Source organism: Nothobranchius furzeri, chromosome 14, assembly GCF_043380555.1.
Source record: "Nothobranchius furzeri strain GRZ-AD chromosome 14, NfurGRZ-RIMD1, whole genome shotgun sequence".
Taxonomy (NCBI): domain Eukaryota; kingdom Metazoa; phylum Chordata; class Actinopteri; order Cyprinodontiformes; family Nothobranchiidae; genus Nothobranchius; species Nothobranchius furzeri.
In genome coordinates this window covers 37,002,107-37,073,225 of record NC_091754.1, presented here as the reverse complement: position 1 = coordinate 37,073,225, position 71,119 = coordinate 37,002,107, and the positions used below count along the sequence as shown (strand labels likewise).

General features: G+C 46.5%; 3 protein-coding genes across 4 annotated transcripts; 1 reads left to right on the top strand and 2 right to left on the bottom strand.

Moving 5' to 3' along the window:
* Positions 1–7,084: 7,084 nt before the first annotated feature.
* fgf9 (fibroblast growth factor 9) lies at positions 7,085–10,558 on the bottom strand (the record flags this gene model as incomplete). Its single annotated transcript, XM_070544356.1, has 3 exons — positions 7,085–7,523; positions 7,646–7,749; positions 10,417–10,558. Coding segments are annotated over 3 exons (429 nt in total), but the record flags the coding sequence as incomplete, so codon positions are not given.
* Positions 10,559–17,797: 7,239 nt separating this feature from the next.
* On the bottom strand, positions 17,798–63,172 carry ccdc93 (coiled-coil domain containing 93). 2 transcript variants are annotated; one of them, XM_015965735.3, is made up of 24 exons: positions 62,956–63,172; positions 62,680–62,793; positions 61,157–61,251; positions 60,071–60,182; positions 59,696–59,794; positions 58,339–58,395; positions 58,118–58,218; positions 56,530–56,547; positions 56,286–56,322; positions 55,081–55,176; positions 54,753–54,803; positions 47,528–47,614; positions 47,290–47,406; positions 46,675–46,737; positions 45,943–46,016; positions 45,649–45,730; positions 45,491–45,565; positions 45,282–45,353; positions 44,190–44,298; positions 43,998–44,080; positions 43,826–43,863; positions 43,663–43,747; positions 43,290–43,403; positions 17,798–18,153 (listed from the first exon to the last, which is right to left on the bottom strand). In XM_015965735.3, the coding sequence occupies exons 1-24, from the start codon at positions 63,040–63,042 to the stop codon at positions 18,097–18,099; spliced, it is 1,923 nt and encodes a 640-aa protein (XP_015821221.1). In that variant the 5' UTR covers positions 63,043–63,172; the 3' UTR covers positions 17,798–18,096. The 2 variants fall into 2 exon arrangements, with proteins under 2 accessions (XP_015821221.1, XP_015821222.1); XM_015965736.3 differs by lacking the exon at positions 56,530–56,547.
* A 388-nt stretch (positions 63,173–63,560) lies between these two features.
* si:dkey-251i10.3 (U3 small nucleolar RNA-associated protein 14 homolog A) lies at positions 63,561–66,434 on the top strand. The gene has a single exon (XM_015965734.3). It carries the CDS (start codon positions 63,672–63,674, stop codon positions 65,961–65,963), a length of 2,292 nt encoding a protein of 763 aa, XP_015821220.1. The 5' UTR covers positions 63,561–63,671; the 3' UTR covers positions 65,964–66,434.
* Positions 66,435–71,119: the final 4,685 nt, after the last annotated feature.

Below are 71,119 nucleotides of genomic sequence, written 5' to 3'. Positions count from 1 at the left end.
TTCCTTCGTGGTATATAGATTTACCAGTCAGTCAGCATTCCTACCCTCACTTGTGGTCACAAGCTTTGGGTAGTGACCCAAAGAACAAGATGACAAATACGAGCGGCTGAAATTAGTTTTCTCCGAAGAGTGGCTGGACTCTCCCTTAGAGATAGGGTGAGAAGCTTTATCATCCAGGAGGGGCTTGCAGTAGATCCACTGCTCCTCCCCATTGACAGGAGCCAGTTGAAGTGGCTCAGGCATCTAGGAAGGATGACTCCTGGATGCCTCCCTGGTGAGGTTTTCCAGGCACCTCCAACCGGGGGCAGACCTAAGGGAAGACCCAGGACACGCTGGAAGGACTATGTCTCTCACCTGGCCAAGGAACACCTTAGCATTCCCCTGGAATAGCTGGCCCAAGTAGTTGGGGAGAGGGAAGTCTGGGCCTCTCAGCTTAGGGTGCTGCCCCCATGACCTGACCTCGGAAAAGTGGAGGACAATGGATGGATGGATGGATGGAGAAACATCACAGGCTGCATGTCCACTCTTGAAGGCCTGAGGGTCTGAGTTGTCAGCGAGCTCTTGTACAGGTTTTGGACAAGGTTCTGGTTTCTACCATCATTTAGACTGGGCTAGCGGCTAGGAAAGTCCAAACAGAGCACCATGCTGTGTTAAAGATCCACTCATTCTAAACCTTCTTCATCTCAACTTCAGTTTTACAGGTGCAGCACCTTGCCACAGCTCTAGCCACAATGTCAACAGCTTTTTCACGCCATGAGATAGGTCAGAGGTCAGAGATGGAGCTCAGAGACTGACATGACAGGCACCCTCTTTCTGTCTCTTCAATCCTGTCATGACTAGTGAACACCCACAACCACGAGGGCCAGGTACATGTGTTCATTTGAGAACCTACAGACTAGAGGAACTGGCTCTCCGCCTGGTCAAGCTCATAATAAACTACAAACCATCCTGGCCAGCGCACATTTAAGCTTTTTTACTGTCTGCCAAAAGAGGTCCATCATCTGTAAAAGCTGTGATTGTTGTTGGATCAGTTAGATCCTTTTGTTGCTCCAGAACAACAAAAACACAACAAAACATATCAAATTCCTGGTGATAGGTCACTCTGAATTCTTCCTCTTGTTTTCTGAACCACATCATCACCACCTATTAGGCTGTGGAGAAAACGGTAGACTCTCAATTGGGACGATGTGTTGCAGCCATTAAGAATAGGAGCTTGTGTCAGACTGTAAGGTCTTAATGACGCAGCTAGAGCTGAATACCATGAATATTAAGCAGAAACAGGCAAAACCAAAATAAATAACTGATAAATACTGGACACCTTTTCAACAAAAATCCACAAAACCTCCATGTTGTTCGATAAGTTTAAAATGAGAACATCAGATTGTTGCAGGACTTACTGTAGAATGTTGAGATGTGTCCTCGGTATCAGCGGCAGCATCTGTGATGATGAGATGAAAGAGGAAGGACCGGTGTCAGGAAACAACAGGAATAAACACAAAACCCGAGGGATCCATGTTGTCTGAAGGTGACAGCCAACGTACCGGTTTCACTTTTCATCATCATGCCATTGTCCACGCTCCACAAAAAATAGTCCAAACTACCAAGCTGCCTCCTCCATCTTCCCCTCTGGCGTTTTTGTTGTTAGGTACCCTCTTGCCAAGTCTACCTTTACACTGGGACACCTGAGCAGTCCTGTGCTTTCAGACCGGAGGATCGGGTGGCACTGCCCCCCCCCCCAGTGGGTAAGGTTACACACTTGCATGTCTCTAACGCTGTTCTTTCTAAAAGAAAATAATGTTCTTTCACCATAAAGAAGAAATTTCAGAATAAACTTTAGGAGGAAACTGTAACTAATTTGTTACGTGGTTGTTAAAATGACGCAAAATGATGCAACTTTTCCGCGCGGAGCCGTGCGGACCTCGCGGACGCGTCAAGCATAAACCAACCTTTACTTCTGAGCTGAGCTGATGAGAGCCAGACTACTCAGGTGTTCTTGTGCTATAGATGAGCCTCAGGTTGAGAAGCCTCACTCAGCAGAAGCAGCTTGAACCAGAAATCCCTCAAACTAGCAGAGTAGGATTATTTTGGTCTAAAAGGGAAATGACACAATGAAACTAATGTTGTCATATCTAGATATGACTACAGCTAATGATGTGATTGTAATAATATTAAATAATCCCCCCCCCCCCCCCCCTTTTTCTCTCTCTCACTAAATAGACAGACAGACTTGGGCCAATATGTATGACTGTTTTTCCTACATTATATTTAAATACACCAATAATATTAATAATTGACAGCACAGATTGAAAGGCTGAGAACCAAAGACAAAGATGAAAGGTTACGCATTAACAACACATTTAAATTAGTGGTGACGGATGGCTGCTTACACTGAGCCAGGATCCTCTGGAGGTTTCTTCCTGTTAGAAGGGAGTTTTCCTCTCCACTGTCACTAAATGCTTGCTTAGTATGAGGATTGCTGTAAAGTCACTGACACTAGTCACTAGTCAGTCACTGACACTAGTCAGTGACTCAGTGCAACCTGCTGGGATCCTTGTATAGGAAACCTGTTACTGATTGGCTTAATGAACTGACCTGTACTTTAATGTTTACTGTGTGAAGGTCCTTGAGACGACTCTGGTCGGGATTCGGCGCTATATAAATAAACTGAATTGAATTGAGTGAATAATAATGATGCTGATGTAAAATTCCATCTTCAGTCCACATCCAGACACAATTATTCTCTCTTCTGTCTCATGAACAGCAGCTGGGATGTTTATGCCCACAAAGTTTTTATTTTTTGTTCCAGCAACACACTCCTCTGGTTTTGACTTTTTCTTTCTTGTGCCTGATCCTTAGCTATATTTCTGTTTGGGTGCCATCTCCTCCACATCTGGCCACTGTTGGTCAGGTGCTAACGTGCCGTCAATCAGCCTGAGCTTTGTTCGCATTTAGAGAGAATGTGTCTGCTGGCCATGAAGCTGACCCCCACCCGCCTGAAGCAAATAGGCTGAGCGGTCATTGTTTTGTTTGTGCTGCTTTGGTTTCTGAGACATTACAAGTTTTATTTATAACCTACACCATAATAACACAGCTGGTTTTATACACAGCAGCAGAACTCTTTTTTTTTCTAGTTTTAGTTTTTATGAATGTTTTGTATGTTTCAGTACATAAACTGATATTTCTGATTATACCAGAGCATAAACAAACAAAAGGTAGGCTAAAGTTTGTATTTGTTTCAGTTGAAACTGACATTACAGGAGAAGTGATTATAAGCCTACATTGTTTTTTCACAGCAGTCAGTCAGTTTCAGGAATGAACTTCACCCAGTCCTCAAAAGGTATACCTCAAGCTGAAAGGCCTTCTTGTCCAGCAGAAATGCCACCGGAGTCTACCTCTGCTTCACCATCACTTTCCTGATCACTGATTTCCAAATCTGACCAGATGTTATGTCTGTTCAGCTTCACAAAAGTGCACAGGGCCTTTGCTGACATCTTGTCTTCTAGCTGATGACTCATCGCTGTCCATACTGGGGCAGCTGGAGTGGCCTTTTGCCATTTTGGATCATGGCCTGAATTGCAAAGGATTGCAAAAACAGAATCTTTATCTACAGATGGCTTTAGGCATCTGAATAAGAAATAAAATAAACTGATTAGGATGGATCAAAAGATGACTTATGACACTGTTGGGTATATGATCAGCATGGAGACATAAATCATGTTCTCCAGTCTACACTGAGGTATTTTGTGCATTGGATTTAACATCGGGGCTACACAGTGGCGCAGTGGATAGAGCTGTTGCCTTGCAGCGAGAAGGTCCTCGGTTCGCTTCCCAGCCTGGGAGTTTGCATGTTCTCCCTGTGCATGCGTGGGTTCTCTCCAGGTACTCCGGCTTCCTCCCACAGTCCAAAAACATGACTGTTAGGTTGATTGGTCTGTCTAAATTGTCCTTGTGTGTGTGTGTGTGTGTGTGTGTGTGTGTGTGTGTGTGTGTGTGTGTAACAGGGACGAAATTTTGATGTGGGGTTGTTATGTAAAGATCCCTTGACACGTCACGTGCCCATCTCAATAATTTTTCCATCCTCAATATATATATATATATATATCAAAGTTAAAAAATGTACAACTCTATTATTATTTTTATTTATTATCATAATTGAAGTGCAGTTTTGGCTGTTGACAATGGATAGGCCATTGTATTTATTGTTTTGGTCTTTTTTTATTGTTTTTGATGCAACATTTTCTAACAGGGAGTGAGATTCCTTTTTTATTTAATTTTTGTTTGTTATTTTTATTCATTTAGAAGTTCTGGTTCTGGACATTTCAATGTTAAATGAAGGTTTATTTGTTGCATTTTAAAGGGTGTACTTGCATTATTATGATATATTAACATTATATTAGTGGTTATTTTGGTCTAGATAATGTTGACAATGATATTGTTTATCATCAACAATTTGTTGGACAAAATATCGTCCAGCAAAATACTTTCCCAGGCCTAGTCAAAAGTATAAAAATTATTTATAAATAAACGGTCCCTCCTGAGATCTGGCCGTTTGTTCATTTGCTGTGTTAGAGGACATGCTGAACTAATGTTTTACACATGATCATCACCCTAACATTTGAGTGTATAAAAACATATTAAATATGTTTTTTCCCTTAAAAGTGTTTAAACAGTTGTTGCATTTCAACACACAAAAAATAAATGGAAAAAATTAGATAAATCTAATGAAAAGAGTACATCTTTGACATTAAGCTTAAAAAAATCTGTTGACAATGATACTGTTCATTTTTCAGAGCTTTTTAATGTGAAAATATACATTGCAATAGATAAGTTTACAATAAAGTTAAATGATAAAAGTTTTGAAGTTACACTTCTACTACTACTAGTAATAATAATTATGATGATAATAGTAATAATAAAAAAATAATTATAATAATGCGAACAAATTGTGTCTGAGGAGTCAGTTATGTGGAGGAGATGAGTTTGTAAAAGTTAGTTTTGAGTATGTTTGTGAAGGAGGAGGTGAGTCTGAGCTTAATGCAGGGGTGTCACATGTTCCAACTTACGTTTTGACTTTGAAAGAAGTCTCTTATATCCACTTTTCGTTTTCTTGACATGCTGCCTCCTGACTGTGCCTAACTACCAAAGACTCACAAATGAACACTTATTCAAATGTTATGTAATGGAAGCTGAGCTGAGCTCTGATATTACACAGCGTCTAGTTAACGATGTGATTCAGTACCGGTGTTCCCTAGTGGCTCCAAACTAGCGAAACAACGTGAGCACGTTCTGACTGTTTACAACTTGAATGACAGCAGCAACAGCCAATAATACGTTAGCAAGTATCAGCAGAGCCAATAGATTAGCTTTTGGGCGGGTCTAATAGGAAACCGGTTTCCGTTTCGGTCCTAGTGCTCAACCAAATCCATTTAATGGAGCGTAATATTGTTTTTGGACGGAAAAAAGTGCAGGGGACCAAAACTGCCTTTTGAAAAAGTGGGGGGGGGATATGTCCCACCCGTCCCCCCCCCCCCAAAAATTACGTCCCAGGTGTGTAAGATTGTTTGTCCTGTGTGTCTCTGTGTTGCCCTGCGATGGACTGGCTCTCTGTCCAGGGTGTACCCCGCCTGACTGCCCGCTGACCGCTGGAGATAGGCATGGATGTAATTTTGGGGGGGGACGGGGGGGACATGTCCCCCCCACTTTTTCCAAAGTCAAGTTTGGACCCCTGTACTTTTTACCATCCAAAAACAATATTACGCTATATTAAATTGACACTGGTTGAGCTCTAGGACCAAGCAGAAAACAACCGTTTGTGTTGAAGCCTGTTTCCCATTAGAACGTACTGTAAAGACACCCACCCCCCCCCCCGTGTCCCCCCCACTTCTAAAGTGAAAATTACGTCCATGGAGATAGGCACCAGCCCCCCCGCGACCCTGCATGGACAAGCAGGTTCAGAAGATGGATGGATGGGTTTTACGTTGGGCTATAATTAAGTAAATACTCTTACCTTGACCAAATAAATAATCGGTTGTAAAAATTCCAATGAAATACAACTAGTAGTTTTTTTTCCTGCCAAACCTTTTTTATGTGATGCAAAGACTGCTAGCTTGTTCGTTTGTTGTAAAAATGTTGATGGAAATGCCGATTGTTCTAATGTTGTTTTCAATACTGTAAAGTTGTTTGTTTAAGTTCTTACAGGTGCCTGTTTGGAGTTCTACTCCTAGAGATGTGCCAATTTTTTCCTAATGTAATCTTAAATTGATAAAAGAAACGTAATTGAACATTTAAATTATTGTTCAAGTATAACAAATTTAGAACATTTAATAACGAGTTGGTTTTTCATTGTTTTTGCAGAACTTTATTGAACATTCAAACACAAAAGACACAGTCATTTGAAAAAATATTGTCAAGCATTTTTTCATAAAACGTGGCAGTACAAACAAATATTTTACCTGCACAACTCAGCACAAACAAAGCACTAAAAACTACGCTGGATCGTTTTGGTGCAGTCCGGGTGGGGGGGGGGGGGGGAGTGACGTCATTGCCCCAAAATGTAACTTGTAATATCTCAGCAACCGCAGCAGCACAAACAAAAACCTTACCTGCACAAACTAGCACAAACGTAACAATAAGCAAGGAGACAGGTCCGGTTCTTTTTGAAGCTACCCAAGGGGCTGATGATGTCATCACCCCAGAGTAAAACTTCTAATATCTCAGGAACTGTAGAAGCACAAACAAATATCTTACCTGCACAAATCAGCACAAACAAAGCACTAACCGCACAGCCTATTTGCTTGTACTTTTCAAGTGGGTCAATGGCACCCCCAAAGGGTGGCCGGGGGGGGGGCTATGGCAATCCATAGAAATTTGCTGGCCCCCCCAGGAAAAGCTAGTGTTAATAAATCATATTAATGTTCACTCAAACCATGAATTTATCTCATTTATTCAAGACATAATTTGTAAAATTAATTAAAAATAATACAATAATGAGTAAAGTTTTATTCTGTACAGCACTTTGGTCGGCTGCCATGCCGTTTTTAAATGTGCTTTATAAATAAAGATGGTATGGTATGGTATGGTATGGTAAAGCAATAATCAGAATAAGTAGATAATTTTTATCTCCATAGTTTTTTGTGATCACAGCAACAGGTGAGTTAAACTAAAAAATAAAAATACTCCAAATTGCACCCTGCACATGTTATATAGTATATCTTCACTTCTTGGGAACATCCCATTCTCAGTCCTCATTCTGAACTTTGGTTTTATTTAATTGTCTAGTTGTTTTCCCTGCGTTGGTCCAGCTTCTGGTCCACTGCCCTTTCCACAGACTGATGGTCTGATCACATTGTCCTCCTTGGTAAGAAGTGGGTGGAAGAGTGGTAGGGGCCCACACTGTTGCCTCTCCGGAACTGTCCTCTGTGGGAAAGAGCCAGGTAGTTTCCTGGGTAGGACACAGATGAGTAGGTGGTGTAGTGGTTCTCCAATAGGTTCTCCTCGAACAGGCAATCATCATCAAACTGCTCCTGAAGGGAGAACAGACACAGAGAATGAACGTTACATGATTTTTACTTTGCTTTTGTAAACCAGGGAAGCTGGTAGGATGAGAACACCTGTGTAACTGAGTCAGAATATCAGCCCTACGTACCGCTGCATAAGCCAGTCCTCCTGAGCTCATACATAGGTACAAACCACTCTTCACCCCTCTGATTCCCACCACTCCATGTTTCATAGCAAACACTGTCAACCAACCTGGAGGAGATTCAGACACACAGTCAGACTACAGACTACACAATGTCCCAACACTTTAGACATCATTTTATATACTGAGATTGTTTAGTGTCTAAAAGGCTGTTACACTGGTGAAAATCTCACTAAATATTCTGAAACAGGAAGATCAAAAAACTGAAGAGAAATCATCAACATCTGTGCACATGAGCCTGAACAAAAGCAGCTTAGAGTCGAGTGAATGACTGATTGTGTTGTGAAGCGCCTTGGGGGGTTATAGAACCCTTGGACGGCCATCAATCCATCCATCCATCCATCCATCCATCCATTTTCATCCGCTTATCCAGAGTCGGGTCGCAGGAGCAGTAGCCTAGGCGAGAGGCCCAGACTTCCCTCTACCCATCCACTTGGGCAAGCTCCTCCGGGGGAATCCCAAGACATTCCCTGGCCAGGTGAGAGACATAGTCCCTCCAGCGTGTCCTGGGTCTAACTTTAGGTCTCCTCCCGGTTGGACGTGCCCTGAAAACCTCACCAGGGAGGCGTCCAGAAGGCATCCTTACCAGATGCCCGAGCCACCTCAACTGGCTCCTCTCGATGTGGAGGAGCAGCGGTTCTACTCCGAGCCCCTCCCGAATGACTGAGCTTCTCACCCTATCTCTAAGGGAGAGCCCAGCCACTCTTCGGAGAAAACTCATTTTGGCTGCTTGTATCCGCAATCTCGTTCTTTCGGTCAGTACCCAAAGCTCATGACCATAGGTGAGGGTAGGAACATAGATTGACCGGTAAATTGAGAGCTTCACCTTCTGACTCAGCTCTCTCTTCACCTTGACAGACCGATACAACGTCCGCATCACTGCAGATGCAGCACCAATCTGCCTATCGATCTCACGCTCCATCTTACCCTCACTCGTGAACAAGACCCCGAGATACTTAAACTCCTTCACTTGGGGCAGGACCTCATCCCTGACCCGGAGAAGGCGTTCTACCCTTTTCCGAATCAAGACCATGGTCTCAGATTTAGAGGAGCTGATTCTCATCCCAGCTGCTTCACACTCGGCTGCGAACCGCTCCAGCGAAAGCTGAAGATCACGTTCTGATGAAGCCAACAGGACCACATCATCTGCCAAAAGCAGGGACCTGATCCTCAGGCCACCAAAACGGATGCCCTCCACACCTTGGCAGTGCCTAGAAATCCTGTCCATAAAGGTTATGAACAGAATTGGTGACAAATGACAGCCTTGGCAGAGTCCAACTCTCACTGGGAACGAGCCCGACTTACTGACGGCAATGCGGATCAAGCTCTGACACCAGTCATACAGGGACCTAACAGCCCGTATCAGAGAGCCTGGTACCCCATACTCCCGGAGTATCTCATCCACCCCCTGAGCCTTGCCACAGAGGAGTTTTTCAACCACCTCAGTGACCTCAGCACCAGAGATTTGAGAGGCCAACCCAAAGTCCCCAGACTCTGCTTCCTCACTGCAAGACATGTCGGTGGGATTGAGGAGGTCTTCGAAGTATTCTGCCCACCAATCCACAACGTCCTGAGTAGAGGTCAGCAGCACACCGTCCCCACTATAGATAGTGTTGGTAGCGCACTGCTTTCCCACCCTGAGGCGCCGGATGGTTGACCAGAATCTCCTCGAAGCCGTACGGAAGTCTTGCTCCATGGTCTCACCGAACTCCTCCCATGCCTGGGTTTTTGCCTCAGCGACCACCCGAGCCGCGTTCCGCTTGGACTCCCGGTACCCATCAGCTGCCTCTGGAGTCCCACAGGTCAAAAAGACCTGATAGGACTCTTTCTTCAGCTTGACAGCATCCCTAACTGCCGGTGTCCACCATTGGGTTCGGGGGTTACCACCACGACAGGCACAGACTATCCTGCAACCACAGCTCCGGTCGGCCGCCTCAACAATGGAGGCATGGAACAGGGTCTATTCAGACTCAATGTCCCCCGCCTCCCCCAGAACATTTTGGAAGTTCTGTCGGAGGTGGGAATTGAAGCTCATTCTGACAGGAGACTCTGCCAGACGTTCCCAGCAGACCCTCGCGATACGTTTGGGCCTGCTTGGTCTGACCGGCATCCTCCCCCACCCGCCCTCGACTACCACCCGTCACACACTGCACCCGACCCCTTTGGCCCCTGCCACAAGTGGTGAGCCCATGGGAAGGGGGACCCACGTTTCCTCTTTGGGCTGTGCCTGGCCGGGCTCAATGGGTGAAAGCCCGGCCACCAGGCACTCGCCAATGTGCCCCACCTCCAGGCCTGACTCCAGAGGGGGGCCCCAGTGACCCACGTCCAGGCGAGGGAACACGGTTTCCATTTATATAATTTATCATAAGAGGTCTTTGGGTTGCTCTTTGTTTGATCCCTCACCTAGGACCTGTTTGCCATGGGTGACCCTACCAGAGGCAGAAAGCCTCAGACAACTTAGCTCCTAGGATCATTGAGACACTCAAACCCCTCCACCATGGTATGGTGGCAGCCCAGGGACAGCACTGTACAAATACAGGCCATTTACCATTTATAGTCAGCAAACGAATCTAAGCAGGGATGTGACTTCACTGGAGCTGTGGAACCTGGTGGAGGCTGAGGAGAACCTGGAGTTATTCTAAGTCACAAACATTTTAATCTAAAAGACTGGTAAACCTTACCCAGTACCACTGTTTATCGGTTTGGACTGAACTCACAGTACTGAGTGGGTCTGTGTACGCCTCTCACTGAACCATCTGCTGAGATTTGGATATGGAAACCAATTCCTGCTCGGCAGTAGAGCAGCTGCTGCTTCACTGCTTGTCTGACTGTGGAGGAACTTGGACCTGCATGGAAAAAGATGGATTATAGAAGCACAGCAGGACTCTGGGTGTTGTTTCTTACTGACTAAAAGAGAAGTCAATACTGGACACAAAGAATGTCACAGACTTCAAGCTGAAGCTGGAGACAATGAGAGACAGAGCAGACTGGACTTTCACAGAAAGCTAGGATCCTTCAGTTTTTGCAGAAGATGATCCAGATATCCCATAAGTCTGCAGTAATCTGCCAGGGCAGCAGAATCAGAACCACTGGCTGTAAAAAGCCTAAAGAAACTGAAAAAGAGGGCTGGTTCTGTTCTGGGACAAGCTCTGGGGCTGGTAGGACAGAGGTCTCCATAGAGCTGGGGTATTCAAATCTGGGCCTGGAGGTGTAGTATCCAGCACTTTTTAGGTTTAACTCTGTTTCAGCACACCTGATTTCAATCAGCAGGTGATTAACAGGCTTCTGCAGAGCCCGATGAGCTGCTGCACAGGTGAATCAAGTGTGTTGAATGAGAGAAACCACTAAAACATGCTGGATACTGGACCTCCAGGCCCGGAATTGAATACCCCTGTCATAGAGCATTGATCTTAAACTCAGAGACCTCAAACAACGCCTAAACCCATTAGGCCAGACCTGGGCATTTTACGGCCCGCGGGCCACATCCGGCCCTTTGGTTGACTTTGACCGGCCCGCGTAAGGTTAATTGGAAATTACAAAATAAATGTATTTTCTCATTTTACCTCATGCATGGGCTAAGGCTGCATTGCTTTTATTTTGAAGTTGTTTTTTACGTGCACAATGACGCAATACGTATAGCAACAAGTGCCCGCGGTTGACATGGTGATTGTAGCCCGAGAAATGTCCGCTCATGGAAAAAAAAAAAGAAAGATGCCGAATGCAGGATTTTCAACAAAAATTGGACTGCTAAGTATTTTTTTTACTGAAGTCGGAGGTAAAGCCGTGTGTTTGGTTTGCGGGGAGGAGATTGCCGTGTTTAAGGACTACAATTTGAGTCGGCATTACGACAAGAAACACTCGGAAAAATACAAGAACTCATCTGATGCTGAGAGGGCACGGACATCTGAAGCTTTGCTAGCAAAGTTGCAAAAGCAGCAAGGCTGTTTTACTAAGCTTCACACATCCAGGGATGCAGCAACCAGGGCCAGCTTTGTGATATCCCACAAAATAGCTAAAAACAGCAAGCCGTTTTCGGAGGGAGAGTTTGTCAAAGAGTGCATGGAGGACTCTGCCGCACTAATATGCCCTGAAATAAAAGGCGCATTTGAGCAAATCCCGCTGTCCAGGCGAACCGTGACCAGGAGGATCGAGGACATTGCGGGGAACCTGGAGCTTCAGCTGCAACGTGAAGTGGCAAGTTTTGACTTTTTCTCATTAGACGGGAGCTGTGATGTCCGGGACACAGCCCAGCTGCTCGTATTTGTCTGGGGGATAACGGACTTCAAGCTCACAGAGGAGCTGGCAGCAATGCGGTCGATGAAAGGGACAACGACAGGGAGTGATCTTTTTACAGAGGTAAATGCGTGCATGGACACTCTGGGATTGAAAGGGGAGAGACTGTCAGGTGTCACAACAGACGGTTGTCCAAATCTTACAGGGAAAAATGTCGGACTTTTGAAACGCATGCAAGATAAAGTGACAGAAATCGATGCAGATCAAAAATAGGTGTTTTTGCATTGTATTATACACCAACATGTGTTGTGCAAGTCAGTGCTAAAAATCAACCATGTTACTGATGTTGTTACTAAAATAATAAACTTCATCAGGGCGCGGGCGATGAATCACAGACAGTTTGTGGCTCTTTTGGAGGACTCCACACAGCTGTCAGATGGCTCAGCCTGGGGAAAGTGCTGAAGAGGGTTTGGGACTCGAAAGCAGAGATTCAGGATCTCTGCTGGATTTCTACTCTTCTCTTAAGGAGGACTTTCCAAACCTGAGGAGACGTGCTCAGAAGATGTTGGTTCTCTTCGGCTCTACCTACATTTGTGAACAAGCATTTTCAATGATTAAGTTTACAAAATCCAGGTGTAGATCCTCTCTCACTGATGATCATGTGTCAGCTGTGCTTCGCATCTCCACCTCAGACATTCAACCTGACTTTGATGCACTCGTTAAAGCCCAGCAGAGACTAGATTTCTCTCAATGAATAAGAAAAAAATTGCTTAAAAACAAAAAATAAGGTGTTTGGACCACAAATGTAGGCAACTAGCAGTGAACTGGGACACTTTTTTTAAACCTCTTTCTCAAGATCACAGTTCAGTGATTTTATTTTACAGACAATACTGTGTGTCTGTAGAATGCTAAGAACCTCTTTCCAACAATATTTGAAACTCAGAATGTGTTTTGGAGTGAATGTGACTGAAACTGTTAACTAATATAAGTCACAAATGTTTAACAAAAAACCAAATGTGCACACTTTGTTTACCATTGCCTTGGGAAATTTGAATAAATCACATTTTTGTAAGACAACCTCACTTTTTCCTTTTTGCTCATTCATAACATTTAGTCTACTCTTACCAGCTTGAAAAAACGATGGTATTTACTGCTTTTTATAAAGAAATACCATTAATATTATGCATAATTGACTTCAGCCTTTTGGCCTGGCCCTCCACAATATTTTCTATTTCTCATGTGGCCCCATGGAAAAAATAATTGCCCACCCCTGCATTAGGCCTACAACAACCGTCTGATTATGTGCTGACAAGATGCTGATCAAACGTCTTTCTCGCATATGTAAGAGAACACACCTAAACCTCAAAGTGACAGAATATCCCATCTGAATGTGATTCAGCAGTCATCTGGAAATGTCCAGTCATTACTAGGTCCAGTTCTAGGTCTAGTCGGTACTAGGTCCAGTAAGTACAAGGTCCAGTCAGTTCTAGATCCAGTCAGTTCTAGGTCTAGTCAGTACTAGGTCCAATTAGACCAAGGCCCAGTTAGACCTAGGTCCAGTAAGTACAAGGTACAATCAGTTCTAGATCCAGTCAGTTCGAGGTCTAGTCAGTACTAGGTCCAATTAGACCAAGGCCCAGTTAGACCTAGGTCCAGTAAGTACAAGGTACAATCAGTTCTAGATCCAGTCAGTTCGAGGTTCAGTGAGTACTAGGTCCAGTTAGACCTAGATCTGGTTGGTACTAGGTCCAGTCAGTACAAGGTTCAATTTGTTCTAGGTCTATTTGGTACTAGATCCAGTCAGTACTAGGTCCTGTTAGTACTAGGTCTAGTCAGTACTAAGTCCAGTCAGTTCTAGATCCAGTCAGTACAAGGTCCTGTTAGAACTAGGTCATGTTAGTACAAGGTCCAGTCGGTTCTAGGTCTAGTTAGTACTAGGTCCAGTCAGTACAAGGTCCAGTCAGTAGGTCCTGTTAGACCTAGATCCTGTTGGTACATGGTTCAGTCAGTACAAGGTTCACTCAGTTCTAGATCCAGTCAGTTCTAGGTCTAGTTGGTACTATGTCCAGTTAGACTAAGGCCTAGTTAGACCTAGATCCTGTTAGTACAAGTTCCAGTCAGTTCTAGATCTAGTCGGTACTAGATCCAGTCAGTGCTAGGTCCAGTTAGACCTAGGCCCTTTTAATACTAGGTCAAATTAGTTCTAGGTCTAGTTCATACTAGATCCAGTCAGTGCTAAGTCCAGTCTGTTCTAGGTCCAGTTAGTACTAGATCCTGTTAGTACCAGGTCCAGTCAATACTAGGTCCTGTTAATACTAGGTCCAGTCAGTATTAGGTCCTGTTAGGCCTAGATCCAGTCAGTACAAAGTCCAGTCGGTTCTACGTCCAGTCAGTACTAGGTCCAGTTAGACCTAGGTCCTTTTAATACTAGGTCAAATTAGTTCTAGGTCTAGTTCGTACTAGATCCAGTCAGTGCTAAGTCCAGTCTGTTCTAGGTCCAGTTAGTACTAGATCCTGTTAGTACCAGGTCCAGTCAATACTAGGTCCTGTTAATACTAGGTCCAGTCAGTATTAGGTCCTGTTAGGCCTAGATCCAGTCAGTACTAAGTCCAGTCGGTTCTACGTCCAGTCAGTACTAGGTCCAGTTAGGCCTAGATCCTGTTAGTACTAGGTCCAGTCAATACTAGGTCCTGTTAGGCCTAGATCCTGTTAGTACTAGGTCCAGTCAGTACTAGGTCCTGTTAATACTGTAGGTCCAGTCAGTATTAGGTCCTGTTAGGCCTAGGTCCAGTCAGTACTAAGTCCAGTCGGTTCTAGGTCCAGTCAGTACTAGGTAAAGTCAGTACTAGATCCTGTTAGTACTAGGTCCAGTCAGTACTAGGTCCTGTTATTACTAAGTCCAGTTAGACCTAGATCCTGTTAGTACTAGGTCCAGTCAGTACTAGGTCCTGTTAGTACAAGATCCAGTCAGTTCTAGATCTAGTCAGTAAATCTAGTTAGGTCTAGTTAGTACTAGGTCCAGTCAGTACTAGGTCCTGTTAGTACAAGATCCAGTCAGTTCTAGGTCTAGTCAGTAAATCTAGTTAGGTCTAGTTAGTGCTAGGTCCAGTTAGAACTAGGTGTGACGTCCAGAATCCAAGGTAGGAAATGTTCCCACGTGGCAGAGTACATTCTGCCATGTTTCAGTGCCTCAAGAGTCTAATCAGATTGACCTGAAACACGAACGTCAGGCCAAAACAATCCCAACATCTAGAGAGGAGCTGACCTGAATTTGATATGAAGCCAAACTTGGCTGAGTAAATAGGTTATCAGCTGTTTGTCTGAGCTCATCGCTGGAGTTAGAAAACTAAGATAGATGAAAATGTCTGAAAAATATCCGTTTCATAATAAAGGACTATAGAAGTCCATGGGCATGGAGACCAGGCTTATATGTAATATTTATAAGTTACACATCGTCTGTTATCCAGACAATCTAGAAGTCATCGCAGAATTTTGTTGAACATCAAACAGAACAATTCTTTACATTCACCTGAGTAATGAAATATAATTAGCTAAAAGAATTGACCAACTTAAGACTGGAGGCCTTTTTTGCTAGCACAGCTCATGAAGCGATCGTCACGGTAACAGAGATGTTAGATAAGACCTGTCTCCAGGTGCGGGCTCACCTGTTCCTTTCAGCAGAGATTCTTTCATGTGCAGCAGCCACAGGTGCCTGAGGTGAGAACCTCGGTCTTCAGTCTCGTCTGAATTCTTTGCTCCTATTAGCTGATCACTTATGGTCAAAAGCAGCAGAAGTCCAGGTAACAGAGAGGGAGCAGTCATAGTGTCAGACATGTGACAGCAGAGGGAACATGGACGTCCCAAAAGCACTCATGTTTCAGCCACCAGGTCTGAGGGCTCCACTCACACTTGTCACCTTCTCTTAAACCCTGAACAATCTTCTGTTCAGTCCTCAACTTCCTCCTTTTATCAATGTTTCTCTCTGCTCTGTTACTGTGACTGACATGGACACACAAGACACTCTGTTGTCATTATCAGGAACATATCAGTGATTGTACTTTAACATACGGAAAGCAGCAGCTTCCCGTGCTTTAAAGCAGCCGGACAACAGCGACGTGTCTTCCTGGCTCAGGAGTTTGTCCCACAGTCATTGGACTGAGACAAACCTAACATGCTGCTTTTAGGATGGAGCCTGTGTGCATGATGATGACTTCTGTTGTTGAGTCACGGCTGTGTTCAGCAAGAGATGCAAACTGTTCAGTCCTGCACTTACTGAGATTAGACACGCAGGCATGCGCAGGTGTGCGCAGGCGCGCGCACACACACACAGACAGATAAGATAGTTTAGGATAAGATGGACCACAGATGCACCTTCTTCCATGACAGAAGGAGCACTAAACATGGAGAAAGCCACTATAAATCTGACCAGTGGTGAGAATCAGCTATGCTGGAGGAAAAGAGATTATGCTGTGACGTCATAAATGCAATTACCAATTACTACAAGCTAATAAATCTCAAATTACACGACAGATGTCAAAACTGACATTATTTATCTTTTAAATTGAAGTACAACACGTGTGATCCAGGGCGTAAGGTGAAGCAGGTTACAAAATAACATCTAAAGCCTGATTCAGGGACCCATGAGCTGACTGGAAGGGGAGGAGCCTCAGGAGGACTAGCTCTATACCTTTAGGGGAGTCCTGGAGGGTGCGTGGGAGTTCGCCCAAACAATCGAGGGGCCCTGTGGGAGGTGCTTTGGGAGTATGGGGTACCAGGCCCTCTGATAAGACTGTTAGGTCCCTGTATGACCAGTATCAGAGCTTGCTTCGCATTGCTAGCAGTAAGTCGGCTCGTTCCCAGTGAGAGTTGGACTCCACCAAGGCTGCCCTTTGTCACCGGTCCTGTTCATTACTTTTATGGACAGGACTTCTAGGTGCAGCCAAGATGTTGAAGGAATCTGCTTTGGTGGCTTAAAGATCGGGTCTGCTTCTTGCAGATGATGTGGTCCTGCTGGCTTCACCAGAACGTGATCTTCAGCTTTTGCTGGAGCGGTTCGCAGCTGAGTGTGAAGCAGCTGGGATGAGAATCAGCTCCTCTAAATCTGTGAGGGGTCAGGGACGAGATCTTGCCCCAGGTGGATTTTAAGTATCTCAGGGTCTTGTTTTTAAGTGAAGGAAAGCTGGAGCATGAGATTAACAGGTGTATTGGTGCTGCGTCTGCAGTGGCGTTGTACCGGTCTGTCGTGGTGAAGAGAGAGCCAAGCTGGAAGGCAAAGCGCTTGATTTATTAGTTGATCTACATTCCTACCCTCACCTATGGTCACGAGCTTTGGGTGGTGACCGAACGAACGAGACTGTGGATGTAAGCGGTGATCTTGAGTTTTCTCTGTAGGGTGGCTGGGCTCTCCCTTAGAGACAGGGTGAGAAGCTCGGTCATCCAGGAGCGGCTTGGAGGAGATCTGCTGCTCCTCCACATCGAGAGGAGCCCGTTGAGGTGGCTTGGCCATCTGAATAGGACACCTCCCTGTTGAGGTTCTCTAGGCACGTCCAATTGGGAGGAGACCTAAAGGAAGACCCAGGACACGCTGGAGGGACTATGTCTCTCATCTGGACCAGGGAACGCCTTAGGATCCCCCCTCTTTTCATTTATCTAGTCATTCTGATTGGTTGTTCTGGTTGTTCTAATTGCTTTCTACAAACTAATAAGAACTTCACCCTCGGAACTGACAGGGGGCGCTGTAGAGCTTACCATCTTTGTGTGTGTGTGTGTGTGTGTGTGTGTGTGTGTGTGTGTGTGTGTGTGTGTGTGCTGTAAAAATACACTTTTGACATGTGACAGGCCAACAACCTTCAGTCACCACAGCTCTCAGGTGATCACAGAAGCATTTATTCAGGAGGAGTGGCTTCATGCGGTTCTTTAAGAGGCTCATGCAGAAGACAATCAAATACAACCAGACACTATTAAGCCCACTCAGATGGGTGAAGGGCGCCGATGCACCGATCAGGGGTTGGATTTCATCTTTGTGTCTTTTAGACCAACTGGAGGGAAAACACAAACGTTTCCATGTAGAAACCCAGTTCTGTGACTTTCAAGCTTTTCTATGTTCAGCGGCTGATCCTCTTAGTCTAGGAGAACCCAGTAGAACGTCCCAGAACCCTTCAGTGCTACGAGGCTCCTTTAGCCCTCAGCTTGGACAGCAGCATCTCATTCCTCCGACACTCCTGGAGGTTTAAAACAAAACAAAAGTTACGTCACAAAGCTTCTGTACTCCTCATCTAAAACAAGCCTTTACTCGGTCGTCGTTAAAGGTGCGGTTCACAGAAAAAAAAACATTTTTAATGATCATTTATGATTATAATCAGTCACTCTGAGTGTTTCATGCAGGCTGAATATGAAAATAGTCTCCTACACCTTTCTCCTGGTTTAGCTTATGATAGAAAATAGACGGTGAAACACTAGAAGGTTGTTGTTGCTTTCGTGCCCAGGAAGTAGGAGCTAACAGTTAGCATGAGCAACTCCACCACACAGCAGAACTCCTCAAGGCTTGTGTTATTTGTGGAGATAAAACATCAGCGTTGCAGAACAGTCAGTGGTGGAGTCACGTTGCCGTTATCCAATCTGAGGTGAGATGTCCATATATGAGTCCAAATCCAGTCATCTGAAGCTAATTTCTCCTCCAGCTGAGGTGGACTTCCTGAAACAGGGGCATCAGAGGCCCGCCCCCACCCAGAATACAACTTACAAGGCATTCATTCCCTTTAGAGACTACGGCAGATATGTTGACTAACTCATTCACTGCCAGCGTTTCTCACCGTTTTTACTGTTTTTTAAGAGTCATAGAACGTTGCGCGCTAGGATGATGTCGACGCCAAAACAACCAAAACAAAGCGGAGACTCACCTCTGTTGAGGGTCTGACCTCATGAGGAAATTACTATGCAGTGATTTTCTCCAAAATGACTGTGCTTAAATTGCTCTGAAAAGCAAATAATCACATCAGCGCCAAGAAACTTCATTTCCCATGATGCTTTGCACACGGAAGCATTGGGTGATGTCACCGCCTAGTACCAGAAACACGTTCTGCGCATGTGCGGGAAGCCGTGGAGCTTTTCCCGCGAACTAAGACCATAAATCTTCAGCAGAGACAAAGAAACCTCGTTCTTTTGCCCAGGATACCTGGCGGTGAGGACACGCTTGTCGAACGCTCCGACTTCTTTGAGCACGCGGAAGCTCTAAGAGCCAAGTTGAGCCCACGGGACCGCTGATCTGCTCGTTTCTGCTCCCCTCCAGCTGATGTTTGAGGACACAGAACCAGCGGAGGGAAACAACAACTCCATCCAGCTCTCAGAAACGCTGTAAGTTGTCAAACTCAGCCCAAAAGGAACTTCGTTTTCTTTGTGTCCAGCCGTGGAGAAACACTCGTGGAGCCAAACAACGGAGAAAGCATCAAACCGGCGGATGACGCTGAAAACTGCGGAGAAACACGGAGAACCGTCAAATCAAAAGGGGGAGGGACGCCTCGCTCTTTTGGTGATCAGAAAACTCATTTTTCTCTCATTCTTTTCTTCTCCCGTTTCCTCTATAGTCCAGAATAAGCAATAAAACCGCGCTATTGCTTAAAAAAAGTAGCTTCGTGTTTTCCTCTTTCGTTCCAAATTCGTCCTTCGGGTCATTTTGAAAGAATAAACTGCTTATTAATCATTGTTTGGTATCTTTAAATGTTCGGCCATGGCCAGGCTGATAAACTAAGGATATTAACTCGTGATTAATCTTTTGTGTTGTTGCATGATCCTTTGAAATGTTTTGAGTGATTTAAGGTTAAGTTACTACTGATTCTAAGTGCTTTGGAAGTTAAAGTGCAAGTTGCCACCCACACTTTAGCCAGACAAAGGAGTCAGCCATCTTGTATTCAAGACTCCATTTTGAATCCATACACACGCACACACACTACTCCTTTGTGAGAACAAAGGACCCCATTCATACATCCTACATACACACAAAACACCTTGAACATTATTTTGAATATACATCCTTTTATTATATCACATGGTTATTATTCATTTATGCCACTGTTTATTCATTTGACAAATTGTTAATTAAACGTTATAAAATTCAGATTTTCGTCTCCAGTAGCTTTGTTGTGTCGAAGAGAAGTCTCTGCTCCAAGGATTCTACGAACTTCAAGAAAGACTGATAAGAGTTTTGGATTCAATTTTTCCCCGGTTAAAGGGGAATGGTGCCCCGTATATCTAAGAATATCTTAATTAATTAATAAATCAGTAAATATTCCCATATTTACAGAATTTATTGAAGAATCCAAAAGTAAGTTGAAGCTTACTAATTGTTCGCTCCTAATAACCCCAACATTTTATTGGTGCGGCCCGCGTGAGGCTTGGATACACAGAGACTTTCTATCCGGCACAAACAAACAAATAAATCCAAAAAGCCTGAATTAAAAATAATCAGTTGTTCAGCCTTGAACCAGCAACAGAGTGGTGCTGATTTCGCTGAGCAGGAAGCTGCATCGAACTCTCACCAGTAACTCAGTGCTTCTTTAAAGGTGCAACGTGTAAATTAATTCTGGTTGACCTTTTACGTTAAAATTCAGTTTTTCCTTAAAGGTGCAACGTGTAATTAATTCTGGCTAACCTTTTAGGTTAAAATTCAGCTTTTCCTTAAAGGTGCAACGTGTAATTAATTCTGGCTAACCCTTTAGGTTAAAATTCAGTTCCTCATTAAAGGTGCAGCGTGTAAGTAATTCTGACTAACCCTTTTAGGCTAAAATTAACTGCTAATTTAGCGACTTTAACTCACTGTGGCTATTATAACTAACTGAAACCTTCACTCAAAGACTGATAACACCCTGTTTGCTAATATTCTGAAGGAATAACTAGCATATTTAACACTGCAAGTGTTGTAAGACGTTGCTACGGCAACGCACCAGCTTTTGCTAAAATACTGAAAGGAATAGTATTTTAAGCGTCAGTCACGGCATTCCGTGCAATCTTAAAACGCTAAAACCTGTGCGCACAAAGGTTAATTTAGTGTTTTTCTGCTACAAAGCTAGCAGTTTGCTGCAAAAAGGTGCAGTTTGAGCTATCTGCAGAAGCTCTACTAGGCTATTTTGGTTCGGTTGTTAAAATGGAGGGACAGAGTAGTGAACTGACCAACTCCCAGCAACCAGGTGGCGCTGCGGCCCACGACTATGAACCTGGCCTACTTTCTGGACAAATATTGTCCAAACTGGTCGCGGTTGCTCGAAAACCCGACTACCCTTCTAGGGATTTCACTGAAGAACAGCGTAGCGACGAGCTAGAAGCTGTAATTGATCAAATAGAAAACCCGGATGGTACAAAACCAATCCAGGTTCACTTAGCTAAGTTAGCCCTGATCCTCTATCAGAGAGGACTCCAACATGATAGAGAGATCATGAACCTCCAGAGTATGCTAGCTGAAAAACAGCGAAATGGAAGGCTGATCGAGGAAGACGACACTCGCACCGATTCTGGGGAAGATGGGGAGGAGACCCCGCCCCCCTCTGCTGATGACAACAGACAGTGGGAAGGGGGGAAACACCATGACTCTCTGGACGGACGCACGCCGCAGGGGAGAGATGAAGCTTATCTGTTCCAACCTTCGGCCCCGTTCCCTACACACACTATAGGGCATTCAGGACCACCTAGGGGCCGAGGGCAGTTCGCCCTCGAACCCCAGGTTGGACCACCACCCTCATCTTCACGGCCTTCTCAATCAGTGAGAAGTCAACCAGCTGAGCGGCACCTCTATTTAGACCGCTCCCCCAGTCCACGAAGGGTGCAAGGTGCCGATTGGGGTTATGCACCCCAACCTGCACCTCAACCATCCACCCATCCTAGCTACTCCGGTACTCGGCATGCCGATAACCAGCTGCAGGACAAAGCATCATACGCCAGTCCGTACCCGGACAGAGCGTATTACGCAGAAGCCCCAGTTGAAAGACGCAGGCTGCACTACGCAGACGTGCTCCGGGAGGAGGACCTCCCAAGACACCCACGTGACGTGCCAGCAGCCCGCCACAACATGCCGGACCCTGATTTGGGCCCCAGGAGTCAACATTGGGAGCCCAGAGCACACCAGCGATATCCGGCGCACTCTGAGACAGACCGTGGGTCAGAGTCAGAGGATGACGCGCCGTACCGTGAGTCAGGGCTCCGTGTACGTCAAATTGAATCGCTAGCTAAAGACATAGAACGCTTTGATCCTAACACCAATGAATCCAACGTTGACGATTATCTCAGGGAGATAGAACGTTGTCTGCTTGATCTTCCAGCACCCTCTTCAAGGGAAAAGCTCAAGCTAATTTGGAAAACCACATCTAGAACGGTGCACGGTTTCATGGAAACTCTACCACCTGACATTCGAGATCGGTACTCCTCGCTCTGCCGAGCGTTGAGGGATGAATACGCCACTTATGCAGACTCTGCGTCAGCTACAATGGGGGCCTTCTCCATCAAACACGGGAGGAACGAACCCCCTAGAGAGTATTATCGCAGACTCAAAAGTGCTTATTTCCAAGGTCGAAACGGCCCTGGGCTCGAGGAAGACCCTGCCTTCAGATCCCTGTTCATTCACAACCTGCACGAGTGTGTTCGATCCGAAGTCTCAATGTATTGTCGGATGAAAAAACTGACAACTCAGGAGATTAGGAGATACGCTCAACAGGCTTGGGAAGCCGGCGGAAAGCCCCAAAAGCCTGACGCACATCACCGCGTCATGCACCTAGCTCCCGACGCCGAGCCGCGTTTGGAGCTCGAAGGAACAGAAGCTCCACCCACTAAGCCAAAATCTGCTAAACCTAGACCTGCTAAACCGCGAGAGCAGTCCCAATCTCCTCAACAGGGGAAGGGGGGTGCTGATTGGCTGCCTAGGTCTGGACAATCAGACAGGAAGTGGCCCAACCAAAACCAACGGCAAGCTGGTCGGAACAGTGGAAGGTTTAAGGAGCGCCGCCCACAGGTAGGTCCCGAACACAAGTCCGCAGGTGAGTACTTGACCAAAGCCGACCTCCAGGAGATGCTTCAGCAGTTCCTAGCTAAACAGAAGGAACAGCTGAGATCTGCAGATGAGACCCCTGCACCAAAGTCCGCTTCTAAGAAGCCAGACCCAGAGCCAACGTCCGCATGACTAGGCGTGGCTCAACCTCCCAGCGTGGCCAGGACCTACCTGATCAGCTGGGGGAACACTACTGGTAGATCACAGGAGTCTCCTGAAATCTACCCCCCAGAGAAACCTGATACTAAATTTCTGAAGTTCCTTGGTGACTTAACAAACCATGATCATGCTCGCCGTTTGTACTGTAGCACCAACGTAGGTGGATGCATACAGGTTGATGCTCTGCTGGATACCGGCTCAGAAATCACCCTGATGTGCTCCACGCTGTTCCATCGCGTGTCTGACACCATGCGGTCACTCGGGAAACCAGTCCAGGTAGAGCCCTGTGACCTGAAAATCACCAGCTACACCCAGACCCGGGAGTGTATCACTCACCGGGCGTGGCTGGATATCACCTTCCAAGACATGACTCTGGTTCACCCGTTTTATGTCTGCCAGCTAGACACTGAACCACTTCTCATTGGTCAGGACCTGCTTGAACGTCTAGCTCCCCTCATCGATTGCCAGAAGGGTCAACTGTGGGCCCAGGTGGAAACACCTAAGCCCTGGAACCCGGATAGCAGCCGACCATCCTCCATTCTTGAAGTCAGCCTAAGTGAGCCGCAAAACCCTTGTTCCAAGGTCATGCCCCTCCCTACAGCTCCCACAGACGATGTCCGCCTGCAAAGGCATGAAACCGCTCCTGGAACTCCGTTCCGCACACATTCATCTTTTCTCTGCTCGCTGAAGAACGTCAGCCTGCAGCCATATGCACCACACATAGTTGGTGGTCTTACCATCAACTGCACCCACATCTCAGATGCTCGCCTTGCTCTTTGGTCTGAAAAGTCAGCCATCAGCCAGCAGACGTTTGAACACCTGCGTCAGAAGGACCCCCTTCTGGTCAGTGTGACACGTAGCCATCGGCTCTTGTCACCTACTTGGCCGCAGAGGCTCCTGAAAGCGCCAGAGGTCTGCTCTCTGACTATCCAACTTGGAGCAAGACAGCTCACACATACATTCAGCATCATACCACAGCTTGATCCACCTGCACTCATTGGAGCAGATCTGCTGGTTCGACTAGGTGCCCAGCTGGACACTTGCAATCAAGTCCTTTGGGCCCGGGCCACACCTTCCTCTGAGCCTCGCTCAGAAGGCCGTGAACACTTGCTGTCCGGACAGACCATTCCACAGGCCTGCCGTGCAGTGGTTGAGGCCAGCACGGTTCTGCCCCCACTGGTCAAAGGAGTGCCTGTTCGTCTAACTCTGATGAAGCATCAGAAGCTGCCAGGCACACAGGCCTTCTTCCAGCCATCACCACACTTCTTGGAGCTCAACTTAGCCGTCTGTGGCACGCCACTCTTGGAGCTGAACAACCGTTCTGCCTACTTGTTGGTCGAAAATCCGACCCGGAGTCCTATCCACATGCCGGCAGGAAAGCCCTTGGGCATGCTGATAGATAGCTCATTCCATGACTTCGAACTTTCAGTCCCCGTGATCGGACAACTTCCGTTGTTCTTGAACGACAGACAGGTTGGTGTAGACACATTCAGTACTTTCCCTTCACAAATGATTACCATCAAGCGGCATGAAGCCCTTCCTGAGGAACCCATTTGCAGTGCAACCTTAGATACTGACGGCGGTCAGTGTCTAACGGTTTTTGCAATAAATACTCAACCCTCTGAGTCACCGGTTGAAAGCCCGGAACATCAGAGACCCTCCTCCTCTGAACCTTATGACGGCTTCGAGGCCGAAGTCAGCCAGCAGCGTGACAAAGCGGATGCGCTGGAGTCAGAGGAGCAGAGAGCAGAGCTTAGAAGCCTGTTCTATGAGTTTCAGTCCGTCTTATCCAGGGACTCCCTGGACTGTGGACTCACAAACCTGCATACGGTTCGCATTCCAACGAACCCGAATGCCCCTCCTACTTTTGTACGTCAGTACAAGATTCCCCTCGCTGCTTATGAGTCGATCCAAGAGATCCTCGATCAGCTGAAGGAGAAAAACATCATCAGAGAGTGTAACTCCACTTACAACTCTCCCATCTGGCCGGTTCTGAAACCGACTGGGAAATGGCGTCTCACCATAGACTATCGTGCACTGAACAAACAAGTACCTCTCTCCAGATGGCCTATGATCCATTTAGATCAAGAGCTAGCCAGAGTCAGAGATGCTCGTTTCTTCTCTACGGTTGACGTAGCCAACGGCTTCTGGACCATGAAGGTTGAGCCGGCGGTCCAGTATAAACTGGCTTTCTCCTTTGGAAATCGCCAATATACTTGGAACCGCTGCCCCTTTGGCTACTCTAACTCACCTGCCGAGTTCAACATCTTCCTCCACAAAGCCATGTCAGATGCTGCTTCCAGAGGGAACCTCATATATGTCGATGACATCTTGATGAGGAGTCGAACCTTCGAGGAGCACCTGGCCGAACTCCGTCACGTGCTGCAACAGCTCGCTGACGCCGGAGCTAAATTGGCGATTCTCAAGGGACAGTGGTGTCGAACCAAAGTGGAGTATGTTGGACTGCTGGTTGGCCCTAATGGAGTCGAGCCCCAAGCGGGACGCATTAGAGCCATTCAGGACATCAAAGCCCCAGCTAATCTGACCGAACTCAGGAGCTTCCTCGGAGTCTGCAACTACTCCAGGCAGTTCATTGAGGAGTACGCTGAAATAGCGAGGCCCCTCACTGAGCTGCTTCAGAACGACACACCTTTCGTGTGGGACAGACCCCAAGAACACTCCTTCCAGTTCCTAAAACAGAAGTTGGCGTCCGCACCCTGTCTGGCTTACCCAGACAAGGATAAAGAGTTCTACATAGAGGCTACTTTCTCCTCTCACTGCCTGAGCGCTGCTTTGAAGCAGAAACACGATCAGGACATGAGAGTTGTGGCATACGCCAGCAAGCCTCTGAGCAAGGTGGAACTCCAGTTCTCAGACTGCGAGAGAGCTCTCCTCTCTACAGTCTGGGCCGTCGAACACTTTCGTAGTTACATCGGTGGACAGAAAGTGATCATTAAAACGTGTCATCAGCCTGTTACCTTCCTAAACAGCCAGCGTCTGCGCGAAGGAAGAGTGTCAAACAGCCGCATTGCGACGTGGATGATGGTGCTCCAAGGATATAATATTGAGGTCAAGTATGGTCAGAACACCAAGCTAGCGCTAGGACAAGGGCTAGCAGGCTGCCAGCACTGTGACTCTGACTCCGTCATGGGCCCCCTGGACACACCTGCCGCAGTCTACCCAACCGCATCCAATCATCGCTACTTTGATGAGAATGTTTGCCAAGGGCTTCCGAAAGTTTACACTGACGGATGTGCCTATCTTCACGAAGGCCAGCTCCGTGCTGGGGTTGGAGTCGTTTGGGTGGACTGTGACACTAAGCAACCAAATCACTACCGGTTGGGCCAAAAGTCTAGTCAGTACGCCGAAATTGCTGCAGTGTTGATAACCCTCCAGCAGGCGGCAGCCTTGGACATCACTCAAATCGTCCTTTGCTCTGATTCAAACTACGCTAGACACAGCTTCATCTCTCACTTCCCCATGTGGAAGGAGAACAACATGAAAAATGCCAGGAACAGAGACGTGAAACACTCGGAGTTATTCCTAGCGTGTGATCTGCTCACCACTGAGAAAGGCATAATGGTCTACTGGAAAAAGGTCAAAGGTCACTCCAGGACCATAGGTCCGGAGAAAGATGGTAATGACGAAGCTGACCGCCTTGCTAAGCTCGGTGCTGACCAGGGAACCTGTTGGGAATTCAAAGACGAGTGGCTTCCTCCCAAGGCCGTTCACGAGGTCTGTGCGATTACTCGTCGCCATGCTAAACAGGCAGACGAACCTCAGAACATTGGGGTACCCGTGTTTCTAGGCAGACAACCACAGGACGCGGACCTAGTCACCATGCAGGAACAAGATCCTGACCTGAAGCTCATCCGCGAGCTTCTCCAAAAGGGGCCGATGTCCAAACAACCGTCACCACCTACTGGCGCAAGTCGAGATTTGGTAACCCTGCATCGTCAGCTCGCGCATCTGAAACTACAAAACGATTTGTTAGTTTACATACGTGACGATCACAGCCCGCCGCGCTGGGTTGTTCCACTCGACCACAGAGGAGTGATGCTTGCCTACGCCCACGACACTCCGGTTGGAGGTCACCGCGGAACAAAAGCTACCCTCGCGTCACTGACAGAAGTAGCATATTGGCCATCGATGTCCAAGGATGTACACAGCTATGTCCAAGGCTGCCTCATTTGTGCCCATTTTCAACCCTCCCAGCCGCTTGCTAGAGCACCACTGCAACGCAGGGGAATAACCTTCCCTTGGTCCCACCTGCAGATCGACTGGGTTGGACCGGTTCCCAAATCGGCAAGAGGAAACAAATATATGCTAACTGTAACTTGCAGTTTCACAAAGTGGGTGGAATGCCTTCCAGCGCCAAACGATACAGCCGTCACAACCGCTGTACTGCTGATTAACCACGTTTTCAGTCGATGGGGACTTCCACTCTGCATTGACTCTGACCGGGGAACTCATTTCACATCCAGTGTAATGACGTCCCTGTTTGAACTTCTGGGAGTGGAAGTGAGATTCCACCTCCCCTATCACCCACAGTCATCCGGACAGGTCGAACGGATGAACCGCACGGTCGTCTCCATGCTCAAAAAGTACGTCTGCTCCACTGGGAAGGACTGGGACGTCAAGCTCCCTCTGGTCCTGATGGCCATACGGTCCACTCCACAGCGATCCACTGGGGTTACGCCCTTTGAGATGATGACCGGCAGACTGATGACTCTACCACTGCACCTCCTGTATCACCCAGAGGATGTCAGTGTTGCCACTCCCTATACCGCTCATCAGTATGTGGCAGACTTGAAAACACACCTCAGAGCTACGTTCGCGCACGCTCAGAAGAAACTGGAGACCAACGTAGAAGGCGCTAAGGCCTACTACGACCAAAAGACAACCAGCCGCGAATACGAGGTGGGTGACAAAGTATTCTACTTTCGGTTCGCCCAACCGGCACGCAAAGCTAAGAAGTTCCTGCCCTGCTGGTCAGGACCATTTGAGATCGTGGCAAAACTCTCTCCAGTTGCATACAGGTTACGCATCACCAAAGCGAGACAGGAGCCTGTCTACAAATGGGTGCATGCAAACCAAATCAAACCCTACGTCAAACCATCCCCGCGGGTACAGAGACCAGACTCCCCGCAGGAGGTAGACGTAGTCTCGACATAGTTCTATGCATGGAAATGGAAAGGGGGGGAAAGTGCACGTTTAACCCACTAACATGTACTAACCGACAAAGAACCAAGCCCCCCCCCCCCCCCCCCCCGCCGTCACTTTCACTAACCAAGAGAAACTCCTTCCTAGACCGCTAACAGGATGTACCTACTAAAACCTTACAGAGTACTCTGGTACCTATACTAGGCTCTGATTAATGAATCTCTACGTGCAATCAAGACTTTGTCTGAAACCATACATCAGGATATTGTGTACACATGAGTGGTGAGAGATTTGATGCAGGACCTGCTCAGGGAAGTAAGTTCCACGCTGGACAGCTTGGTTGAAAGTCGTATTTCCCCGTACTTGGTACCACTGGACCTGCTCAAAGTTAGCTTGACAGCTGCTACCCCTCTACTGTGCACCTTTCACAAATCCACCTAGCGTACAGCCTAGGTAGTGCAATTCCCATTCACGTTGATGCAGAAAATTAGAACTCGGTTTCCTGTTACATGTTCCCATAATTGTGACACCTCACATCTATAGGTTTAAGTCGATGCTGAACATTGGTATTTGAAAGGACGGTAGGCATTTCCACTTTGAACTAGAAACCTGACACTCCATCACCTCAACCTCGAACAGCATGACTCAGAGATTGAGATCATGGACGCTTTCCGGGGTTGTAACTTTGCCTTCGATTTAGAAATTGACCAACAATTACTGATTGAAGGAACCAAATTTGCTAAGTTCACACAAAACCCGCGTGAACTTACTTTGACGCCCAAGACGCTACATTGACACAGATTATACGACTTTAATCTGCACATTGGTCGCCCTGGGGATGGGATGGCTCATCACGGCCGTGATAGCTTATTCCGTCTACAGGCGTGTTAATAAACTCCAAGATAAGATGCACTTGCTCACCTACGGTGTGCCTCGTAACCGCGTTCGGGGAGACTCCAAGCGTGAATGTACCACACCTGTCTAAAGGGGGTGAGCAACATTTTCTTTGTTATTCTGTAAACCTAAGAGTAGTTCTGAATTTAGTCTACCTCACATTTTTATCTGAGTGTTGCAGTATGTCACATTCTTTATAAGCTACACACTGACTGTATGACCTAAGAATGTATTTTATGAGACCTCAAGGTTGCTATGAATTTTCTTGGATGTTATATGTTTTTTTTTTGGGGTTTTCTGTATTTTTGTTTCTTACTTGGTCACATATTAACTAGTGGTTATGTGCCGGCCCAGCTCAGTCTGTCAATGACTCTGTCTGACGCACCAGCACATTGTAGTACCTCTTAGTTTTATGGTCCTTGTTTTAGCCCAAAGACTGTCCTGATCCACCCTTTGGACCAAAAAGGGGGGAATCTTGGGACCACATAGGTCAATGCGCGTTTGCGAACTATGGACCTCGTACATCACCGCGTGCTCCATAAACTGAACTGTATGGCCGGCGGTGAGATGCCTTTGTGTCCACTCGTGGAGTTAACCGCCCACCGACCTTCCTCCTTCTACACTACTACCTCTCGCATGGACGACATCATCATTGCGTACCACCTGCGTGAGTGGCTTCTTCTCGTTATGCGCGTTGGGGACTATCCCGTTTCCTATCCTCTTTTGTTTTGTGCCTGACCAGGATCCAAGACAAAGACAAAGACCAGGATCCAAGACAAAGACAAAGACCAAAGGCGCCAGGATCCAAGACAAAGACCAAAGACAAAGGCGTCCAAGGAGACCAACGTCCTAAGGGACAAACCCACCTGTGCTTCCGACAATCAAGTCGACATACGTTCATGAGGAACAAACCCATCTGTGCTTCCGACGATCGAGCTTTGGGCGCGATCCCCGAAACCAAAAGGGGGAATGTTGAGGGTCTGACCTCATGAGGAAATTACTATGCAGTGATTTTCTCCAAAATGACTGTGCTTAAATTGCTCTGAAAAGCAAATAATCACATCAGCGCCAAGAAACTTCATTTCCCATGATGCTTTGCACACGGAAGCATTGGGTGATGTCACCGCCTAGTACCAGAAACACGTTCTGCGCATGTGCGGGAAGCCGTGGAGCTTTTCCCGCGAACTAAGACCATAAATCTTCAGCAGAGACAAAGAAACCTCGTTCTTTTGCCCAGGATACCTGGCGGTGAGGACACGCTTGTCGAACGCTCCGACTTCTTTGAGCACGCGGAAGCTCTAAGAGCCAAGTTGAGCCCACGGGACCGCTGATCTGCTCGTTTCTGCTCCCCTCCAGCTGATGTTTGAGGACACAGAACCAGCGGAGGGAAACAACAACTCCATCCAGCTCTCAGAAACGCTGTAAGTTGTCAAACTCAGCCCAAAAGGAACTTCGTTTTCTTTGTGTCCAGCCGTGGAGAAACACTCGTGGAGCCAAACAACGGAGAAAGCATCAAACCGGCGGATGACGCTGAAAACTGCGGAGAAACACGGAGAACCGTCAAATCAAAAGGGGGAGGGACGCCTCGCTCTTTTGGTGATCAGAAAACTCATTTTTCTCTCATTCTTTTCTTCTCCCGTTTCCTCTATAGTCCAGAATAAGCAATAAAACCGCGCTATTGCTTAAAAAAAGTAGCTTCGTGTTTTCCTCTTTCGTTCCAAATTCGTCCTTCGGGTCATTTTGAAAGAATAAACTGCTTATTAATCATTGTTTGGTATCTTTAAATGTTCGGCCATGGCCAGGCTGATAAACTAAGGATATTAACTCGTGATTAATCTTTTGTGTTGTTGCATGATCCTTTGAAATGTTTTGAGTGATTTAAGGTTAAGTTACTACTGATTCTAAGTGCTTTGGAAGTTAAAGTGCAAGTTGCCACCCACACTTTAGCCAGACAAAGGAGTCAGCCATCTTGTATTCAAGACTCCATTTTGAATCCATACACACGCACACACACTACTCCTTTGTGAGAACAAAGGACCCCATTCATACATCCTACATACACACAAAACACCTTGAACATTATTTTGAATATACATCCTTTTATTATATCACATGGTTATTATTCATTTATGCCACTGTTTATTCATTTGACAAATTGTTAATTAAACGTTATAAAATTCAGATTTTCGTCTCCAGTAGCTTTGTTGTGTCGAAGAGAAGTCTCTGCTCCAAGGATTCTACGAACTTCAAGAAAGACTGATAAGAGTTTTGGATTCAATTTTTCCCCGGTTAAAGGGGAATGGTGCCCCGTATATCTAAGAATATCTTAATTAATTAATAAATCAGTAAATATTCCCATATTTACAGAATTTATTGAAGAATCCAAAAGTAAGTTGAAGCTTACTAATTGTTCGCTCCTAATAACCCCAACATTTTATTGGTGCGGCCCGCGTGAGGCTTGGATACACAGAGACTTTCTATCCGGCACAAACAAACAAATAAATCCAAAAAGCCTGAATTAAAAATAATCAGTTGTTCAGCCTTGAACCAGCAACAGAGTGGTGCTGATTTCGCTGAGCAGGAAGCTGCATCGAACTCTCACCAGTAACTCAGTGCTTCTTTAAAGGTGCAACGTGTAAATTAATTCTGGTTGACCTTTTACGTTAAAATTCAGTTTTTCCTTAAAGGTGCAACGTGTAATTAATTCTGGCTAACCTTTTAGGTTAAAATTCAGCTTTTCCTTAAAGGTGCAACGTGTAATTAATTCTGGCTAACCCTTTAGGTTAAAATTCAGTTCCTCATTAAAGGTGCAGCGTGTAAGTAATTCTGACTAACCCTTTTAGGCTAAAATTAACTGCTAATTTAGCGACTTTAACTCACTGTGGCTATTATAACTAACTGAAACCTTCACTCAAAGACTGATAACACCCTGTTTGCTAATATTCTGAAGGAATAACTAGCATATTTAACACTGCAAGTGTTGTAAGACGTTGCTACGGCAACGCACCAGCTTTTGCTAAAATACTGAAAGGAATAGTATTTTAAGCGTCAGTCACGGCATTCCGTGCAATCTTAAAACGCTAAAACCTGTGCGCACAAAGGTTAATTTAGTGTTTTTCTGCTACAAAGCTAGCAGTTTGCTGCAAAAAGGTGCAGTTTGAGCTATCTGCAGAAGCTCTACTAGGCTATTTTGGTTCGGTTGTTAAAATGGAGGGACAGAGTAGTGAACTGACCAACTCCCAGCAACCAGGTGGCGCTGCGGCCCACGACTATGAACCTGGCCTACTTTCTGGACAAATATTGTCCAAACTGGTCGCGGTTGCTCGAAAACCCGACTACCCTTCTAGGGATTTCACTGAAGAACAGCGTAGCGACGAGCTAGAAGCTGTAATTGATCAAATAGAAAACCCGGATGGTACAAAACCAATCCAGGTTCACTTAGCTAAGTTAGCCCTGATCCTCTATCAGAGAGGACTCCAACATGATAGAGAGATCATGAACCTCCAGAGTATGCTAGCTGAAAAACAGCGAAATGGAAGGCTGATCGAGGAAGACGACACTCGCACCGATTCTGGGGAAGATGGGGAGGAGACCCCGCCCCCCTCTGCTGATGACAACAGACAGTGGGAAGGGGGGAAACACCATGACTCTCTGGACGGACGCACGCCGCAGGGGAGAGATGAAGCTTATCTGTTCCAACCTTCGGCCCCGTTCCCTACACACACTATAGGGCATTCAGGACCACCTAGGGGCCGAGGGCAGTTCGCCCTCGAACCCCAGGTTGGACCACCACCCTCATCTTCACGGCCTTCTCAATCAGTGAGAAGTCAACCAGCTGAGCGGCACCTCTATTTAGACCGCTCCCCCAGTCCACGAAGGGTGCAAGGTGCCGATTGGGGTTATGCACCCCAACCTGCACCTCAACCATCCACCCATCCTAGCTACTCCGGTACTCGGCATGCCGATAACCAGCTGCAGGACAAAGCATCATACGCCAGTCCGTACCCGGACAGAGCGTATTACGCAGAAGCCCCAGTTGAAAGACGCAGGCTGCACTACGCAGACGTGCTCCGGGAGGAGGACCTCCCAAGACACCCACGTGACGTGCCAGCAGCCCGCCACAACATGCCGGACCCTGATTTGGGCCCCAGGAGTCAACATTGGGAGCCCAGAGCACACCAGCGATATCCGGCGCACTCTGAGACAGACCGTGGGTCAGAGTCAGAGGATGACGCGCCGTACCGTGAGTCAGGGCTCCGTGTACGTCAAATTGAATCGCTAGCTAAAGACATAGAACGCTTTGATCCTAACACCAATGAATCCAACGTTGACGATTATCTCAGGGAGATAGAACGTTGTCTGCTTGATCTTCCAGCACCCTCTTCAAGGGAAAAGCTCAAGCTAATTTGGAAAACCACATCTAGAACGGTGCACGGTTTCATGGAAACTCTACCACCTGACATTCGAGATCGGTACTCCTCGCTCTGCCGAGCGTTGAGGGATGAATACGCCACTTATGCAGACTCTGCGTCAGCTACAATGGGGGCCTTCTCCATCAAACACGGGAGGAACGAACCCCCTAGAGAGTATTATCGCAGACTCAAAAGTGCTTATTTCCAAGGTCGAAACGGCCCTGGGCTCGAGGAAGACCCTGCCTTCAGATCCCTGTTCATTCACAACCTGCACGAGTGTGTTCGATCCGAAGTCTCAATGTATTGTCGGATGAAAAAACTGACAACTCAGGAGATTAGGAGATACGCTCAACAGGCTTGGGAAGCCGGCGGAAAGCCCCAAAAGCCTGACGCACATCACCGCGTCATGCACCTAGCTCCCGACGCCGAGCCGCGTTTGGAGCTCGAAGGAACAGAAGCTCCACCCACTAAGCCAAAATCTGCTAAACCTAGACCTGCTAAACCGCGAGAGCAGTCCCAATCTCCTCAACAGGGGAAGGGGGGTGCTGATTGGCTGCCTAGGTCTGGACAATCAGACAGGAAGTGGCCCAACCAAAACCAACGGCAAGCTGGTCGGAACAGTGGAAGGTTTAAGGAGCGCCGCCCACAGGTAGGTCCCGAACACAAGTCCGCAGGTGAGTACTTGACCAAAGCCGACCTCCAGGAGATGCTTCAGCAGTTCCTAGCTAAACAGAAGGAACAGCTGAGATCTGCAGATGAGACCCCTGCACCAAAGTCCGCTTCTAAGAAGCCAGACCCAGAGCCAACGTCCGCATGACTAGGCGTGGCTCAACCTCCCAGCGTGGCCAGGACCTACCTGATCAGCTGGGGGAACACTACTGGTAGATCACAGGAGTCTCCTGAAATCTACCCCCCAGAGAAACCTGATACTAAATTTCTGAAGTTCCTTGGTGACTTAACAAACCATGATCATGCTCGCCGTTTGTACTGTAGCACCAACGTAGGTGGATGCATACAGGTTGATGCTCTGCTGGATACCGGCTCAGAAATCACCCTGATGTGCTCCACGCTGTTCCATCGCGTGTCTGACACCATGCGGTCACTCGGGAAACCAGTCCAGGTAGAGCCCTGTGACCTGAAAATCACCAGCTACACCCAGACCCGGGAGTGTATCACTCACCGGGCGTGGCTGGATATCACCTTCCAAGACATGACTCTGGTTCACCCGTTTTATGTCTGCCAGCTAGACACTGAACCACTTCTCATTGGTCAGGACCTGCTTGAACGTCTAGCTCCCCTCATCGATTGCCAGAAGGGTCAACTGTGGGCCCAGGTGGAAACACCTAAGCCCTGGAACCCGGATAGCAGCCGACCATCCTCCATTCTTGAAGTCAGCCTAAGTGAGCCGCAAAACCCTTGTTCCAAGGTCATGCCCCTCCCTACAGCTCCCACAGACGATGTCCGCCTGCAAAGGCATGAAACCGCTCCTGGAACTCCGTTCCGCACACATTCATCTTTTCTCTGCTCGCTGAAGAACGTCAGCCTGCAGCCATATGCACCACACATAGTTGGTGGTCTTACCATCAACTGCACCCACATCTCAGATGCTCGCCTTGCTCTTTGGTCTGAAAAGTCAGCCATCAGCCAGCAGACGTTTGAACACCTGCGTCAGAAGGACCCCCTTCTGGTCAGTGTGACACGTAGCCATCGGCTCTTGTCACCTACTTGGCCGCAGAGGCTCCTGAAAGCGCCAGAGGTCTGCTCTCTGACTATCCAACTTGGAGCAAGACAGCTCACACATACATTCAGCATCATACCACAGCTTGATCCACCTGCACTCATTGGAGCAGATCTGCTGGTTCGACTAGGTGCCCAGCTGGACACTTGCAATCAAGTCCTTTGGGCCCGGGCCACACCTTCCTCTGAGCCTCGCTCAGAAGGCCGTGAACACTTGCTGTCCGGACAGACCATTCCACAGGCCTGCCGTGCAGTGGTTGAGGCCAGCACGGTTCTGCCCCCACTGGTCAAAGGAGTGCCTGTTCGTCTAACTCTGATGAAGCATCAGAAGCTGCCAGGCACACAGGCCTTCTTCCAGCCATCACCACACTTCTTGGAGCTCAACTTAGCCGTCTGTGGCACGCCACTCTTGGAGCTGAACAACCGTTCTGCCTACTTGTTGGTCGAAAATCCGACCCGGAGTCCTATCCACATGCCGGCAGGAAAGCCCTTGGGCATGCTGATAGATAGCTCATTCCATGACTTCGAACTTTCAGTCCCCGTGATCGGACAACTTCCGTTGTTCTTGAACGACAGACAGGTTGGTGTAGACACATTCAGTACTTTCCCTTCACAAATGATTACCATCAAGCGGCATGAAGCCCTTCCTGAGGAACCCATTTGCAGTGCAACCTTAGATACTGACGGCGGTCAGTGTCTAACGGTTTTTGCAATAAATACTCAACCCTCTGAGTCACCGGTTGAAAGCCCGGAACATCAGAGACCCTCCTCCTCTGAACCTTATGACGGCTTCGAGGCCGAAGTCAGCCAGCAGCGTGACAAAGCGGATGCGCTGGAGTCAGAGGAGCAGAGAGCAGAGCTTAGAAGCCTGTTCTATGAGTTTCAGTCCGTCTTATCCAGGGACTCCCTGGACTGTGGACTCACAAACCTGCATACGGTTCGCATTCCAACGAACCCGAATGCCCCTCCTACTTTTGTACGTCAGTACAAGATTCCCCTCGCTGCTTATGAGTCGATCCAAGAGATCCTCGATCAGCTGAAGGAGAAAAACATCATCAGAGAGTGTAACTCCACTTACAACTCTCCCATCTGGCCGGTTCTGAAACCGACTGGGAAATGGCGTCTCACCATAGACTATCGTGCACTGAACAAACAAGTACCTCTCTCCAGATGGCCTATGATCCATTTAGATCAAGAGCTAGCCAGAGTCAGAGATGCTCGTTTCTTCTCTACGGTTGACGTAGCCAACGGCTTCTGGACCATGAAGGTTGAGCCGGCGGTCCAGTATAAACTGGCTTTCTCCTTTGGAAATCGCCAATATACTTGGAACCGCTGCCCCTTTGGCTACTCTAACTCACCTGCCGAGTTCAACATCTTCCTCCACAAAGCCATGTCAGATGCTGCTTCCAGAGGGAACCTCATATATGTCGATGACATCTTGATGAGGAGTCGAACCTTCGAGGAGCACCTGGCCGAACTCCGTCACGTGCTGCAACAGCTCGCTGACGCCGGAGCTAAATTGGCGATTCTCAAGGGACAGTGGTGTCGAACCAAAGTGGAGTATGTTGGACTGCTGGTTGGCCCTAATGGAGTCGAGCCCCAAGCGGGACGCATTAGAGCCATTCAGGACATCAAAGCCCCAGCTAATCTGACCGAACTCAGGAGCTTCCTCGGAGTCTGCAACTACTCCAGGCAGTTCATTGAGGAGTACGCTGAAATAGCGAGGCCCCTCACTGAGCTGCTTCAGAACGACACACCTTTCGTGTGGGACAGACCCCAAGAACACTCCTTCCAGTTCCTAAAACAGAAGTTGGCGTCCGCACCCTGTCTGGCTTACCCAGACAAGGATAAAGAGTTCTACATAGAGGCTACTTTCTCCTCTCACTGCCTGAGCGCTGCTTTGAAGCAGAAACACGATCAGGACATGAGAGTTGTGGCATACGCCAGCAAGCCTCTGAGCAAGGTGGAACTCCAGTTCTCAGACTGCGAGAGAGCTCTCCTCTCTACAGTCTGGGCCGTCGAACACTTTCGTAGTTACATCGGTGGACAGAAAGTGATCATTAAAACGTGTCATCAGCCTGTTACCTTCCTAAACAGCCAGCGTCTGCGCGAAGGAAGAGTGTCAAACAGCCGCATTGCGACGTGGATGATGGTGCTCCAAGGATATAATATTGAGGTCAAGTATGGTCAGAACACCAAGCTAGCGCTAGGACAAGGGCTAGCAGGCTGCCAGCACTGTGACTCTGACTCCGTCATGGGCCCCCTGGACACACCTGCCGCAGTCTACCCAACCGCATCCAATCATCGCTACTTTGATGAGAATGTTTGCCAAGGGCTTCCGAAAGTTTACACTGACGGATGTGCCTATCTTCACGAAGGCCAGCTCCGTGCTGGGGTTGGAGTCGTTTGGGTGGACTGTGACACTAAGCAACCAAATCACTACCGGTTGGGCCAAAAGTCTAGTCAGTACGCCGAAATTGCTGCAGTGTTGATAACCCTCCAGCAGGCGGCAGCCTTGGACATCACTCAAATCGTCCTTTGCTCTGATTCAAACTACGCTAGACACAGCTTCATCTCTCACTTCCCCATGTGGAAGGAGAACAACATGAAAAATGCCAGGAACAGAGACGTGAAACACTCGGAGTTATTCCTAGCGTGTGATCTGCTCACCACTGAGAAAGGCATAATGGTCTACTGGAAAAAGGTCAAAGGTCACTCCAGGACCATAGGTCCGGAGAAAGATGGTAATGACGAAGCTGACCGCCTTGCTAAGCTCGGTGCTGACCAGGGAACCTGTTGGGAATTCAAAGACGAGTGGCTTCCTCCCAAGGCCGTTCACGAGGTCTGTGCGATTACTCGTCGCCATGCTAAACAGGCAGACGAACCTCAGAACATTGGGGTACCCGTGTTTCTAGGCAGACAACCACAGGACGCGGACCTAGTCACCATGCAGGAACAAGATCCTGACCTGAAGCTCATCCGCGAGCTTCTCCAAAAGGGGCCGATGTCCAAACAACCGTCACCACCTACTGGCGCAAGTCGAGATTTGGTAACCCTGCATCGTCAGCTCGCGCATCTGAAACTACAAAACGATTTGTTAGTTTACATACGTGACGATCACAGCCCGCCGCGCTGGGTTGTTCCACTCGACCACAGAGGAGTGATGCTTGCCTACGCCCACGACACTCCGGTTGGAGGTCACCGCGGAACAAAAGCTACCCTCGCGTCACTGACAGAAGTAGCATATTGGCCATCGATGTCCAAGGATGTACACAGCTATGTCCAAGGCTGCCTCATTTGTGCCCATTTTCAACCCTCCCAGCCGCTTGCTAGAGCACCACTGCAACGCAGGGGAATAACCTTCCCTTGGTCCCACCTGCAGATCGACTGGGTTGGACCGGTTCCCAAATCGGCAAGAGGAAACAAATATATGCTAACTGTAACTTGCAGTTTCACAAAGTGGGTGGAATGCCTTCCAGCGCCAAACGATACAGCCGTCACAACCGCTGTACTGCTGATTAACCACGTTTTCAGTCGATGGGGACTTCCACTCTGCATTGACTCTGACCGGGGAACTCATTTCACATCCAGTGTAATGACGTCCCTGTTTGAACTTCTGGGAGTGGAAGTGAGATTCCACCTCCCCTATCACCCACAGTCATCCGGACAGGTCGAACGGATGAACCGCACGGTCGTCTCCATGCTCAAAAAGTACGTCTGCTCCACTGGGAAGGACTGGGACGTCAAGCTCCCTCTGGTCCTGATGGCCATACGGTCCACTCCACAGCGATCCACTGGGGTTACGCCCTTTGAGATGATGACCGGCAGACTGATGACTCTACCACTGCACCTCCTGTATCACCCAGAGGATGTCAGTGTTGCCACTCCCTATACCGCTCATCAGTATGTGGCAGACTTGAAAACACACCTCAGAGCTACGTTCGCGCACGCTCAGAAGAAACTGGAGACCAACGTAGAAGGCGCTAAGGCCTACTACGACCAAAAGACAACCAGCCGCGAATACGAGGTGGGTGACAAAGTATTCTACTTTCGGTTCGCCCAACCGGCACGCAAAGCTAAGAAGTTCCTGCCCTGCTGGTCAGGACCATTTGAGATCGTGGCAAAACTCTCTCCAGTTGCATACAGGTTACGCATCACCAAAGCGAGACAGGAGCCTGTCTACAAATGGGTGCATGCAAACCAAATCAAACCCTACGTCAAACCATCCCCGCGGGTACAGAGACCAGACTCCCCGCAGGAGGTAGACGTAGTCTCGACATAGTTCTATGCATGGAAATGGAAAGGGGGGGAAAGTGCACGTTTAACCCACTAACATGTACTAACCGACAAAGAACCAAGCCCCCCCCCCCCCCCCCCCCCGCCGTCACTTTCACTAACCAAGAGAAACTCCTTCCTAGACCGCTAACAGGATGTACCTACTAAAACCTTACAGAGTACTCTGGTACCTATACTAGGCTCTGATTAATGAATCTCTACGTGCAATCAAGACTTTGTCTGAAACCATACATCAGGATATTGTGTACACATGAGTGGTGAGAGATTTGATGCAGGACCTGCTCAGGGAAGTAAGTTCCACGCTGGACAGCTTGGTTGAAAGTCGTATTTCCCCGTACTTGGTACCACTGGACCTGCTCAAAGTTAGCTTGACAGCTGCTACCCCTCTACTGTGCACCTTTCACAAATCCACCTAGCGTACAGCCTAGGTAGTGCAATTCCCATTCACGTTGATGCAGAAAATTAGAACTCGGTTTCCTGTTACATGTTCCCATAATTGTGACACCTCACATCTATAGGTTTAAGTCGATGCTGAACATTGGTATTTGAAAGGACGGTAGGCATTTCCACTTTGAACTAGAAACCTGACACTCCATCACCTCAACCTCGAACAGCATGACTCAGAGATTGAGATCATGGACGCTTTCCGGGGTTGTAACTTTGCCTTCGATTTAGAAATTGACCAACAATTACTGATTGAAGGAACCAAATTTGCTAAGTTCACACAAAACCCGCGTGAACTTACTTTGACGCCCAAGACGCTACATTGACACAGATTATACGACTTTAATCTGCACATTGGTCGCCCTGGGGATGGGATGGCTCATCACGGCCGTGATAGCTTATTCCGTCTACAGGCGTGTTAATAAACTCCAAGATAAGATGCACTTGCTCACCTACGGTGTGCCTCGTAACCGCGTTCGGGGAGACTCCAAGCGTGAATGTACCACACCTGTCTAAAGGGGGTGAGCAACATTTTCTTTGTTATTCTGTAAACCTAAGAGTAGTTCTGAATTTAGTCTACCTCACATTTTTATCTGAGTGTTGCAGTATGTCACATTCTTTATAAGCTACACACTGACTGTATGACCTAAGAATGTATTTTATGAGACCTCAAGGTTGCTATGAATTTTCTTGGATGTTATATGTTTTTTTTTTGGGGTTTTCTGTATTTTTGTTTCTTACTTGGTCACATATTAACTAGTGGTTATGTGCCGGCCCAGCTCAGTCTGTCAATGACTCTGTCTGACGCACCAGCACATTGTAGTACCTCTTAGTTTTATGGTCCTTGTTTTAGCCCAAAGACTGTCCTGATCCACCCTTTGGACCAAAAAGGGGGGAATCTTGGGACCACATAGGTCAATGCGCGTTTGCGAACTATGGACCTCGTACATCACCGCGTGCTCCATAAACTGAACTGTATGGCCGGCGGTGAGATGCCTTTGTGTCCACTCGTGGAGTTAACCGCCCACCGACCTTCCTCCTTCTACACTACTACCTCTCGCATGGACGACATCATCATTGCGTACCACCTGCGTGAGTGGCTTCTTCTCGTTATGCGCGTTGGGGACTATCCCGTTTCCTATCCTCTTTTGTTTTGTGCCTGACCAGGATCCAAGACAAAGACAAAGACCAGGATCCAAGACAAAGACAAAGACCAAAGGCGCCAGGATCCAAGACAAAGACCAAAGACAAAGGCGTCCAAGGAGACCAACGTCCTAAGGGACAAACCCACCTGTGCTTCCGACAATCAAGTCGACATACGTTCATGAGGAACAAACCCATCTGTGCTTCCGACGATCGAGCTTTGGGCGCGATCCCCGAAACCAAAAGGGGGAATGTTGAGGGTCTGACCTCATGAGGAAATTACTATGCAGTGATTTTCTCCAAAATGACTGTGCTTAAATTGCTCTGAAAAGCAAATAATCACATCAGCGCCAAGAAACTTCATTTCCCATGATGCTTTGCACACGGAAGCATTGGGTGATGTCACCGCCTAGTACCAGAAACACGTTCTGCGCATGTGCGGGAAGCCGTGGAGCTTTTCCCGCGAACTAAGACCATAAATCTTCAGCAGAGACAAAGAAACCTCGTTCTTTTGCCCAGGATACCTGGCGGTGAGGACACGCTTGTCGAACGCTCCGACTTCTTTGAGCACGCGGAAGCTCTAAGAGCCAAGTTGAGCCCACGGGACCGCTGATCTGCTCGTTTCTGCTCCCCTCCAGCTGATGTTTGAGGACACAGAACCAGCGGAGGGAAACAACAACTCCATCCAGCTCTCAGAAACGCTGTAAGTTGTCAAACTCAGCCCAAAAGGAACTTCGTTTTCTTTGTGTCCAGCCGTGGAGAAACACTCGTGGAGCCAAACAACGGAGAAAGCATCAAACCGGCGGATGACGCTGAAAACTGCGGAGAAACACGGAGAACCGTCAAATCAAAAGGGGGAGGGACGCCTCGCTCTTTTGGTGATCAGAAAACTCATTTTTCTCTCATTCTTTTCTTCTCCCGTTTCCTCTATAGTCCAGAATAAGCAATAAAACCGCGCTATTGCTTAAAAAAAGTAGCTTCGTGTTTTCCTCTTTCGTTCCAAATTCGTCCTTCGGGTCATTTTGAAAGAATAAACTGCTTATTAATCATTGTTTGGTATCTTTAAATGTTCGGCCATGGCCAGGCTGATAAACTAAGGATATTAACTCGTGATTAATCTTTTGTGTTGTTGCATGATCCTTTGAAATGTTTTGAGTGATTTAAGGTTAAGTTACTACTGATTCTAAGTGCTTTGGAAGTTAAAGTGCAAGTTGCCACCCACACTTTAGCCAGACAAAGGAGTCAGCCATCTTGTATTCAAGACTCCATTTTGAATCCATACACACGCACACACACTACTCCTTTGTGAGAACAAAGGACCCCATTCATACATCCTACATACACACAAAACACCTTGAACATTATTTTGAATATACATCCTTTTATTATATCACATGGTTATTATTCATTTATGCCACTGTTTATTCATTTGACAAATTGTTAATTAAACGTTATAAAATTCAGATTTTCGTCTCCAGTAGCTTTGTTGTGTCGAAGAGAAGTCTCTGCTCCAAGGATTCTACGAACTTCAAGAAAGACTGATAAGAGTTTTGGATTCAATTTTTCCCCGGTTAAAGGGGAATGGTGCCCCGTATATCTAAGAATATCTTAATTAATTAATAAATCAGTAAATATTCCCATATTTACAGAATTTATTGAAGAATCCAAAAGTAAGTTGAAGCTTACTAATTGTTCGCTCCTAATAACCCCAACACCTCTTACATCAGGAAGAACCCGCGTGTTTCGAGCGTTATCCGTTCTTTCATAATCCGTTGTTGAATTGTGATCGGCAGAAGCTTTTCCGGTTCACGCCTCACTTTTTTTACGGCAGCGGCCCAAAACGATCTCCTAACACGTGGATGTTCTGCTTCCTGATCACGTGACGTGTGACGTACGCGGACGAAGATCGGCTTTAGAGCTGTTTGTTCTCACGGTGCGGGGGCTCGTCCGACGCTCACACAGTAAAAACATGTAAATGACGACTTTAGTCGTCATTGGCAGTGAACGAGTTAAACAAGTGGACCAGACCTTTAAACTGTAGCCAGCAGCAGCTGAAGTACAAACAGGAGCAGCGGTTTACCTCCTTAAAGTCTTTGACGGTTTTGAAGTAGAGTCTCCGCTCGTCGAGCAGCTCCAGGTATTCATCGTTCAGCTGATCTCTTCTCATTTTATTCTCCTGCTTCTTCTTCTCCATCTGAACAAGGAGACGAAGAGGAGCAGTAAAAACGTCAGCATCACGATGCTGCAGCACCGGATCATCTAAATAACACTGATGAGTTGCTGTTGAGTGTCTGATCTTCTCACTGGAACAAGAAAAAGCTGCAGCCACTGACGTGTGAGAGTAACCCTAACCCACAGAAGTCAACAATAACACCTTTCTAGTTGTATGATGAACAAAAACCATGATTTTCATTTGTGTGTTTGTTGCAGCTAACTCAGTCAGCAGCAGTGACCTTGATGCGACTCTGTTTGATTCCCTCCACGATTTGCTCCATCTGTCTGAGGAACTGCTCCTTGGCTGCAGCAGACGACATGGCTCTGGAGCAGAGCAGAGCAGAGCTCGTCAGAAACAAGGAACCATCCGTTTTTTACCACACACGGTTTCTCTATACTCACTGTTGGAAGTTGTCATGGATAGAATTCAGCAGAGTCACCTGGAGAAGTGAAGATGTTTCCCCAATATTAATATTTAGAGCAAAAACACCACAATACATTTAAAAACGCCAGCTTCTTCTTTAAATCTGCTATTATTCTGTTGTGTTGGAAGATGCCTGCAGATATCACTCGCCTCCTTCTCAAGGTAAACCTTCTTATCATCCAGCGTGTTGTACAGAGTGAAGAACTGCTTGGTCTCTTTGTGTGTAGCGGACACTGGAACCACAACAAGAATGAACGAGAGAGAGAGAGAGAGAGAGAGAGCGTGCACACACACGCACACACACGCACGCGCGCACACACACACACACACAAACCCACCCACCTTGGCTGTAGAGTTCAATGAATCTCTTCTGGTACTGAGTCAACTCAGCCCGACTCGGCACCTCGTCTATTTTTCTCTGTAGAATGGCGATCTCACGGTTTCTTCGAGCCTAGGCAGAGTTACAGGGATCCCAGATCAGTTTACTGAAGAACGAGTTTATAAAAACCCAGAGACGCGTCCTCCTCCATCTGTGACCCAGTAGCCACCTCAGGGTGGCGCCAACAGCAGGCTGAGTATAATTTAGTGTCTCCAAAAACACAAAAGCGCTGCCGGTGCATCCCGGGTGTTTACGGCGGATCCCCTAAGAGAAGCAACTGTGCCTCTCCTCTTTGCATAATCAAGCCACGTGTAGAGACGTGTGGTGGGTGTGTTACTGCTCATGTATGTGAACCGTCATCATTAACGGTTTCCCATCATGCCCAGGAGGTGCTGTCACAAAGACCGATAGCTGTAGAAGTACGTAGACACCAGCCACAAACTTCCAGTCTGTTCGTTTTTGATCCATCTGGAAGTTTGTTCAGAAAAGGGCAACTGTGTGGACTTTGTGAGCGTGCATGATGCCGTCTCGGCCCAGCCGCTCCGGTCATCACAGGATCGTCGGCTAGCAGTGCCTACACCACGCTCAGGACAATCCAGACTCTTCTCATGCATCGTTCCACAAATGTGGAATGACCTACCAAGCACTACCAGAACAGCGGCTTCCTTTTCAATTTTCAAGAAACTCCTGAAGACCCTGCTCTTCAGAGAGCATCTTCTAAACTAGCACCCTCCCTGCACCTGTCCCCCCTCTCTACTGTCCACTCCTTTTTCCCTCCTCTCCATGATTGATGTCAAGTTGTTGTTGTTGTTGTTAGCCTCAAGGGCAACATGCCGAGTATCACTTGTAAGTCGCTTTGGACAAAAGCGTCTGCTAAATACATAAACATAAACAGAGTAAAACAGGGAACTGTGGGGGACGTGTTGTATTGTAACACACAGGGAGTTCTTGTTTTGGGTTCTGCTCTGCACTGATATCTGAGGTACGGTATCTACAGCTATGACCCAGTTGTCCTGCAGATTGCTCCCATCTCTGATCTTCTGTTAGACGGTTACCATGAGAAGACGGATCTTCTGCAGCTTCTCCCTGTCCGAGTTACACTGCTCCTCGATCAGCTGGCTCCTCTCCTACAGAACGGAAAATAAAAAGTGTTATGAGATGTGTGACTGAAGAGAAGAAAACCTCTCATCAGCAGAGATTTAGATGTATGTATGACTGTAGATGGAGTCATCCCTGGCTGATAAAGTGGGAGCTGGACACAAACCCTCTCGTCCTGAGTGCCCTGTCCTGATGTGGACTTTAACTCCTCTATGTTCTGCTGTAGACGAGACAGTTCCTCCTGTGGACAAACATTCACACACTGAAACTGAGATTCTATCATTATTAAATACAAGATCTAAACACAAATGGTCATGTGCTCACTCTACAATGTGTGCGAAACTCCTGCTCCTGCTGCTTCAGGTTCTCATTCATGGTCACTAGAGAGCGGAGCTTCTCCAGCAGACTGTCAAACACAGAGACAGGTCATATCTCCCTTCTGTGTCACAGCCACTCTTATGTAAGGCTGAGATCTGACTGAGCTGCAAGGAAACCGGCCCCTTTATTCAAACGTCCAACTGCAGTGGTTTTAGTTGCTATAGGTTCCTTAAACACCGCTGAAATCTGGAGCTCTGTGGCAGATGAAACGAAGAGTGTGTGATGAAGGGAACGGCTCACCCACTGTCCACCTGCTGCTCCATCTCCTCTAAAGAGTTCAGCTCTTGGTGCAGCTTCTCCGACTGCTCTGTAGCCTGGAAGCAAACGCATCACAGCCCTCTGAGAAACTGGGTTAAAACGCTACGTGTCATAAGCAACACCTAATTCCCTTTAACATCGTCACTTTTTAACTTCTCCGTGGCCTAGTGGCAGAGTGTCCGCCCTGGAACCGAGATCGAGGTTCAAATCCCGGTCAGGTCGTCCCAAAGACTTTAACAGTTGGACCCAGTGCCTCCCTGCTGGACACTCAGCTTTAAGGGGTTGGATTGGGGGGTTAAACCACCAAATAGCTCCTGAGCGCAGCTGTAGCTCACTGCTCCCCACAAGGATGGGTCAGATGTGGAGATGTAATTTCACCAGTGTGTGATGACTATTGAGACTTTAATTTTTATCCACTGATTTTAAACAAACTTAAAAAACAAGACTGGGAGGAGGACCGTTACAAGGTGACATTTAGAGTTGGTCCATTTACATGTAAACACTCCATCTCTCCACAAAGCCAGGGTCATGGTTCCTTACTGCCAAAAGCACCCAGACCAACCACCTTTCTCCAGTTTGTTACATTAACATCGTCCAACACAACCAGTCACATTCCTGTGGAGGGCTGCACAGTTTAGACTAATTGTCCCACTTAAGTTGGTGGTTAGCTTTAGTAATGTCAAAAACTAAAAGCCATGCAGGACAGTAATTTACCTTCATCAGCTTCCTCTTGGCCTCCTCACAGCCCATCTTCACCTCATCATGCTTGGCGCGGCACTGTTGGCCCAAAACACATAATTACGCATAACAGGGTGATTCCTAAAGATTTATACACCAGGCTGGAGGACGTGAAGATCTGTTCAACAAGGGAAAAACAACCATCCATCCTTTTCTCCCCTCAGACTGTGGTCACCACCAGAGACAAAGACCAAAGGACCAAAGACATGGACTAAAGGACCAGAGACATGGACCAAAGGACCAGAGACATGGATCAAAGGACCAGAGACATGGACCAAAGCACCAGAGACATGGACCAAAGGACCAGAGACATGGACCAAAGGACCAGAGACATGGACCAAAGGACCAGAGACATGGACCAAAGGACCAGAGACATGGACCAAAGGACCAGAGACATGGACCAAAGGACCAGAGAGACATGGACTAAAGGACCAAGAGACATGGACCAAAGGACCAGAGAGACATGGACCACAGGAGCAAGAGACATGGACCAAAGGAGCAAGAGACATGGAATAAAGGACCAGAGAGATGAGCACCAAGGGACCAGAGAGGGTTGGACGAGTGGACTCCTGACCACAGAGCACTGCTGACCTCTTCCAGCTGCTTGGTCTTCTGCTGCAGGTGTTTGTTGAGCGAGGTGACAGTCCTGCGGTGCTGCTGAAGAGGACCGTAGCGCTCAGACCGCTCCTCCAGGGACAGCTCTGACTGCTGCAGACAAACACACCACATCTTTAGATTACTGTCAAATAGATGAGTTAATATTTACTTCCAGCACTCACAGGACAGCAAGGCCATAATGTCTCTTATATTAGAAGAATGGTTAGCTTACCTTCTCAGCATACTCAGAGGCAATTTGTTTGATCTCCTCAGACTGCAGTCCAACTATATGACCCACGGCACTTGCAGTAAGCTTCCCCTGCACATCCAAAACATTCATCACAAGCTCTGCTTCAAACCCATCTTTTACTTCTGATGAAGTAGTTCTGTAAATATATATCAATGCAGTGATGCAGGGAGAGTCTCAGTTTGTTAGCGGTGGTTTTCGGGTCCCAGTAACCTCATGTTTGTCCTCTGGTACCAGAGTCTGGTCTTACTTTCTTATTGATCTGACACAAGCAGACAGGAACACTTGAAATGCTGCCTCAATAAGATTCACGATGTAGTTTGTTTAAAATAACTGTGAATGTGACACAAAACACTGTTCTAGGGTGTCCACGATCCTGTGCACCATAAACTACTGAATCATCTGTCCAACTGTAGTCACAGGAACATCAGGCTGCCAGGACATGGTCTTCTAGCCTTTAGCTGTTAGATGGTCTTCTAGCCTTTAGCTGTTAGATGGTCTTCTAGCCTTTAGCTGTTAGATGGTCTTCTAGCCTTTAGGAGATGGTCTTCTAGCCTTTAGCTGTTAGATGCTCTTCTAGCCTTTAGCTGTTAGATGCTCTATTAGCCTTTAGCTGTTAGATGCTCTTCTAGCCTTTAGCTGTTAGATGCTCTTCTAGCCTTTAGCTGTTAGATGGTCTTCTGGCCTTTAGCTGTTAGATGTTTTACTAGCCTTTAGCTGTTAGATGGTCTTCTAGCCTTTAGGAGATGGTCTTTTAGCCTTTAGCTGTTAGATGGTCTACTAGCCTTTAGCTGTTAGATGGTCTACTAGCCTTTAGCTGTTAGATGGTCTACTAGCCTTTAGCTGTTAGATGCTCTTCTAGCCTTTAGCTGTTAGATGCTCTTCTAGCCTTTAGCTGTTAGATGGTCTTCTAACCTTTAGCTGTTAGATGGTCTTCTAGCCTTTAGCTGTTAGATGGTCTTCTAGCCTTTAGCTGTTAGATGGTCTTCTAGCCTTTAGGAGATGGTCTTCTAGCCTTTAGCTGTTAGATGGTCTACTAGCCTTTAGCTGTTAGATGGTCTTCTAGCCTTTAGCTGTTAGATGGTCTTCTAGCCTTTAGCTGTTAGATGGTCTTCTAGCCGTTAGCTGTTAGATGATCTACTAGCCTTTAGCTGTTAGATGGTCTTCTAGCCTTTAGGAGATGGTCTTCTAGCCTTTAGCTGTTAGATGGTCTTCTAGCCTTTAGCTGTTAGATGGTCTTCTAGCCTTTAGCTGTTAGATGCTCTTCTAGCCTTTAGCTGTTAGATGGTCTTCTAGCCTTTAGCGGTTAGATGGTCTTCTAGCCTTTAGCTGTTAGATGGTCTTCTAGCCTTTAGCTGTTAGATGGTCTTCTAGCCGTTAGCTGTTAGATGATCTACTAGCCTTTAGCTGTTAGATGGTCTTCTAGCCTTTAGGAGATGGTCTTCTAGCCTTTAGCTGTTAGATGGTCTTCTAGCCTTTAGCTGTTAGATGCTCTTCTAGCCTTTAGCGGTTAGATGGTCTTCTAGCCTTTAGCGGTTAGATGGTCTACTAGCCTTTAGCTGTTAGATGCTCTTCTAGCCTTTAGCTGTTAGATGCTCTTCTAGCCTTTAGCTGTTAGATGCTCTTCTAGCCTTTAGCTGTTAGATGCTCTTCTAGCCTTTAGCTGTTAGATGCTCTTCTAGCCTTTAGGAGATGGTCTTCTAGCCTTTAGCTGTTAGATGGTCTACTAGCCTTTAGCTGTTAGATGCTCTTCTAGCCTTTAGCTGTTAGATGCTCTTCTAGCCTTTAGCTGTTAGATGCTCTTCTAGCCTTTAGCTGTTAGATGCTCTTCTAGCCTTTAGCTGTTAGATGCTCTTCTAGCCTTTAGCTGTTAGATGGTCTTCTAGCCTTTAGGAGATGGTCTTCTAGCCTTTAGTTGTTAGATGGTCTACTAGCCTTTAGCAGATGGTCTTCTAGCCTTTAGGAGATGGTCTACTAGCCTTTATCTGTTAGATGGTCTTCTAGCCTTTAGGAGATGGTCTTCTAGCCTTTAGGAGATGGTCTTCTAGCCTTTAGGAGATGGTCTTCTAGCCTTTAGCTGTTAGATGGTCTTCTAGCCTTTAGGAGATGGTCTTCTAGCCTTTAGGAGATGGTCTTCTAGCCTTTAGGAGATGGACTTCTAGCCTTTAGTTGTTAGATGGTCTACTAGCCTTTAGCTGTTAGATGGTCTTCTAGCCTTTAGGAGATGGTCTTCTAGCCTTTAGCTGTTAGATGCTTTTCTAGCCTTTAGGAGATGGTCTTCTAGCCTTTAGCTGTTAGATGGTCTTCTAGCCTTTAGCTGTTAGATGGTCTTCTAGCCTTTAGCTGTTAGATGGTCTTCTAGCCTTTAGGAGATGCTCTTCTAGCCTTTAGCTGTTAGATGCTCTTCTAGCCTTTAGCTGTTAGATGGTCTTCTAGCCTTTAGCTGTTAGATGGTCTTCTAGCCTTTAGCTGCTAGATGGTCTACTAGCCTTTAGCTGTTAGATGCTCTTCTAGCCTTTAGCTGTTAGATGGTCTACTAGCCTTTAGCTGTTAGATGGTCTACTAGCCTTTAGGAGATGGTCTTCTAGCCTTTAGCTGTTAGATGGTCTTCTAGCCTTTAGGAGATGCTCTTCTAGCCTTTAGCTGTTAGATGCTCTTCTAGCCTTTAGCTGTTAGATGCTCTTCTAGCCTTTAGCTGTTAAATGCTCTTCTAGCCTTTAGCTGTTAGATGGTCTACTAGCCTTTAGCTGTTAGATGGTCTACTAGCCTTTAGCTGCTAGATGGTCTACTAGCCTTTAGCTGTTAGATGGTCTTCTAGCCTTTAGCTGTTAGATGCTCTTCTAGCCTTTAGCTGTTAGATGGTCTACTAGCCTTTAGGAGATGGTCTTCTAGCCTTTAGCTGTTAGATGGTCTACTAGCCTTTAGGAGATGCTCTTCTAGCCTTTAGGAGATGGTCTTCTAGCCTTTAGGAGATGGTCTTCTAGCCTTTAGCTGTTAGATGCTCTTCTAGCCTTTAGGAGATGGTCTTCTAGCCTTTAGCTGTTAGATGGTCTTCTAGCCTTTAGGAGATGGTCTTCTAGCCTTTAGGAGATGGTCTTCTAGCCTTTAGTTGTTAGATGGTCTACTAGCCTTTAGTTGTTAGATGGTCTACTAGCCTTTAGCAGATGGTCTTCTAGCCTTTAGGAGATGCTCTTCTAGCCTTTAGGAGATGCTCTTCTAGCCTTTAGCTGTTAGATGCTCTTCTAGCCTTTAGCTGTTAGATGCTCTTCTAGCCTTTAGGAGATGGTCTTCTAGCCTTTAGCTGTTAGATGGTCTTCTAGCCTTTAGGAGATGGTCTTCTAGCCTTTAGGAGATGGTCTTCTAGCCTTTAGGAGATGGTCTTCTAGCCTTTAGTTGTTAGATGGTCTACTAGCCTTTAGGAGATGGTCTTCTAGCCTTTAGGAGATGGTCTACTAGCCTTTAGCTGTTAGATGGTCTTCTAGCCTTTAGGAGATGGTCTTCTAGCCTTTAGGAGATGGTCTTCTAGCCTTTAGGAGACGGTCTTCTAGCCTTTAGCTGTTAGATGGTCTTCTAGCCTTTAGGAGATGGTCTTCTAGCCTTTAGTTGTTAGATGGTCTACTAGCCTTTAGCTGTTAGATGGTCTTCTAGCCTTTATGAGATGGTCTTCTAGCCTTTAGCTGTTAGATGCTTTTCTAGCCTTTAGGAGATGGTCTTTTAGCCTTTAGCTTTTAGATGGTCTTCTAGCCTTTAGCTGTTAGATGGTCTTCTTGCCTTTAGCTGTTAGATGGTCTTCTAGCCTTTAGGAGATGCTCTTCTAGCCTTTAGGAGATGGTCTTCTAGCCTTTAGTTGTTAGATGGTCTACTAGCCTTTAGCTGCTAGATGGTCTACTAGCCTTTAGCTGTTAGATGGTCTTCTAGCCTTTAGCTGTTAGATGCTCTTCTAGCCTTTAGCTGTTAGATGGTCTACTAGCCTTTAGGAGATGGTCTTCTAGCCTTTAGCTGTTAGATGGTCTACTAGCCTTTAGGAGATGGTCTTCTAGCCTTTAGGAGATGGTCTTCTAGCCTTTAGCTGTTAGATGGTCTTCTAGCCTTTAGGAGATGGTCTTCTAGCCTTTAGCTGTTAGATGGTCTTCTAGCCTTTAGGAGATGGTCTTCTAGCCTTTAGGAGATGGTCTTCTAGCCTTTAGGAGATGGTCTTCTAGCCTTTAGTTGTTAGATGGTCTACTAGCCTTTAGTTGTTAGATGGTCTACTAGCCTTTAGCAGATGGTCTTCTAGCCTTTAGGAGATGCTCTTCTAGCCTTTAGGAGATGCTCTTCTAGCCTTTAGCTGTTAGATGCTCTTCTAGCCTTTAGCTGTTAGATGGTCTACTAGCCTTTAGGAGATGGTCTTCTAGCCTTTAGCTGTTAGATGCTCTTCTAGCCTTTAGCTGTTAGATGGTCTTCTAGCCTTTAGGAGATGGTCTTCTAGCCTTTAGGAGATGGTCTTCTAGCCTTTAGTTGTTAGATGGTCTACTAGCCTTTAGCAGATGGTCTTCTAGCCTTTAGGAGATGGTCTACTAGCCTTTAGCTGTTAGATGGTCTTCTAGCCTTTAGGAGATGGTCTTCTAGCCTTTAGGAGATGGTCTTCTAGCCTTTAGGAGATGGTCTTCTAGCCTTTAGGAGATGGTCTTCTAGCCTTTAGGAGATGGTCTTCTAGCCTTTAGGAGACGGTCTTCTAGCCTTTAGCTGTTAGATGGTCTTCTAGCCTTTAGGAGATGGTCTTCTAGCCTTTAGTTGTTAGATGGTCTACTAGCCTTTAGCTGTTAGATGGTCTTCTAGCCTTTATGAGATGGTCTTCTAGCCTTTAGCGGTTAGATGCTTTTCTAGCCTTTAGGAGATGGTCTTTTAGCCTTTAGCTTTTAGATGGTCTTCTAGCCTTTAGCTGTTGGATGGTCTTCTTGCCTTTAGCTGTTAGATGGTCTTCTAGCCTTTAGGAGATGCTCTTCTAGCCTTTAGCTGTTAGATGCTCTTCTAGCCTTTAGCTGTTAGATGGTCTTCTAGCCTTTACCTGCTAGATGGTCTACTAGCCTTTAGCTGCTAGATGGTCTACTAGCCTTTAGCTGCTAGATGGTCTACTAGCCTTTAGCTGTTAGATGCTCTTCTAGCCTTTAGCTGTTAGATGCTCTTCTAGCCTTTAGCTGTTAGATGCTCTTCTAGCCTTTAGCTGTTAGATGGTCTACTAGCCTTTAGGAGATGGTCTTCTAGCCTTTAGCTGTTAGATGGTCTTCTAGCCTTTAGGAGATGCTCTTCTAGCCTTTAGCTGTTAGATGGTCTACTAGCCTTTAGGAGATGGTCTTCTAGCCTTTAGCTGTTAGATGGTCTTCTAGCCTTTAGCTGTTAGATGCTCTTCTAGCCTTTAGGAGATGGTCTTCTAGCCTTTAGCTGTTAGATGGTCTTCTAGCCTTTAGGAGATGGTCTTCTAGCCTTTAGCTGTTAGATGGTCTACTAGCCTTTAGGAGATGGTCTTCTAGCCTTTAGCTGTTAGATGGTCTACTAGCCTTTAGCTGTTAGATGGTCTTCTAGCCTTTAGCTGCTAGATGGTCTTCTAGCCTTTAGCTGCTAGATGGTCTTCTAGCCTTTAGCTGCTAGATGGTCTTCTAGCCTTTAGCTGTTAGATGGTCTTCTAGCCTTTAGCTGTTAGATGGTCTTCTAGCCTTTAGCTGTTAGACGGTCTTCTAGCCTTTAGCTGTTAGATGGTCTTCTAGCCTTTAGCTGTTAGATGGTCTTCTAGCCTTTAGCTGTTAGATGGTCTTCTAGCCTTTAGCTGTTAGATGGTCTTCTAGCCTTTAGCTGTTAGATGGTCTTCTAGCCTTTAGCTGTTAGATGGTCTTCTAGCCTTTAGCTGTTAGATGGTCTTCTAGCCTTTAGCTGTTAGATGGTCTTCTAGCCTTTAGCTGTTAGATGGTCTTCTAGCCTTTAGCAGTTAGATGGTCTTCTAGCCTTTAGCTGTTAGATGGTCTTCTAGCCTTTAGCTGTTAGATGGTCTTCTAGCCTTTAGCTGTTAGATGGTCTTCTAGCCTTTAGCTGTTAGATGGTCTTCTAGCCTTTAGCTGTTAGATGGTCTTCTAGCCTTTAGCTGTTAGATGGTCTTCTAGCCTTTAGCTGTTAGATGGTCTTCTAGCCTTTAGGAGATGGTCTTCTAGCCTTTAGGAGATGGTCTTCTAGCCTTTAGCTGTTAGATGGTCTACTAGCCTTTAGCTGTTAGATGGTCTACTAGCCTTTAGCTGTTAGTTGGTCTAGTCTTTAGCTGTTAGATGGTCTACTAGCCTTTAGCTGTTAGATGGTCTTCTAGCCTTTAGCTGTTAGATTGTCTACTAGCCTTTAGCTGTTAGATGGTCTTCTAGCCTTTAGGAGATGCTCTTCTCGCCTTTAGCTGTTAGATGGTCTTCTAGCCTTTAGCTGTTAGATGGTCTTCTAGCCTTTAGCTGTTAGATGGTCTTCTAGCCTTAAGCTGTTAGATGGTCTTCTAGCCGTTAGGAGATGGTCTTCTAGCCTTTAGCTGTTAGATGGTCTTCTAACCTTTAGGAGATGGTCTTCTAGCCTTTAGCTGTTAGATGGTCTACTAGCCTTTAGGAGATGGTCTACTAGCCTTTAGCTGTTAGATGGTCTACTAGCCTTTAGGAGATGGTCTTCTAGCCTTTAGGAGATGGTCTACTAGCCTTTAGCTGTTAGATGGTCTACTAGCCTTTAGGAGATGGTCTTCTAGCCTTTAGGAGATGGTCTACTAGCCTTTAGCTGTTAGATGGTCTACTAGCCTTTAGGAGATGGTCTTCTAGCCTTTAGGAGATGGTCTTCTAGCCTTTCCCTTTAACATGCTGGTCAATAATAGTTGCATTCCTTTCAGCCTTTAAAATGGCAGACTGATGACCAGACTGAAGACACCTGTGATGCTGATTCCAGGACACACCTGAGTCCAACACATCTATGTGTGCACGTTCATTTACCTCATCTCTAGAGAAACCATCATCTACCGATCAGTTTGTTTTTCCCGTTGAGCCAAAAGTAAAATGCAAATGTCTGAATTTTTTGACAGATTTTCAGTAAATGTTTACGTACACATTTCCCTTTTCAGCTTCAAGGTCAGTGATCTTTTTGAGTTATTAATTCTTCAAGAGAAGGGTGCCAATTTAACCCACACCTGCATGAAATCAACAGTCAAGTTCTAGCATACCTCTTCAATTGCCATGGCAGCCATGTTGGTCATCAGAGTTTTGATTCGTATCTAAAACACAAAATAATCCGAGTTTAAGGTTCTAAAGACAAGCAGATTTGTTTCTATGCTTTATTTTCACTCAAACATTCATAGACCTCATCTCTCTGGTCCTGCTTCTCAAACATGAGACCCACCCCTCTCCCCTGAATAGTCCTAGAGAAACTACCCGAATCATTTTACACCTTAGTCAGCATTTATTATGTCCTGATAAATAAAATGCTGGAATTGAAAGAGGGCAGACTTTCTGAGTGTATTAATTCAACTATTGGCTGAATTTAGCATTCACCTCCTCTGCTGCCTGCAGGTTGTCCTCTTCCAACACCTCTGCCATCCCAGGAGGAACCACCTGAGAACCTGACAGTGAAGTCTTACCATCATCTGTCTAAAGGAAGAAAAAGTAACAGTCAAAGCTCAAAAGGACAGAAATTAACCACATCATTCCATATTGCCTTCGGGCTTGTTAAAGGAGATGTGACTTTTCTTAAGTTATAACAGTTCTATGGTCAATAAAAAACATGTTTATAAAGTTCTTTGCACTGAATTCCTCTCTCAAAGAACATTTCAGCAGCTTTTAATCTCAACAGTTTCAGTACCTTCCAGAATGAGTTGTTTCAAGGCTCTGTCAGTGCAGCCAGCCAGCCACGCCCACCCACCCCCCACTCAGGCTGCTATAAGCTGAGAAGCTCTGATATCCTGGAGGGGATTGGAATAGAGCTGCTGCTCCAGCAGCTGTTCTCTCTCGCACGTGAGAGATATTTCTATGCTAAATTCCCTGTTTGTGAGGTCATAAACAGAGACCTTTTGAAACTACATGGTACAGGCACATCATTCCTAAAACCAAACACTAACAGAAAAGTTTTTTTTTTTTACATTTGTAGTGTTTATAGAGGCTGTAGAGACCAACATGGGGTGATGTTACATAATTCCTCACCCTTTAACCCTCCCACTGTTTTTAAGGGTGACCCTGCAGAAAGTTGACCATTGAGCAGGGTTGATGGTTTATCCCTTGGGTCCATGAGACAGGGGTGAGGAGTGAGCACCGCTTCACCCCTGCCTCATGGACCTAAAGGGATAAACCGCCAACCCTGCTCAATGGTCAACTTTCCTCGCGGAGTCACCCATTAGGACAGTGGGAGGGTTAAAATGTGGCTTCTGTGTGTTTGGTTATAAACAGGCTTTGGAAAGTTGGTCATAGGTTTTTCACATTTTCCTGAGATTCCTGATAAAACCATTCATACATATTTACCTACAGTGTGTTTATTCAGACAGTTTCCATTAAAACATTTACCTAGTCAATATTTCAGCCAAAGTCCTGAGTCTCAAATAAAAATCTTCATGTTTGGCCAGAAGTCTCATGATTCTCATTAGGAATCTGATATATTCAGAAACTTTCTTCCACCCAGAAGCAGCAACCAACAGAACAATGGTTCCAATCAATGGTCTGGAATGTACCAGTGTTATTTATACCTATTTAACATCATATACACCTACCTTGTCCTGCTTAGACTGCTTACTGAATCCATAACGCCTAGAGACAAACACAACAGGGTCACATCACTTCTATTGGTACTATAAAATACAGATCCAGTCATAAGAGCTGGGATGTCAAATGTCATCGAGAAAAGACAGGCCACAGTTTGCATCCATCATGCTTAAAACGTGAGCTCATTCTCTGACAAACATCCAAACCAGCACCACAGCACACCGGAGGAAGCTCCACAGTCACAGTACTTACAGGAGGACATTGCACATTCTAGAGGCAGAGATGGATGGAAAAACACAATTTATCAGATGAATGAAAAACTAAATATTCAGGACAACGAGGGAAGGGAAAGTGTTCACATTACACCTGTTCTTCTTCATCTTCTACACTTTAATGTTTAAACAGACTCATGCTCTACGAACCTAGTGCCGACCCTGGTCCATTATTACTACTACTGGTCAGAGTCAGAGCACAGCTGTCCAAGTCTTTAGTTTAAATGTTAGAGAACATGTTCGTTCTGCTGACGAGAAACAGCCTCGGACGTCCACAGCAGCGGGGCTTCGTCTGGCTTTTAGTCAGCTGCTGGTAGGGTTGGGCAATGTGACCTAAAAGCAATATCACGATATATTGAGGATTTCACCTCGATAACGATAAATGGACGATAACTACAGGTATGTGCAGAAACAAAAGTTGACCACTAGATGGGGCTATCACATGTTTTACGTTGAGTCACATGGGCCGTGTTCGAGATGAGCCAGCTAGCTCCGCACAGACTAGATCGCCGGTGATCGGCACGCAGTGCTTGCCGGTTATTTGTGTCCGACTTAACGCCGACTTGCTCTGACGTCATGCATACGTAGGCAACGATAACCTCCTGAGATCAAGGCAGCTGCAGATTTTGGAGCAAGGGGCTGCAGTTGCTCTCCACCGGCTGCAAAACCTAGGGCATGAGGGGAAACGCCTGGCTCTCACCTGATCTAAGATCTGATTGGTTCATATTCTGATCCAAACATCCGGTGGTAGAACATGAAACGTTAGTTGGTCACATGTATTCTGTAAATCATGTTATGTTGATGATGACAACTATATGGGCCATAAAGAGGAATGTGATCTGTGTTATTTTGTCAAGTTTCCTATGAACACACTAAACCTGCAGCTGATAACCTTTACTTATTATTACAGTCATGTCTCCATATGCATTATATGATATCCACAAGCACGTGAGGATGTGTTTCAGCTGCTAACAGGCACCAGAATAAAAACTACAAATTAAACAAGTATGAACTCTAACGCGATACCTTCATCCGTCGTCACCCGTGAGCTACACATGTAGGGAAATCTGTCCAACTTAAACGCCGGCTTTCAGCCACTCCCCCTGCTGCGTCCGTCTGCTCTCGTCCGTTTTCCAGGCGAGGCGCAGCTCAACTCAAACACGGCCATTTTTACGTGACTCAAGGTGGTACAGCTTCTTAAAGGGACAGGAACATTGCCAACCTACACACATCTTCTCATTTTTTTTTATCATCAAATGTATTGACACGGGAAAAATGATCACGATGAGAGTCAGAAATTTTGATAACGATAAATTTTCGATTTATTGCCCAGCCCTAGCTGCTGGTGGGAACCTAACCAGCGTGTGGCTCTAGAGATAAAACTTCCCGGTTCACCGGCAGCACGTCTGTCTCATGGAGATGGGTCGTGTTGGGAAGGCTTCCTTTAAGCCACTGCTTTAACAGACCGATGAAAACATGCGTGATGTCTGAGCTGTGTACATGGAACACGTGTACATGAAGATAATGCCTGAATGCTACCCCCGAGTCCGCTGGGACACGTCTCTTACCTGCCGTACTCGAGCAACGTGGAGTGAACTCTGGACTCTTCATCCTGCAGCTGCTCCGCGTCTCTCTGCCTCCTGTACTTCCTCTGAGGCTTGTACACGTCCTGAAACACAGCGACCACCACACAGCTCATCCAACATCTAACACACAGATAGTCCATGAGTTTTACTGAATCATGGCTGTCCCTTGGCTGGGATTACCCGCGCGTGTCGCAGCAGCTCACCTGCACATCCAGAACAGCTCCCGCTGCTTTGTCCTTCCTCTGGAAAAACTCTTCATCCTAGACAACAAATTCTCACAGTTACACAAAAGATGGAGCCTAAACGAGCTGCAGCTGACAGGCAGAGATACACGTCTGGAATCATCACCACCGCTGTCACAAAGAAGATGAAACGGTCAGATTTGAACTCCCTTAAGGAAAAAGAGGGAATGTTTATATGTCATCATGAGATTCACAAGAACTGGATGAGTGAGAGGTCCGTTTGATCTGTTATAGCCAGACGTGTGCCGTGTGTCTGCTCGCAATCACACGTCATGTTCCAGACATAAATAATCTTTAAATATTAAAGGGACTTTACGGACTTTTGAATTTTTATGCTCGAGATTGCCCCCTCAGGCCAAAAGCGTAACGGCAGCTTCAATAGTAGGCTCGTGCACGAGGCGCGCATGCTGTACGTGCACACTCCTTAAGGAAAACAACAGCTGAGACAGTCCCGTGTGTGTGTGTGCGTGTGTGTGTGTGTGTGTGTGTGTGTGTGTGTGTGTGTGTGTGTGTGGCCCAGAGGACAGGAGAACGCGCAGCTAATTAATTAAATAATTTGGTTCTGTACCGTTCTCTTCAGCACAGCCGACAAAGGTTTAAGATGGGTCAGTCCTCCTGCATGCTCAGATCATTCCCTTCCCTTGCTTGAAAAATTGTTCCAAAATGAAAACTGAACCCACATCTTTTTTATCTGTGAATTCAATGCCGTTCGGCGAGTCTCAAATAAAAATTTGGGCATCTTACTGTAAAAAATATACCATTAATGTAAAAAAGAAACTCTAAATGAACTGTGTTCACACCCAGAATCAAACCCAGGTCTTCTGCACGAGAGTCAGACATCTTAAAAGGTGAGCTACACTCTAGTGGCATTCCAATATCTGTAACTTTTATATCCTTGATGACAGCTGAAACAACGTCAAACCAAAGAACGGTTCGGAGGGAAAATGGCTATTTTGTAGCTAATTTGCAGGAAATATCTAGAAGAAAGTAGCTAAGGGTCCTCAGAAATGTAGCTAGCTTTGTCACTAGGTGTTAGGAACAGCGACAAAGTGGCACTGCCTCACTCTCTGCTGCTAAAGCTACTGATAGCAAATGCTACGGGCGATGCCTGAGCGTGAACGCACATGAAGCAGCCTGCTCGACCGGAGTGTCGGCACAAGAGCTCTCCGACAGGCTCGCAGAGGGTGACGGAGACATGCCCCGATTTTTACCTATCTGTCAAAAGAGACGGAGACAGGTATGGTCAGGACGCTGATTCCTGTAAATTAGTCATGGCCCTGTCAAAAAGTAAAGAGATATTTAGCGACAGCCCTGTTACCTCGGGGAGGCTGTGGTTCTTCTGGAACTGAGAAACAGAATAAGATCTGACGTAATCTCCCATCTCCTCTCTCGTCTCTATGGCTCGTTTCACCAGCCACTGAAAGCACACAAACATACCTTTAATACAAGAATAAACCACAAGCCAGACATTCACAGACCAGGACACTGTGTGGGAATCAGATGACTCAAAGTAGCCAAACAGAGACAGGGACAGTGGACCGACCTGAGCAACATTATGGACACCAAGAGAACTCCTGGTTATTTCCATAGCAGGTAGATGTGAAAAGTCTCAAACTGAACGTAGACACATCTAAAACAGTTTGAATCCATGTGAGTATTCGGTCTGAACTGCTGAGGCGTTTGGTCCTCTCACCTGGATCACTGGGAAGATGTGGATAAAATCCAGCCCCTGGATCTGATGGGGTTCAAGACGATGAGGACACTTCATCTTTGGTAGAACAGAAACTATTTTCTCCGTCAGGGCTCTACAAAAAAAAAACCACACATCACTCAGGTTGGTTTTTAGTAGGGCTGCACGATATTAGGAAAACCTGCAATATGCGATAACAGTGATTAATGTTGCCATGACGATAGTACTTGCGATAAATAAAAACGGAACAAAAATAATTAAAAACAAAGAAATTAAAAAATCATAAAAAAATGAGAAAGGCTAAAAATGTGAGGAAAGGGAAAAAGGCAATCGTTGGATCCTAGGAGAAGAAGAATCAGCAGAAAGAGCAGAAGGCTAACTCAGGTGTTTGCTAACCATCAAAATTAAGTACCGTCCGCCTCGGGGGCGGGCATCTGACCTATGAGAACCCACCCGATTGGCCAAATGGGTGAAGAGCTCTATTTGATTAGTTAAAAAAACATCATGCTTCCGTTTGATTGACAGAATGTGTTATGTGTAGCAAACATTTGAGCTAACCATTCATTGAGATATTTATCTGTTCTTTGCGATATGCATATTGCGCGTGCTGATATCGTGATAAATATATATATATATATATATATATATATATATATATATATATATATATATATAAAACCACTGGAAGCGCTGTGACATGTGGCATTTGAACATTCGAAAGTAGTGTGACATAATTTTCTTTCCAAATGTTCCTTTTTATTCCGTTTAGATACGGGGGTGGGGTTACGGCAACGTTTCCTGAATCTGTAAACTAGTTTACATCACTTCACTTTTCCCCAAAGAAAGGCTGTGAATACTTGTGTTTTACTTGTGCGCTTTATGCGCGTCATCCATACGAAGTGTTGTGTGTAGACGTCTGAGGGAAAATCTATTTAGGAATCAGGCTGGGAGAAAAGAAAATGTGGAAAACGTGACCCTCTCTCGGTGAACATTTGAACAGTTAGATGGAATGTGAACAGGCTGTCAGAAGCACCGAGGAACATCTTGTTGGTGTTTTATGAATAAAAACTGAACCATAACATCACTTACATTTTTTGGCCAATTGTGGAGTTTTCTTGAAAGAGAAGATCCACATCAATGTCAAAGTTACATGTGGTGATGCACCAGGTCATTCCACCCACCACCTGTAGACGAGTCAAGGTGCACGGGTGAGTGAGAGTGGACTAATGAAGAACCAGAACAGGTACTGTGTGGACACTACTGACAGACTCATCGCAGCTTCTTCCCTAGGATCAGGAGTTTTCCACTCCACTGTCGCCACATGCTAGGCTAGTTTGGTAATTGCTGTAAAGTCTCTGTCACAAGTCAGTGACTCGATGCAACCTGCTGGATTTTCTATGGGAAACTTTTAACTAATTGCCATAATGAACTGAACTCAATTGGAGTGTTTACTTTGTGAAGTGCCGTGAGACGACTCGCCATGATTTGGTGCTGTATAAATAAACTGAATTGAAATGAATCAGACCTGAGACACGCCCCTAGTCATGGAAAGCTGATCCGTATGTCCATCTCCTGCTCCATCCTACCATGACTCATTAACAGGACACTAGAGCTCCTCAGCATGCAGTAAAGTCTAACCACTAACCGGATGGAGCTTTTCATCGTGTTCCGGTTGAGAGGAGCCGACTCCTCCTCATCCTGGCTGCTTCCCACTCAGCTGTGGAGCTGGAGGTCATCGCTCAAAGATGAAGATCATCAGTCAATTCAAAAGAAACGGCACTTATTTTGTTTCTAGGCTGACCTCTCCTTAGCAGAGGCCTGTCTGTTCACACTTTACACCTGAGACTTTAGAGAGGAGCTCTGGATCATACCAGCTGTTCCACCAAGTTCTCAGACAACCCTACAGTGGTGAGGTGACTAAAATCCTGCTCTGGGACAGGGAACCAGAAAGTCTGAAGTCATTCTACAAGAACGCTTTGCTTCTAATCTGGCAGAGACCACAGAAATGGTGGATGGCTTTGGGTGGAAAAGGTCACCGACCTGCTCCATCACCATCCTGTGTGGATTCCATGGTCCCATATGTAGGGAAGAGAAGTCCTAAATCTGCTGAATGACAGGTTAATCAGCTGCTGAACCATGGGATTTAGTGCAGAGGCCTCTGTTCATAATCTAGAAAATCGCACTGATCCAGGAGCTGCACAGAAGTTGGATGAATGTTCCACAATGCAGCAAGGCCGGAGCACTCTGGTCAGGGACCGTTTATTTTACAAAGCAAGCAGAACGAACATTCTGTGGAGGACACCTCCTCCCCATGGGGATTGAGCTGGAACGGGTAAACCCCAGTAAAACCCAACATTCCCTACAGGATCAGAGTCACAGATAATCCATCCCACTTCATGTCCTGTAGCTCGTCTCACCTTTAGGCGTCATCTCTAAACATGTCAGTTCCTTCACCACAGCTCAGTGACTTACAGAGAACCTACCGCTCTACTGTGAACTGCATGCTTCTGCTGGACTCTGTTATGGTAGCATGTGTGTGTTTTATTTTACTGTGCTTAAGTTCTGCCTGCTGTCACCCTCCGGTAACCAGGCTGGCCTAGAGCCGGGAGCACCTTATCAAACGGAGACAGGCCTTTGATCCGAGCCCGGAAGTATCCCGCAGCCAACAGAAGCTCGAGGATCTCGGACAGCTTCACGGTCTGTTCTTCATCTTCTCTGGTTTCCACCTGAAGCAGGGAACAAGAAATCTAAGTGTCTGTTTCCGGTCTGTTAGGACGCGTAGACAGCTGCCAGATCTTCACATAATGCTTCCTTTTACTGATTATTTAACACTAAAAGCACGCTGCAGATCTCAGGAGCTGTGGCCTTCCCATGATCATCGTCTCTACCTGAATGAGGTTTCCTTCCTGGTCGTACTGAGCACCAAGTTTTGATCCAGCTCTCACCCTGTGGAAAACAGACGCAGCCGACGCCATGTTGAACGGAGGCGTCGATGATAGGTCACGTGTGACGAGTTCACATGGCCCGCCGCGTGACACCCCTGGATTATGACCGTGCGCAGTGCGTGGTAGATACACTTTTATTTTAAAAGGCGCATAAGTGTTTTGGTTTTATGACTAGAAACACTTTAAAATCAGACTCTGTTGTTGTTTTTGTGTCCATCTGAATGTTTGCTTTTCTAAGTGTTTTGTGACGTCACAACATGTATGCAAGCCGACAGTAAAACAAAACGTCAGGATCGACGGCCTTGATAGAAGGGAACGATTACCACGGACGAAAACCTTATAAAAATACAAAATAATAAGATGTTGCGTTTTAGTGAGCTGACCGCGAGATCTTCTATTATTGTAAATAAGTAGCTTCTGTAGGAATAACAACAGAGAGAAGCTGCAACCATTTGAACCTATTTTTGAAAAAGGAGGTAGATAAAAACCGAATTAACAGGAAATAAAAATTAAACAAATAAAAAAATTTAAATGTCACAACAAAAATTGTTCAACCTCTTAATGTTGATTTGCGACAGTCCGGGTTCCATTTGCGGCAGTAGTGCGCGACAGCACCAGCGTTTACGGCGCATGTGGATTCTGTTCGGTTGGGCTCCAGCATGGCGAAAGTTTCTAAGATCAGAAAGTCTAAAAAGAGGTCCAAGGTGGCGGGGAGCAGCTCGAAGAAGCCGCCGGTAGTTTATGATGATGAGCAAGAGGAGGACGTGTGTGGAGCTGAGGAAGACGTCAGCAGCGAGGAGGACGACGGCGAAGATGAACGAAAACGCCAAAAGCTGCTGGAAGCCATCGGCGCCCTCGGGGGTAAGAGGAAACACGCCCTGGCAGAGCGATCAGAGGCGGCCGTTCACATGTCCGAGTTCTCCATGACCGCGGACGATGAGGCCGACCTGTCGGACCTGATTGGAACCATAGAGAAGACCCCCGCCGCCACGGCCCAAACCAAGAAACATCTGAAGAATCTGCAGCGCAGCAAAAATACCGTCGAGTGTCCTCTGAGCAAACAGGAGAACGAGAGGATCCAGAGAGACGTGGCTTTCCAGAAGGCTGCTTTAGAGGTGAGCCGCTGGCAGAGCATCATCACCCAGAACCAGAGGGCCGAGCAGCTGGTCTTCCCTCTCAACCAAGAACCGTCTGGGCCCAAACCCATAGAGCAGGTGGTGATGGGCTGGGAGGCTCGCACTCCGCTGGAGAAGGAAATCTTCTCCCTGCTGGCTGCTAACAAGCAGCCCATCCTCGATGCAGTCCTGACCCCTGCTGAGGAGGCTTCGGTGAAGGCCATGGACCTGGAGCAGGTTAAGATCCGCCGTGCAGAGCGACAGAAAGCCCGGGCTCTGCAGTCCTACTACGAGGCCAAAGCCAGAAGGGAGAGAAAAATCAAAAGCAAAAAGTACCACAAGGTGCAGAACAAGGCCAAGCGAAAAGAGTTTGTGAAGCAGTTTGAAGAGCTGGTGAAGACGGATCCAGCTGCTGCCCTGGAGGAGCTGGATAAGATGGAGCGGGCCCGGATGCAGGAGAGGATGTCTCTGAAGCATCAGAACAGCGGCAAGTGGGCCAAATCCAAAGCCATCATGGCCAAGTATGATGAGGGCGCTCGCAAAGCCATGCAGCAGCAGCTGGAGGTCAACAAAGACCTCACCCAGAAACTGGTGACCTCACTGAGTAAAGAGGAGGAGGAGGAGGAGGAGGGAGAAGGTAACACAGACATGCTACCTGACTTTGTGAATGATGCAGAGTTCAAGCAGGATTCCTCCAACCCTTGGATGAGGGGGAGACTTTCTGAAGACCCCACAGAGATGGAGTTGAAGGACACCATGGATGTGACTGCAGAAGGAGCTTCAGCAGTGACTAAGGAGGCTGAGGAGGAGGAGGGGAGTGAGGCAGAGGGAACAGAAGAGGATGCACTCCTTAGGGAGTTTGACAGCAGGAGGAAGCAACGTCAGGACCAGGAGTCTGATACCTCAGCTGTCATTGTTAATGATGGTGATGACGGGGTGGAAGAGGATCAGGTGACTGAAGATAAAGTAGCAGAGATCTCCGACGAGGAAGAGGAGGGACTTTCAGAATTCACCAGAATGTACAGAGGAATAGGGAAGAGCCTGGAAAAGGATGCAGGCAGCAAAGATGGTTCAGCTGAGCTGGAGGAGGGGCTGATGAGGATCAGGTCTGTGGACGACGTGGATCTTCTCCCTCAGGAGACGCCCACTGAGCCCCAGCAGGCCCCCACCCCCCAACACCAGAAGTCTGCAGAGCAGCAGCCGAGCAGAAGCCGAAAAAGGAAGAAGGGCATAGAGCTGAGAGAGGTTCTGACCAAAGAGACAAAAGTCATCAAAGTCCCACTCGCTCCAACCGTCACAGACTCAGAAGAAAAGCTGGACCAGAGGGTCCTCATTGAGGAGGCGTTTGCTGGAGATGATGTCATCTCAGACTTTGCCAGAGAGAAGAGGAAACGGGAGGATGAAGGGAAGCCAAAGGTGATAGACCTGACGCTGCCTGGCTGGGGAGAGTGGGGAGGGCTGGGTCTCAAGCCATCTAAAAGAAAACGCAGAAGGTTCAGGATCAGGACTGAGGTGCCTCCACCCAGGAAGGACCAGCATCTTCCCAGTGTCATCATCTCTGAGAAGAGGAACAGCGCCATCACCCCCCATCAGGTCAGCTCACTGCCATTCCCCTTTGAGAACCCTGCACAGTTTGAGAGCAGCATCCGCACTCCCCTGGGCCGCACGTGGAACACGGAGCGGACCGTGAAGAAGATGACCAAGCCCAGGGTGGTCACCCAGCTGGGTGCCATCATCGAGCCGATGGCTGATGAGCAGCTGCTTAAGGGCAAGAAGAAGGTTTCTGCTAGGAGACGCTCTCGAAACACCAAGACTAGGACACAACCAGCTAAATAAACCTTCAGACAGAGCATAGGTCTCGCTGCTGTGCTGCTGACTCAGACATGAAGAAACCACAGATTTAAAACCGGAGCAGAAACCGTGTTTTCCCTCCATCCTGTTAAATCTAAACTAAATCTAAAGAGTTGATAAAAAAGCTGTGAGGATGTGGACTCGGTGAGTGATCGTTATTGAAGCTAACTCTGATCTCCTGCAGCTTGTTTTCTGTCACGCAGCAGCTCGTGTCTCTCCAGGCTGGCTGCAGAGCTTCTCAGCTGTCACGTTCATGTGGACACCACCACTCAGGGTTGTGTGTGCAGATCTATTAAAGAACAAGATGACTTTAAAGTCTGTGTGTTATTACGTCCTTGTGTGTGTGTGTGTGTGTGTGTGTGTGTGTGTGTGTGTGTGTGTGTGTGTGTGTGTGTGTGTGTGTGTGTGTGTGTGTGTGTGTGTGTGTGTGTGTGTGTGTGTGTGTGTGTGTGTGAGGCAGTAGCTGGTTTCACAGCCTTGGCTGGACACACTCGAGCTCTCTGGAGGCAGCTGACAGCAGAAGGTTCTTCTGGCTGGTGTTCACAACCACCCTAATGTTGGAGATGCTGACGTGAAATGGCCATTAGTGTTAGGTTAAGCCTTCACGCGTGGATGAAAGCTGATGCGAGCAGGCTGTTTTTTTCACACTATTGAATGTTCATGGATGTGGTTTTATGCATCATTTTCCTCGGGCAGCATGGACGAAAAGGTCTGGAGGAAGTGTCTTCCTGGTGTAGTCCAAGGCCCGTGCAGCTCCACCCCCACCCTGACAGGTGTAAGATTAACTTAGTTGGAGGCAGAGCTGCTCATGCACACCAAATTAAATTAATGGAACAAATCTCCCTCCTAATTAAGATGAAAATATGTGTCAGTTGTAACCTTGCTAAGCACTAATTATATCTAAATGATTTATCTGTTTCATCCTGAGCGGCTATTGGCTCATCTCACCGATAGGCCTGGCTGGCTGTTAAGAGATGGCTGCTGATTAACTGTGACAGGTCGTGCTGCAGAGAAGCTGCATGTCGCCGGAGAGCCAATCAGCTGCAGCCAGAGCTCCCTCTGTCCTCCCTTTCATTAGCCTACACCGAGTGTGCAGCTGAGTGTCGCCGGGCCCTGGCTTCCCTTCTGTCTCTCCACAAGATAAAAACCAAGTACAAGGCAGGAGATTTGAGAGTGGAGGAGTTGGAGAAGGGGTGGGATTCTCCCCGGGCTGAGGCAGCTGGAACAGGGTTTTTTGCTGGAAGAGGGGTTCTTGTGAATTTTGTTCATCTCTTTAGGTCAGAACAGCATAATCAACACCAGTGTTTTTCATAGGACTCTATAAAACCAAACAGTACCCGCATGTGGCCAGCAGGTGGGGTGCTCGGCCCGGCCTGCACACCTCGACATGAACACAGGCTGGCGTCATTAATCTTAGCAACACATGTAGGAGTGTTTCAATGGTAGCAGGTCTGATTTGCATTAGAATCACACTCCCTCATGCACACACTGACTAGTCTATAATCATTGTTCTGCAGGCCTTCTCAGGAGGGAGAGGGCCAGCTTTGTTATCACTGTACACTTCACACACACACACACTGGCACAGCCTCCTTCATGCTGCCCATAACGAGACATTCCCATTTCCTCCCTACAGCTCCCAAGAGTAGTGATGTTGCCTCTGTTCCTCCGTCCCTGCTGCACAAGCCTTCAAATTTCCACGTGCGAGTCCTCTCCTGCAGTCATTCGTGTTTGTTTTTGTTGTTTTTCCATCTAAATCTGAAGTCCAGGTTGCAGCTCTAATCACCTTTACCCCATTTAAGGTGAGATAGGTACAGATTCAGTTTGGGATGTCTGGTACCACGAAGCTGGTCCACCTTTCTGCCTGTGTCTGTCACCATGGTAACCTATAACCTGCCACATAGATGGTTTCCAGTTAAGGAACTGCACGTGTTAATGCACCACTTCTCCACCAATCAATGCCTTTAAGAATAAAGATATTAACATCCAGCCGTGTGCACCAGGAGGAGCTCGGTCTGCTGCGTGTCTCTGAGCCGCAGCATCACTCAGAATGATGTTGGTGAGATAAATTAAAAAAATGTTGCTGATTATTCTGGAGTTCACACGCCATACTGGACAGTTTTCATCAGAAACAAAGATTTCTAGTTTTGTTTTAGCTGATGCTCCACAGATCCTGAACGAGTTAAGCAGCTTAATCTGTGATCCAGGGTAAGGTGAACCCTAAATATGTTGAACACTTTTTTGTAATCCGAGCCTCTGGATTTATTTTACTCTGTGCTGTGATTTAGGCTCATTTGTCTCCGATTGCCTCGGCGTGCTTGCTGTTAGTGTGTAAATGTCAGCACGCCTGCACTGGGGAGCTGCTGTGTGTCCTGTGGCTCATTTGTCTTTACGGTTTTCTGGCGGCACGTCTGCACAAACATGGTTGTTCCCGGAGCTGCAGAAGAAGTGCGTCAGAGCAGCCAGAGACCCATCAGAGGAGCCGGTGGAGCGGGACGGCGTGCGTAAGGCAGGCTGGAGCCATGCGCACCTTACAAACATCATTTTACTAATACAGCTGCTTCATGTTGGTTCCGCGTGACAAAAGTAACAAAGGGAGATTTAATGGAAGGTGGAATTTCAGCTGAAAGCAGCAGATATTTACTGCAGTGAAACCAGATTTTTTTTCTTCTGTTTTTATTTTCCTTCAATGTTAAATGAGCACAAATTAAAAAGTGGAACTTCAATAAAGGTCTGATATTTTCATTCAGCGATATTTTATTTTCTGAATTATTTATTTTATACGACATTTGTTACAAATCTGACCATTACCTGAAAAACTCCCATTCTTTGATAGCAAAGACAGTTTTAAACATTAGTAATAATAAAGGAGCAATCAAAATACCATAATAACAAGAGACATTAAGCATCTGAAACACTATTGCCGCATAATTATTAAATACGCTGTTCACATGTAGCTCAAGTAAACTCAGACAGGATGCACCTGAACACACACCTGAGTGTGAGGTGATGGACAGAACTATTTTGCTGCTTTGGGATGTGAAAGTGTAATCACCATAATCTGTCTCAATAAAAGTGACACAAAATGTTTGCACATATCTGCTCTCCTAAGACATTCTTCTGTGCACCCAGCTGCAGCTGCATTACAACCTCCACTGCTCCCAAACATATGGGAAATCACATGAAATGCTCCTTACAGTTTTTAAGTCTTACATTTGATCCAACTTTTAATACGAAAACTAAAATTAGAAATGGTCTTGTTTTTCATTTGCATCAAATAAGTCTTTTATACGGATTTGCTTCGAGCAATGGGGGGTTTGAAATGTGCTGCTTTCAAACAAGCGGCACGTATGGTGGAACAAAAGGCCGTCCGTGTACCAGACCAATGTCTTCTGTTGCTCCTACATCACTGAGAGAGTCTGTCACCATCGGGGCTGTGCGAGGGGGCAAAGAAGGAGGGGTGAGAGGGTAACTTTAGATCCTAAAGAGGTCACAGAGCTTATTATTTTGGAGTCAGGAACTGTTGTGGTCCATTGGAGATGACATTTACAACCTGAGCCAGACTCCACCCCGTAATCACTGTCCACACCCACAACCCAACTGGTGCAGGCATCTGTCACGTTTACGCCGATAGACCTGACAGCGGACTGATAATGGAAGGCCTTTAGCAGGATGATGGATGGTGTCTCCTGCTGCTCTCTGGCTGAAGCAGGGGGCCTGCTCCCTCCAAGTGGCCCCTGGTGACTAATTGAAAACCTCCAAGCCTTCATATTACCCACAAGATATTCTTTATCCCTTTCATGATTGGGGTTAAGTGATCATCCCAGGGGGCTGTGAGAGCAGCACAGACCCCCCCAGTCCAAAGAATCAGATCCAATGAATTCTGTTGATCTAGTCGGGCCCCGCGTCAGGATAACCACAGGCACCTGCTTAGGAACGCATGAGAAGCAGCCATATTCCTTTCATTCAACAAAAGATACATTCGGATTTTCCAAGGAGGAGCCACACACACACACACACACACACACACACACACACACACACACACACACACACACACACACACACACACACACACACACACACTCACGAGTGTCCCTTTTATTTTATCTATCAGTGATGTCAGCATAATCTTGTAGATTAAAAACGTATGTACTTGTGTGATATAATCTTCTAATGCTGACTCTGTCCCCCATCTCAGACTCAGGCTACAAACACACAACATGACAGCTTCTAGAAACAGGATGAGGTGCTTTCCCTTTTCAGTAACAGCAAAAGGTTGGTCATTATATGCCTGCCCTAAATGAACTGGTATGGAAATGAAACCATAGATAGACAACATCTGTATCATCTCCACTTGAACTCATCAGGCAGTGGGGTCAAATTAGGTGCTGTTAGAACATTAGTTTTATTAAACATTTATTTTACATGAAATACATGAGATTAATAATCTCTTGTGTCCCCGTCCCATTGGGAACACTTAAAAAAAGAACTAGGGTTAAAACAATCTAAAAAAACTGAAGTTTTCAACAAAATTCTGTAAGCTAAGTTTTTCGAAAAACCTGTGTGATAAATTAATTCTTTCATCTCAATGACAGGAGCCAATATTGTATACTTGTATAGCGCCTTTCAGACTCTGAGGACCTCATTATTATTATTATTATTATTATTATTATTATTATTATTATTATTATTATTATTAACAATCCAGTAATATTATTATTATTAGTAGTAGTAGTAGTAGTACTTGTACTACTACTACTACTACTACTACCACTACAACTATTAATAATAATAATAATAGTATTAATATTGATAATAATAATAATTAATAATAATAAATTAGTCATCCAAATAATGTTTGTGTTGACGTTGGTGAAACATGCATTACTTGTAGAAAATAAGCTTTTGTTTCTGTCCATAATTGTTTTGAAACTCCACCAAATCCTGATTAATTTGATTATTCTTAATATTTTTCAAGTTCAAGACAACCTGTGAGTTTTCCAAACGCAAATTCTGGTTACATAAGCGTTTTTTGGGGGATATTTTCAGTCATTCGATCCGAGCAGTTGGACTTTTGAATGAAAATGCTAGGGCAGCCCACTCGTTGATTGGTCCCAGTCACGTGACCCGATGCTGTGCT

Excerpts from the sequence above, each read along its gene's own strand:
- ccdc93 (XM_015965735.3), bottom strand. The coding sequence starts at position 63,042 with ATGGCGTCGGCTGCGTCTGTTTTCCACAGGGTGAGAGCTGGATCAAAA. Across the intron at positions 47,407-47,527 it reads CCTCTGAGTATGCTGAGAAG|CAGTCAGAGCTGTCCCTGGA; the intron begins GTAAGCTAACCA and ends GTTTGTCTGCAG. Across the intron at positions 46,738-47,289 it reads AGACCAAGCAGCTGGAAGAG|TGCCGCGCCAAGCATGATGA; the intron begins GTCAGCAGTGCT and ends TTGGGCCAACAG.
- si:dkey-251i10.3 (XM_015965734.3), top strand. The coding sequence starts at position 63,672 with ATGGCGAAAGTTTCTAAGATCAGAAAGTCTAAAAAGAGGTCCAAGGTG.